We start from the raw sequence: 71,571 nt of genomic DNA, 5'->3' as shown, positions 1-71,571 counted from the left end.
AGCCAGAAATGTGGCTCAATAGCCCAAGCCAAACCACTGGAGTTCCATTACCAGAACCTAGGTTAATAAGGCTGAGCAAGGTAGTAAAAATCTGTAATCCCAGCACTCCTGTGGCAAAATGGGAGGCGGAAACTAGAGAATTGCCAGGAAACTGGCAAGCCTGTCAGCCTGGAATGTGCAGCCCAGCCATAGGAGTAACAAGACACACTGCCTCAGCTAGCTAGAAATGAAGAGCTGAATCCTCAAGGCTGTCTTCCAACTACTTCATGTATCCATGCTCACACAAAATAAATAAATACATTTAAAAAGATATCACAAGGCAGTGGTGGCACACTCAGGAGGCAGAGCCAGGAGGATCTCTGTGAGTTCAATGCTTAGCAAGCTTCAGGACAGTCAGAGCCTTAACAAAGAGACCCTGTCTCAAAAAACAAACCAACCAAACAAGCAAATAAACAAACAAATAAATGGCACCATTCACATGCCAGTTGGGCTCAGTAATGTATGCTTGCAATCTCAGCACTCAAGAGATGGAGGTAGGAGGAGTTCAAAGCCAGGCTCTGCAACATAGCAAGTTGGATGCCAGTCTGAGCTGTATTAGACAGTTCCAAAAAAGAAAAAAAACAGAAAAGAAAGAAAGGCTTGATTCTATCAGTTGTGTCAATATTCATTCAACTTATTTCGTGTTTTATTTTGTAGTGTTGAAGATGAAACCCAGGGCCTTGAACATACTAAGCTAGTGTTCTCTGTTCTTATTCATCAAGTATTGATTATATGTAATGCACTGTATGACATAAATGAAAGAGGCTTAGAGCCAATGTTGGGTTTAATGCAGTGGCGCTGTGTTATTCATTAAGGACACTATTATCGTGCAAGAAAGGCCACGAGGCATGACAAAACCTACTATCAGAGTTTTATTAGGAGAAGGGAGGGACAGAAGAGATGTGAGGAGGAGGAGTCTGTGATCCGCTTCTTTTGGATTCCCCTGCACATGCGCATATGGGCTTAGGGAGCTGTACCACGTATGCGCATAGATTGCATGATCACACTGCTCACAAATTACGTGATCATGCAGTGCATGGACATAAGGCCCCTTGCTTGGCTACTGAATTGTGCATGTGCGGTCATGTAGCAGGGGGAGTGGCCAGGAATTCCAACAGCCAATCCTAGTGGACGTTACAGATGATATTTGTCACACAGCAAGAACGTTAGACTTCAGCTTCTTCGACTGGGAAGATTGCTTGGTGGAGTGCTTGCTTAGCGTGTGAAAGGCTCTGGTTCCATCCCTAGCATGGAGGGTGGGGTGAGCACTGAGCTTCTTCATCTCCATAGATTAACCTGTTATCTTCACCTGAAACACACCAAGACTGAATAGAATTAATCTATCCTATACTGACTTCTTCCAGGATTGAAAATAAGGCTTGCCTTCCTTCCTTCCTTCCTTCCTTTCTTCCTTCCTTCCTTCCTTCCTTCCTTCCTTCCCTCACTCTCTCCCTCCCTCCCTCCCTTATTTTCTTTCTCTCTCTCTCTCTCTCTCTCTCTCTCTCTCTCTCTCTCTCTCTCTAATGAAAAAAAGTTTTGTTTTGTTTTCTGAGACAGGGTTTCTTTGGAGCCTGTCCTGGACTAGCTTTGTAGACCAGGCTGGCCTGGAACTTACAGAGATCCGCCTGGCTCTGCCTCCCGAGTGCTGGGATTACAGGCATGCGCTACCACCGCTGGGTGAAATGATTTTTGTAAGAGTTGATCTCTTGTTTAAGACTTCAGGATGGAACTTATATTATGTATCGGCTTGAGTGCCCAGGGTTTCCCCCATCACCAGTACAGCCCATGTGATTGATGTCTGAAAGTCTGCCCGAAGCCAGCATTCGAGCCAGACCTAAGTGTTGTTGCAGACAATTACAAGGATCCTGTAAAGATGCTAATTTCCTATGTTGTCCTTATATGCAGATTTCTATTTGTTAGATGTAGGTTGAATCTGAGATTCTGCATTTCTAGTGAATTAAAAAACTCCTGATCCTGCTTTATACCAAGTGGCCTGATTGTGTCTTCAGAACTGTGCCTGCTAAAATACAATGCCTTTTGCTGAGAAGGTGTCTAGCCCCTGCTCACCCTCAGGCGTTCTGTGAAGGCTGCATGCATGCCTCATTCCTCATTAGGGATCGGAGTCCCTCACCTCAACAGAACCTTGGTCTTGACAGAGAGAGCTCTACTCCACCCTATCCCAGCTGTCCGGCTAGTTTCTCCCCAACTGAGTGCCCAGTAGCATGCTTCTCTGCACTTAGCTAGCTCTTCTGTTTCCGGGTACTAACTAGACACTCTGTATTTATGGCTCATTAGTAGCCGTTTGTCTATGAGATAAGAAGACTAAGTGCAGCAGCTGGCCTTTGTTCCGCTTGTTTCACTTTGATGTACACCTTAGCTTACTCTGCATTTTCTCCCCATGTTCCATGTTTGTTTTGTAGGTAGGGAAAAGTGGTTAGAGGCCAGGACTTGTTTGATCTTTGTTACAATTTCTTCAACTCTGGGGTAGCTGATAAACATTTCAGAAGCCATTGGCTATGACCCTTTATTTAGGTTCTGCCAAGATTCCCCACAGTTGTAGATTTTTTGACAGTTTTAAGGGGCTTCAAGGAGTTTTAGTTCAACCTCTGTATCTGACAGATAGGAAACAGGTGCAGTGAGTTCCTGGATTTTCTTTTAAATTTTCTTTCTTTATTTTTTTATTGTATGTGTGTTGGTGTTTTGTCTGTGTGAAGGTGTCAGATCCTGTGAGCTGGCATGTGGGTGCTAGGAATTGAACTCAGGACCTCTGGAAGAGCAATCAGTGAGTTTCTGGATCTTACCAAAGTCTACAAGGGACCTGGTCAGTTACCCATGCCCTCTAAACTGTGCTCTAAAAAGAAAAATACTGAAGTCTCACCACATATCCAAGGCTAGCCTCTAACTCTCAATTCTCCTTCTTCACCTGCAAAGTGCTGGGATTCGATATACACTTCCTATCCAGCAGTTAGATGCTAATTCTATGTTTTATTTTTTACTTATTTTTTGAGTCCTTGTCTCCAGCAACTCAGGTTATCCTTGAACTTGTAAACTTGCTATTCCTCACTCTTCTGTCTCCATTTCCTGAGGATTGCAGGTATGTGCCTCTGTACTAGGTTCTCCATGTTTTCCTGACAGAGCCACAGAACTCAGAACCAGAAATGGTACCACTTCACATAGTAGTGGCAGTGTAAATGAGCCCAGATTTGGGGGCCAAAGAGATGGCTTGTTGGGTGTTTTGAAAAAAAAAAAAATGCCCCCAATGGATTCACAGGGAGTAGCACTATTGGGAGGTGTGGTCTTGTTTGAGTAGGTGTGGCTTTGTTGGAGGAAGTATATCACTGTAGGTGGATTTTGAGGTCTCAGATGCTCAAGCCTGGCCAGTGTGTCTCAGTCTCTTCCTGCTGCCTGTGGATCAAGATATAGAACTCTCATTTCTTTCTCCAGCACCATGTCTGCATGTCACCATCCTTCCTGTCATGACAATAATGGACTAAAGCTCTGAACTGTAAGCCAGGCCCCAATTAAATGTTTTCCTTTATAAGAGTTGCTGTGGTCATGGTGTCTCTTCACAGCAAACTCTAACCAAGACAATGGGTAAGGGTGCTTGCCATCAAGCCTGGTAACCTGAGTTTAATCCCTAGGTCCCACATAGTAGAACAGATTCCCACAACACATGCTGTGTGACCCATGATGCGTGGTCACACACACACACACACACACACACACACACACACACACACACACTGAATAAATAAATGTTTTTAAAAGATCTTCAATTTTTTTGACATTCTTGACAAATATCCGGAATATATAAAAATAGCATTATCAGATATTTGCTTTGTATACATTTTTCTCTCATTCTTTGGTTAGTCTTTGTATTTTTCTGTTTGTTTGGGTTTGTTTAGAGTCTTGCTATGTACCCTAGACAGGCCACAAATTTACCAAAATTATCCCACCTCACCTCCCACAAATCCTGGGATTACTGGCATGGTGCACCACCACATTAGGCTGTTTTTATTTATTTTTATTTTTTATTTTATTTTATTTTACTTTTTGCTGGAGCTGAGGACTGAACCCAGGGCCTTGCGCTTGCTAGGCAAGCACTCTACCACTGAGCTAAATCCCCAACCCTATGTTTTAATTTTTTTAAGTCTCATATTATAGTCCTGTCTGCCCCCAAGGTGCTCATACCATACCCCATTTATTCAGTTTTGGGAACCAAACCAAGAGCTTCATGCATCTAGGCAAGCATGGAACTACATCCTCAGTCTTCTCCTCCTCCTCCTCCTCCTCCTCCTCCTCCTCCTCCTCCTCCTCCTCCTCTTCCTCCTCCTTCTTTTAAATAGAGGCTTGCTGTGTATCCCTGGCTAGCCTGGAACTTGCTGTGTTGAACTGGCTAGCCTAGAAACTGTAGCGATCCCCTACCTCTGACTCCTCAATGCTAAGATCACAGGCATTAGCTACCAAAACAAGCCATGACTTTTACCTTTTTTTTTTTTTTTTTTGCCATTTATTATTTTTATTTTTGAGACAGGGTCTTTAATTTGATATGTAACCAAGGATGATCTTGAACTCCTAATCTTCCTGTCTCTACCCCCAAAGTGCTGGGTCACACCACCCCTGGTTTTTGGTGCAGTTGCTTATGATGGAGACACACACCATTCAGAAACTGCTATGGAGTGTTAAGTGTAGGCGTCCTGCATCAACTCTCAAGTTTCTCAGGAACAGGAATTATGTCAAAGTTTCCTCTCTTCTCTAAGTATGTAGTACATGGCAACCACGCAGTGACTTTGGTTGGTGGTAAACAAAGATAAGAATCAAATAGGTTAAATAAGTGTGGTCGCTCAAGCCTGTAATCTCAGCATTTGGGATGCAGAGGCAGGAGTATTACCAAGGATTCAAAGCCATTTGGAGTAACACAGTGAATTCCAGATCAGCCTGAGTCATCGTGTGAGACTGTATCACACGAGAAACAAAAACAAAAGCCCAAACAAACAAACCATAAAGATTAAGTAGGTATCCAGTTGTGCCGGTGAATGCCTGTAGTCCTAGCGACTAGGAGGCTGAAGCTAGAGGACTGCCATGAATTCCAGGCCAGCTTGGACACATATTGAGTCCCAGACCATCCAGGACTACCTAGCAAGACCCTGTGTTGTTTAAAAACCAACCAACCAAAATAAAAACAAGAGAGAAGTGATAAAAACAGGAAAGGGTTCTAAGGAGGAGTAACTTGAATGTAGTCTTAGAGTGTTGAGTAAGAGAGTTGGGTAGGAACATGGAGGAGGACAGGAAGAAAGGAAGTTGTTCTGGGGAGGAAGCATATGGGTGCCATAGTTCCAAGATGTGGACGGTGAAAGGTGAGCTATAACAAATGATGAGGAGAACTGCTGGAGAAAAGTAGATGTCCACACACGGAAGAATGAAACTAGATGCTTAGCTCACCCTGTGGGGACTGGGCATTTAGCTTGTCTAGCGAGCACAAGGCGTGACGTTTGGTCCCCAGAACCGTGTAAAACCAGACCTAGGGGTGCACATCTGTAATTCCAGCCTGAGGAATTCCAGCACTGAGCAGGAGGAGTAGGAGTTCAGTATCACCTTCTGCATATTCAGTTCAAGGCCAATCTGGGCTACACAAGACTGTCCAAACAAATACACACATACAATTTTTAAGAAGAAACTGCATAGTTACTCCTCCTTAGAACCCTTTCCTGTCTCAGGAGTTTTTATCACTTCTCCTTAATAAATCTTCATTCACTCTACCATAAAAGAAAAAAAAAATAATCTAGAGCATAAGATGGGTGTGAATGGGAAAGGAAGACACAGGAAGTGGGAGAAGTCAAGGGACATCAGAACCATGATGTCGGTTTGTTTTGTTTTGTGATGGTTGGGGTTGGACCTCAGACTTTGTACCTACTTGAAAGTGCCTGACCATTCAGCTGCACACAGCCCTTTAATGTGAGGGGATTTTGTTTGTCTTTATTTTTTGAGACAGGATCTCAAGTAACCCAGGCTGGCCGCCAACTCCTGTGACAGAGGGTGACCTGGAAATCCTGATCCTTCTGCCTCTATCGACTCAATGCTGGGGTCACAAGCCAGGGCCACCACTCCTCAGCTTTCATGTCAGTTTGTCACATCACTGCAGTTCAATTCTCTCAGTGAAAAATGTTTCCCCAAGTTGGCATGTATACAGAGAGGTATAAAATCAAACCTGGTGCTCAGGAAGTCAGATCAAGGGAGCCAGAGCCCTCTCCTGAGCTTAAGTGTTATTTGAAACAATAAAACGAGGAAGATTAAAGAGTCATGCTACTTTGATGTCAGATGTAATCATCTCTCTGTTTAATACTTCGGCCAAAGTGCAAGAGCTGGTTATCTTTATGGAAACATGGCTCTCATTTCAAAAGTTTTATCACATTTATTTATTACTCTGTGTGTGTGTGTGTGTGTGTGTGTGTGTGTGTGTGTGTGTGTGTGCATTCCACCTGCTCAACCCTCATATGCCATAGCAAGTGTGGAGGTCTTTGTGTGCCCAGTGCTGGCATTTCCAGTGTGTGCTATCATACCTGCTCTTCAGTTCCACTTTTCATGACTTTCATTTGCTGTTTCTCACCCCCCAAAATGATCTTCTCCCAACACTTACTTCATTTGCTCTCTGACCACAAGGACCCAGAACCATACTTTGTGGTCCCATCAAAATAGAGTAGAAAAAGATAAAACAAAACAAAACCATTTTCTTTTTGTCCTCTTAAGTTCCAGATAGGACCTGAAAAACAGACAAAAGATTAATAAGAGAAAAATAGAATTTATTTACATGTGCAAGTGGCAGTTAAAACTTAAGGTTTGGACAACACCTTCAGGAAGAACACCTCAGTCTCAGGGAAATGACAGGCAGAGGAGGCCACTTCAGACTTTTGGGGAAGCAGATTGTGGGAAAGTAAATATATGGGGAGTGGCCTAATAGGAGATAAGGGTCATTTCTGTAAGGACTGGTTTTTTTGACTTCTCTGTCCAGGCCACATCTGATCTCTGGTTGAATATGCATTTGGACTGGTAAGAATTGCTTAATTAAAGTAATTAAGAATTTCTCTCCTTTTCCAGGATGAGAGAGGGAGACAGTTTTACAAATGGAAACTTTTTTTTTTTTTTTGAGACAGGGTCTCTATTACATAACTTTGGCTGTCCTGAAACTCTATGTAGACCAGGCTGGCCTCGAACTCACAGAGATTGTCTGCCTCTGCCTCCCAAGTACTGGAATAAAAGGCGTGAGTACCACCATGCCCAGCTTATAAATGAAAACTTAAGTCTTGATTTTTGTCAAATACAGACCAAAGCTGTTTCTCAAATAGTTCTGCTCAATACACAAATATTCCAGAGTAGCAAACTTGGAATGGCAAATTCCCATCCCTTATGATGCAACTTATTGGGTCAACAAGCAACTACATCAATGGTAGTATTTGCTCTCAAGTGGTTTTGGCTTTTGTTTGTTTGTTTGTTTGTTTGTTTGTTTGTTTGAGGCATAACATAAGACAGGCTCTCACTTTGTAGCCCTGGTTGCCCTAGAACTAACTCACCATGTAGACCAGGTATTCCATGAAGTCACAAAAATCTACCAGCCTTTCCCTCCAAGAACCAAGATTAAAGGTGTGTACCCAACTTGTTTGACCTTCAAGTGGGTATTAAACTTTCTTGATAGATGGGTTGAAAAATGACATTTTCAAAAAGTCCCCCTCCATGCCTCACACAGTGAACCATTGCAGAGGAATGTGTCTAACTCTAAAGAAATGGTCATGGGGGAAGAACCAGTCTTATGACATGGACTTATGGCCAGAAAATTCTGTAGACACATACTAGCATGTGCCTCCAAAATGATCTCACCTGGTTACGGCTTACAGAGGAAGCCACAGAAAAGCAAAGAGGCAACGTTATGACTGCACAACCTGGAGCAGTTTTCTTATCATATTACTTTTTTAATCTCTTGAGTTGATCTCACTATTTCCTGTACCTCAAAGGGGAATTGCCTGGAATAAATGAGATAATGCAAGTGAAACAGAGAGCTCTGTTTAGGCCAGAGAAGTCATCTGGGAAATACCTGGTAGCTCTAAAAAAATAATGACGCGTTCTGAATTGACTATTAGCTTTCTCTTTTGCTGTTGTTATTTTATTATTATTTTAAGTATATGAGTGTTTTGCCTGCCTGCATGTCAGTGCACCTCATGTAAGGTTAGTGCCCACAGAGGCCAGAAGAGGATGCTGGGTGCCCTAGGCATAGAGTTATAGTGGTTGTAAGCTGTTATGTAGGTGCTGGGACTCAAACCTGGGTCCTCTGGAAGAGCAGCCTGTGCTCTTAACTGCTGAGCCATCTCTATACACTGTTGTGTTCCATGCATGCCCTGCAAACAAGCACTCCACCACAGGGCTATGAGTCACCAGGCACCCTCCAGCCTTTCCTCCCTCCCCTCCCCTCCTCTCCACAAAGCAGCGTTTTACTGAATTAGTCTGGGTTGGAACTCATGATCCTTCTGCCTGAGTTGCTAGGATCATAGACCTCTGACCCAGGTTCAAGTCTCAGTTTGACTACTCTGTGTACTGGGAAGGCTGGAACAAGTCAGTGCAATACCACAGAGCCATAGCGGTCTCCAGAGGAGTGTAGGAGCTGGATGAAGGGAACACCATTCAGGCTAAATATCTGCCCTCTTTTAAGGGAAGCTGCGAAGTCTTATTTTCTTTCCTTTAAAAAGATTTATTCATTTTGCCTGATGGTGCGCATCATTAATTCCAGCACTTGGAAGGCAGAGGCAGGTGGATCTCTCTCTGAGTTTGAGACCACCCTAGTCTACATAGAGAGAGTTCCAGAACAGCCAGGGTTACACAGGGAAATCCTTTCTTAGAAAAAAAAAAAAGATTTATTCACTTATTTAGTATATGTGTACTGGAATGTTTTTGTGCACACTAAATGGGGGCCCGAGGGCATCAAATGCCCTAGAACTGGAATTACAGAAGGTTGAGAGATACCTGATATGGATACTGGGAACCCAACCCAAGTCTTCTGAAAGAGCAGTAAGTGCTCTTAACCACTGAGCCATCTTTCCAGCCCCTGGCTTTCAGGTTCTTGTATTTTTGTTTCCATTATATAGTTCTGCCAAAAAGGGCTGGAGAGATAGCTCAGTGGGTAAGAGCACTCACTGAGCTTCCAGAAGACCCAGGTTAGGTTTGCTGCCCAAGTCAGGTGGCTCACTACCATCTGTAACTGCATTTCCAGAGAATTCAACACCCTCTGGCCTCAGCCAGCATTTGCATAGAGGTGCACATAAACTCACCCAGGCATGCACATGTACACACAAATAACAATAAATAAATCTTTACCAAAAAAAAAAAAAAAAGTTCTGCCAAATAAATAACAAAACTAGTTACCAAAATTATCTCCAAGGCTCTTTCAGTTCAAGATCTTTGCAAAGATCACACTGTCTCTGTTGTTATGGTTTCAAAACAAAGCCAAAGCTTTAAAAGTTTTCTGGATAAAGTCAACTTATGACTGTAGGCAGAGAGCCAGGCCATAACTCTAGGTCTCCCGATACTAAGGAAGAGATAGGATGATCTTTCTGGAAGTGGATCGAATGATTCATATTTGGTAATAGCTGTTGAAATTCCTGTGTTACGCTTGTGGGGAAACACATTCTGAATTTTTGTTGCTTCATTTTTATTTTTTCGGTGTGGGACCAAACCGAACCCAAGACTTCAGGGGAAAGAGACACTGATTTAATCCCCCAGCCTCCTTTTGAGTATGAGTGAATACTCATTTGGCAAGGCGGATGAGTCCTCGGTCTGTGAGTATGATATTTATTACCCAATACTTTCCTGGGAACTGAAGCTTCCTGTTCGCTGAGTGACACCTGATTGATAAAGGGGACATTAAGGAGAGCTCACCATCTCTTCTACTCTGATGGTTTTACCGACTGTTATCATTCATTATTGAATATTTTACTTTTTGTGGTATGCATGTGTATGGATTTGTGTATGTGTACATGTGTGAGTGTGAGGGTGTGTGCACCCATGCCTGAGTGTGTAGACCCTAGATATCAAAGTTGGTATCTTTCTCTATCTCTCACCACCTGAATGTTTGAGACAGGCTCTCTGGCTGAACCCAAAGTTCACTGTTGTGCTAGACTTACAGACCAGCGAGCCCTTGGGCTCTTCTAGACTCTTAATCCCCAGCGAGACGATTATGGGTATGTCCAACCACCAGGACTTTCATGTGGGTTCTGTGGATTCAAACGCAGGTCCTCATGTTTGCTTTTTCTGACTGACCATCTTCCTAGCTCCTTTCTATTTTCTATTATTATTTATTTTATTTCATATGCAGGGACTTTGCCTGCATTTGTGTCTATGGACCACATGCATGCTTGGTGCCCAATATGGCCCGATGGATTCCCTGGAACTGGAGTTACAGATGGCTGTGAGCCACCATGTAGGCACTAGGAATCTAGCCCAGGGTCTCTTCGAAAACAACAAATGCTGTTAAGAACTGGGTTATCAGGGCTGGAGAGATGGCTCAGAGGTTGAGAGCACTGGCTGTTCTTCCAAAGGCCCTGAGTTCAATTCCCAGCACCCACATGGTGGCTCACAACCATCTATAATGAGATCTGGTACCCTCTTCTGGCCTGCAGGCATACATGCAGACAGAACAATGTATACATAATAAATACATAAATCTTTAAAATAAAAAAAAGAACTGAGTTATCTCTTCAGTCTTTATTTTTACTTTTTAAATTAGATTACAAAATACTAGGTTCCCATATAGGATTTTCATACATATTTCATTTTGGTCAAGCCTTCCCCCTTCTCTCCATCATCTCCCTGCCCTGACTCTGTCCGTATTATACTCATAGGCCCCTCCACTCCTCCTTCCATTTGTCCTGTTGTGTTTACCACCCCTTCCCCTTAAAGTCTCTGTTTTCTGGACCCACGGGCCCCTTCAACATTCCTGGTCTTTACCCACATTTACTCCCACCTAGATACACATGTATTTTTTTTTTAAATGTTTCTGAGATTTGCTTTTCTATTTTATTTGTATTGTGGTTCTGCCTGCCTGTGTGTCTGTGTGTGTGCAGTACCTGTGGAGGCCAGGAGAGCATTGGAGTCCCCCGGAACTAGAGTTACCAAGTGTTGTATCACTATGTGGGTGCTAGGAATGGAACCTGGGTCCCCTGCAAGAACAGCCAGTGCTCTCAACCACTGAGCCAACCCTTCAGCCCCCAATACACATATTTTACAGTTACAAGCTAGGATCTGCATATGGGAGAGGATATACAGTATTTGCCTTTCTGAACCTGGGCTGCCTTCCATAGTATAATGCTTTCCAAGTTCCAGCCATTTTTCTGAAGTTTTTTTCTTTATGACTAAATAAAATTCCATTGTGTATATATTCCACACTTTGTTATCCATTCATCTGTTGATGGACATTTAGGTCAATTCTAAATAGAATTGCAGTTGTGAATAAAGTAGCAATGAACATGGATGAGCATGTATCTGTACTATGGCCAGGAGTCCTCTGGGTGTATGTCCAGTAGTGGCAGTTCTGTTTTTAGTTACTCAGTTTGTTTTGATTTCCAAAGTGGCTGTACCGGTTTACATTCTGACCAATGGGTAAGTCTTCCTATTTCCCGACCTCATCGCCAGCATTTGCTATTATTTCTTTTTTGATTGTTTGAGACAGGTGTCCAAGAAAAGACCTGAGATGATACAGCATATTAAAACAACAAAGCGCTCCCTATGTTTGGGTAACATCCTTTCAAATAAATGAATGCATGAAGATTATATATTAGGGGCTGGAGAAATGCTGCAGTGGTTAAGAACACTTGCTGGTCTTGCAGAGGACCTGGATTTGGTTTCCAGCAGCCACATGGTGTCTTACAATTGACTATAACTCCAGTTCCAGAGTATCCAACATCCTCTTCTGATATCCTTGGGCACCAGGCATGCATGTGGTACACATACATACATGTAAGCAAACATTCCATACACAAAGTAAAAACAAATAAAACCTTTTTTATAGAAAATAAAATTATATTTCATTAATTATTTCTATTCATTCAAACTTCTGAATATACTCAGGTGTATGTCAATAAATATTCAACTTTATGTCTACAAAACATTACCCATCCTTAATATAATACCTTAAATAGCAGAATGAAATAAAAAGACTCACTTTGGAAAAAATAAAAGCAAATAATAACAATAAAAATAATAATAATAAATAAAAGAAAGAAAAACTAGCTGGTCGTGGAGGCACAGAGCTGGAATTCCTGTATTTGGGCAGCTGAACAGGAAGACTACCTGGAGTTTGATACCAGCTAGGGCTGCATAGCAAGTACCAAGCCATCCAAGGGCGATAGGAAGACTCAGACAAACAAACAAACAAGCAATCACGTGAACTTCTGTTTCCTGTACATTGTTTCATACGCACCTATGAAGTAGGCTGAAGAGGGACCCACCCCACAGCAGACGTGCAAATAAACCCAGAGTCATTAGTCATTGTTCGTTCACTTTGGTTGGGGACTCGCTAGATTATCACACCAATCAGTGAAGTGATTTTTGTTGCTGGTTTTGCTCTGTAGGATCTTGCTCTGTAGTCCAGCCTGGCCTGGAATTCTCTGTAATTTTCCTGCCTCTGTCTCTTCATGCCCTGACAGTGCTGGCATTCCAGGGGTGAGCCTCCAATACCCTGTCGGTTAAAAATCTTCCTTGAGAACTTCATGCAAACAGGCATTGGCTTCAAAGGTAGAGCCCGAACTGAAGTTCAAATATGTTATATTCCAGCATTATTTTCTCTCAATTGCAATAGGTTTTGAACACCTCAGGTTAAAGTTCTCTAGGTTTTTAGGTTTCAAGAGGCCTGCTTGCAGTTTAAGCCTGTTTAATAGGGAGAGCTTCATTCACAGACGTACCCAGCAACAGTCTCCAACTGCTAAAGAGAAGAAAAAGAAGAAAGAAAGAATGGCTTTTCTAAAATATATTCTAAGTATAGTATTTGCTTACTAAGCAGTCTAGGTTCACATTTGAAAGATTTCTTAGGAAAATGGACATTATAAGGAAGTATTGCTTTTGGTTTAATGTTTTATCCTGTTAGGGCACTCCACCCTTCAATAACGCTGGTGACTAATAGGGCTGGCACTGCCCTCACTTCCCAGTTGAGAATTCACTTACCAGCTTGGTTTTCATGTTTTGTTGTTAATTTGCAGCCATGATCAAAAACAGAGTTAAAAAAAACCTCTCTCTCTCTCTCTCTCTCTCTCTCTCTCTCTCTCTCTCTCTCTCTCTCTCTGTCTCTCTCTCTCTGTCTCTCTCTCTCTCTCTCTCTCTGTCTCTCTCTCTCTCTCCCTCCCTCCCTCCCCCGTCTCTTTCTTTTTCTAGAATGTCTTAAAATGAACGAGAGCCAGCAATGCCGCAGTTAGTTGTTTTTTTCATTTCAAACCAGCCTGGCACAAGGCCTCACCGAAGAGTCAGATGGTGTCAGGCAGCCTGAGGTCTGAGGCTTCTCCCCTCGGCCACAATGACTCAGAAGCCAGCAGCCAGAGCAGGAAGGCCTGAGGCACAGGTGACAGGCACCAACCCTCACCAGAGCAAACAGCAGGCCACACGTTGTCCTCCTCAACCGAGGTGTACTATGCATCTCGGGAATTTTTTTCTCCCTCAGACTGCTCTAGGTTTTCTCTCTGACCTAATTTCATCTCTGTAGAAATGTCCAGAATGGGCCGTCGAGATTCTGCCTGGGCCTGCCTCACTGAAGAAGGCCCACGTTCAGTTTGCACACAAAGAATGGAAAAGAAAAAAAAAAAAAAAAAAAGAGGTTTCCGCGCTTCAGAGATTGCTGGCCATGCTGCAAAATCAATCAACTCCTTCCAACAGGATGGGGGGGGGGTGGAAGGTGGGGGTGGGGTTATTTTCTTAGTGCAAAAAATGCTGTCTAGCTGTTCTCTAAGACTTTAAAGGAGACTACATACAGTCCCAGTTTCTTGTAGACTTTCTTTATCAAATTTAGGTCATTGTTTTCCAAAACATAATGTGAGGGTTACCCACATTTAAAAAAAAAATCTAAGTAGGGTAGCATTGTCTCTAGGGAAAGACCCAGTAAACTGTGAAGGGGTTTTGTTTTATTTCTAGACTTTTTTTTTTTTTTTTAGACAAGAGTCTTTACTCTGTATTCCAGAATGCCCCTAAATTTGTAATCCTCCTGCCTCAACCTCTGGAGTACTTGGATTACAGGTCTGCATCACCATACCGGATATGATTTGTTTTCATTGTTTGTTTGAGATAGGGTCTCTCTATTTAATCCTAACTGTCCTAAAACTTTGCTATGTAGACCAGGCTGACCTCCTACTCACAGAGATCTGATTGCCTGGTTGCCTCTGCCTCCTGAATGCTGGGATAAAAGGCAGGCATCATCATACCTGTCTGCCATCTGTTTTTACCAAGTGCTCAACTCACTTTTATGCAGAAAATAAACTCAGCTAAACCAGTGCCCACAAGCAATCACGAGTAACTAGATCCAGAGGAGTGTCTTAACCCCCCAGGTATCCCTGCATTTGGGAGGCTGAATCAGGGTTGTATTTTGAGGGTAGCCTGGGCTACAGAATGAGACCCTGTCTCAAAACAAAAACAACACATACACAATTAAACGCGCGCGCGCGCGCGCGCGCGCGCGCACACACACACACACGCACGCACGCACGCACGCACGCACAGATGCATGAGCATGCTAAACAACACTCCCAAGCACACAAAAACAACCAACAACACTCCCAAGCACACAAAAACAACCAACCAACCAAAAGAGAGAGTGCTGGATACAGAGGACCGTAGTTTTTATGCCCCCCTTGTCCCCACTGTGGGGCAGCAAGATTCTCTTGGTTGTACTGATTTAAAAACAAAACCAAGGTGGTTTTTTTTTTTGGGGGGGGGGTAATTGCATTTATTTAGTGTGCTTGTATGTATGCACTTTAAAAATATTTTATTTACATTGTGTGTATATGTGTTGGGTATGTACATGTGACTGTGGGTGTGCATGGAGGTCAGACTCAATCCCTCTGCAGCACAGTTACAGGTGGTTGTGAGCTGCCGGATGTGGGGGCTGGGAACCAATATCTGGTCCTCTTCGAGAGCAGTATGTGCTCCTAAGTGCTAAACCATCTCCCAGTCCATATCGTTTTTCTTTTCCTCTGCCTTCCTTCCTTCCTTCCTTCCTTCCTTCCTTCCTTCCTTCCTTCCTTCCTTCCTCCCTCCCTCCCTCCCTTCTTCCCTCCCTCCCTTCTTCCCTCCCTCCCTTCTTCCCTCCCTCCCTCCCTCCTTGCTTCCTTCCTTCCTCTTTCTTCTCTCTCTCTCTCTCTCTCTCTCTCTCTCTCTCTCTCTCTCTTTCCTTTTTTCTGAGATAGGGGGTCTTATATAGCCCTAGTTGGCCTGGAGCTCACTATGTAGGCCAAGCTAATTTCAGACTCACAGAGATTTGCCTACCTCTGACTCTTCAGTGCTAGGATTAGAAGCCTTCCACCATGTGGGTCCTGTGGGGTCAAATGTAAGTGGTCAGGCTTGGCAACAGGCACCTTTACCCACTGAGTCATCTCAGCAGCCCTCAAGGCAATGGAAACTAGATATATAATATAATATGATATGATATGATATAATATAATATAACTCAGTGGGTAAAGTGCTTGCCTCACAAGCATGAAGAATTGAGTTCTTGCCCCCCCAGAACACCTTTGAAAAAGTGTTACTTGCTTAGTGGTACTTGCTTGCTCCCAGCACTGGGGAGGCAGAGACTAAAGAATTTCCAGGGCTTGCTGGCCAGCCAGTCTAGTACATACATGCATGTGAACCTGCACATGCATGCCTTAAAAAAAAGAGCAGTGGAACAGAATGCTTAAGAACCAAAGCCTGTTAAAATAATAAACCCTCCTTCTCCCTGGTCTTATTAAAGTATGGTAAGGGCCTTGGAAATCCCCATTTGTAAAAAGTGGCATGATTCAAATGCAAGTTATCTGGAAGTACACTGTGGTATAACTTGTTACGATGTTACTTAATATGCTGCAGCCTGGGGTTGTAAATCTCAGCCCCCACCTTTGGTGCTGCATAGAGGACCTCCAGCACGTTAAGCACACAGACCACCCTGAGCAACACCCTGGTCTCATCTGCCAGCATTTCTTCAAGTATCGTCACACAAAGAACACATGGTCGGGAGGCTAGAGACATGGCTCAGCAGCTAAGAGCAGTGACTGCTCAGAGGCCCTGGGTTCAGTTCCTGACACCTGCATGGCAGCTCACAAATGCTGGTTTCAGGGGACTCAGTGCCCTCTTCTGGCGTACATAGGAACTGGGCATGCACATCATGTACAGACATATGTGCAGATAAAACATCAGTGCATGTAAAGTAATACTATTTTTGTTCTTTTTGTTTTGTTTTGTTTTTTTGAGCCTTGGCTGTCCTGGAACTCACTCTGTAGACCAGGCTGACCTCGAACTCACAGAGATCCATCTGCATCTGCTGGGATCAGAGGTGTGTACCACAGCCTGGCCCCTAATTATATTTTAATAAGTATAAACTCTTGCATTTTATACTAACAAGTATTGTTAGAAAAGTCATTTGTTTTCCCTGTCCCTGGCACTGCTCCTGCTTACCTTTTGTCTGTCTGTCTGTCTGTCTGTCTCTCTCTCTCTCCTCAAACTTAGAGATCTGCCTGCCTCTACCTCCTGAGTGCCTTTCTTTCCTTTTTTGTCCCCCCCCCCCGTCCCCCATCCCCCCCCTCCCCCGCTCTGTAGACCAGGCTGGCCCCAGGCTGGCCCCGAACTCACAGAGATCTGCCTGGCTCTGCCTCCCGAGTGCTGGGATTAACAGCGTGCGCCACCACCGCCCCCTTTTTTGTTTTTTTCAAGACACAGTTTCTCTGTGTAACCCTGGCTGTCCTGGAATTTGCTCTATAGACCAGGCTGGACTTAGGAGATCCTTCTGCCTCTGAGATTAAAGGCATGTGCCACTGCTGCCTGGCTCTGCTTCCCATTTTTCAATTGCTATTTTAAATGTATTTTGATTTTTTTTTTTTTTACTTGAGAGATGCTAGGGAAACTGAGGCAGGAAAGATGACACACTCAAACAGGCACCAGAAACAGTGGAGGAGCAGAAAAAGTATATTAATGGGCTCAGTGAGGTCGTCACCGTAACAATGAGCAAACAGTGAGAGGTTGCACGGAGGTCTTTTACAGCATTGATAGGCTTTTCAGCATTAGTTTAACTACTACACCATCAGCGAGCTTGCATTTCTATTAGCATTAGAGAGTACAAATGACGAAGATCAGGATGAGAAATGCCTTTCTTGTGGTCAGGCATGCTTACAGAAGCAGATAAGGAGTGCAAGGTACCTGCACTCGTCCCACTTTGAGAGACAGGACAATTGTTGACAGTTGTTTCTCCATTGCTATGGTTTCATTTGATTACAGGCATTTAAAAATTCCTCCTCGATTTCTTCAGTAATTCATCACTCATTCAAAAGTGAGTCATGGGGTTAGGGATCTAGCTCAGTTAGTGTCACATTTGCACACATACCCTGCCCCCCCCCACATACACATCATTAAAAATCTTTTTGTGCCAGGTGATGGTGCACATCTTTAAGCACAGCACTCAGGAGGCAAAGGCAGGTAGATCTCTGTGAGTTCAAGGCCAGCCTGATCTATAGAGTAGTTCAAGGACAGCTAGGGCTACAAGAGAAATCCTATCTCAAAACAAAAACAAAAACAAAAACAACAAACTTTTTTGTTATTGGAAGTTGTTATTCATATTTCTCAGCATGTGTGCAATTCTTCAGTTTTCCTTGCTGTTAATTTCTAACTTTACTATGTTCTGTTCCCAAGATATAGAAATTACTTTGAATCTTTTGTGTTTGTTAAGACTTGCCATAGGACACATAATACGATCAGTTTTAGAGAAGGCCCCGTGGACCACTGAGAAGAATGTATACTTTGCATCTGTTAGGTGGAATGGTCTGTACATGGCTATTAAATCCAACTGATCCATGGTAGCTTGGCTCTGAAGTTTCTCTACTGATTTTTAGTATTTTCAGCATACTGAGAGTAGAATATTGAAGCTTCCTACTATGGTTGCTTTCTGACCAACTGTCTTTTTGTGGCCTTTAGTATTTGTTTCATAGGACTGAGAACTCCAATGTTTGGTGTCTAAATACTTACGACTGCTCTATCTTCTGGATAACTTTCCTCTTTATTAACATAAGGGAGCCTTCTTGTTTGGGGCTCCATTTACTTAATAGGTTCATTTCTGTCCTTTCTCAGTTTTTGGATGTCATGGCTAGTGAGGTGTGTGTCTGGGGGACAACATTTGAATTACTCAATTTTTAAAAACTTGTGTGTATTGTGCATGTGTGTGCCCATTCAGTGTGCACAAAGGACAGAGGCACTGGATCCCCTTAAGTCAGAGTTACAGGAAGTTGTGAGCTGCCCAATGTGGCTGCTCGGAATTGAGCTCGGATCCTCTGCTAGGTCATTACGTGCTCTTAGCCATCTCTCCTGACCTGACACTTGTTTTTTAATCCAGTCAGTTACTCGGTGTCTGTTAGAGGATGTGTCAAAGTCATTTAAGGCTGTTATTAAGATGAGTTTGCCGTTTCCTAATTTTTTTGTTTTCGTTTTCATTTACAGTTTGTTCTTCTTTACCTCTCCTAGTAGTGCTAGGGATTTCCTGATTTCACGTGTTGGACATGGTGGATCCCTTCTTGGCTTTCCTTTGTTCATCTATTCTCTTTATGAAATGTATTCTTGCCTGTGCTCTTGTGAATGTGTATATGTACACATAGTCTCAGTGTGCTTTCTGTCGCTGTGATCAGCACAATGACCAAATGCAACTTGGGGAGGACAGGGTTTATTTCAGCCTACAACTCTCAGGTCACATTCCATCACTGAGAAAACTCCGGGCAGGAACTCAAGGCAGGAGCTTGAAGCAGACATTGACCATAGAGAGATGCTACTTATAACTTGCCTATGTGTAACGAACTATTAGTTGGCAATTTACTTTCTGGGTTTGAAATATATCATTTCATGCTTTCTTGACTTTTAGAGTTAATGATGGTGATGTTTTTGTTTGTTTGTTTGGTTTTGGTTTTTTGAGACAGGGTTTCTCTGTGTTGCCCTGGTGGTCCTGAAACTCTCTCTGTAGACCAAGCTGGCCTAGAACTCTGAGATCCAACTGCTTTTGCCTCCCAGGTACTGGGATTAAAGGCATGTGCCACCACCTCCCAGCATTGATGGTGATCTTATATTATTCTGATATGTTTGATTTTATATACATATAACACACACACACACACACACACACACACACACATATGCATGCATGCATGTGCACGATTGAACTCTGCCTTGATAGTGCTAGGATTAAAGGTGTATGTCACCATGCCTCCCCAGCTTTGATATGTTTGGTTTTGGTTTCTGTGTTGATGCTTCTCCTTCACATCACTCTTACTTGGTATTTTTGGTGTCTTCACTGATGCATTGTGGAGAGGCTCTTCTATAGACATGTGTATTTGGAGTACTAAGTGTCTCCTGTGTTTACAGATCCATTTTCTTCTCTAGGTTTGAGGGAGGTTTTGCTGTAATTTCATTGAATAAATAAGTAAATTATCTGTGCCTTTATTTATCTCAGCTCCTTTCCTACCCTGTGGTTTCTTTGGTTTGGTCTTGTGACTGTATTCTAGAATGGTTCTTGGAAGCTTTGGTCATGTTCTTTGATTTCTTTTATTTTACTGAAATTATTGTTTTGACTTCCTTTTTCATCTCTAGAACTCATTTGTCTGCTTGATCTTGTGTGTTGATACGTGCCACTGTGTTTCTTTTGTTGTTGTTGTTGTTGTTGTTGACTGACGCATTTCCGGTATTTCTGTTTAGTTCTTTTTCAAAGTCTCAGTTTCCTTAGTAAGTTTTTCCCTCCATGTTTTTGAGTTTCTCCTCCAACTTACTGAACATCATGTTCCTTTTGCTACTTCCTTTTCTAAGTCATTACTTAATTTCCTTACTTCAGCTGTTGATTTGCGTTCTCCATGTATCATTAATTCTTCTTAGAGAGTAGGATGCTGTTCTATGCCAATTTCCAACTTCAAGTTGTCTCAAATAGAATCTTAAGAAATGTTCTATTCTTTTTCTTCTTATTATTATTACTACTATTACTATTATTATTTTGATTTTTCAAAACAGAGCTTCTGTGTGTGGCTCTGACTGTCCTGGAACTCACTCTGTGGACCAGGCTGGCCTCAAACTCAGAGATTCACCTGCCTCTGCCTCTCGAGTGCTGGGGTTAAAGCTGCCGCCACCGCCACCACCACCCCCCCCCCCCCCCCCCGGCTTTTTTTTTTTTTTTTTTTGTCGGAGCTGAGGACCAAACCCAGGGCCTTGCACTTGCTGGGCAAGCGCTCTACCACTGAGCTAAATCCCCAGCCCCTTCTATTTTTTAATAATTATTTTACTTTACTTTTTTGGATTTACTTATTTTGTGGATTTCACTTTTTTTTTTTTCTACAAGAATATATGTGTACCACACATCTGTCTGGTGTCTACAGAGGCAAGAAGGGGGCATCAGATTCCCTATAGCTGGAGTTACAGGTGGTTGTGCTCTTAACTACTGAACCATGTCTCCAGCCCTCTCTTGTTCCTCTCCTAATCCCATGCGAGGATCCTCTTCCTTTCTCAACTAATTGTCTTCGTGTTTCTTTGTCTTTTCCATTGTTTTGTTTGCTTCTAGATGACTCAGTGAGAGACACTGGGGTTGCTCACAGAAGTGGAAGTGAGGGGTTATTTACAGGAGCATGTACCTCAGCAGGGACTCTACCCCTGCATACAACCTCTCCCTTTCCCAGAAAACTGCCTAGAGATCCCCAGGCAGAGGGCTTGAGCCCTTGAAGCCCTCCTCCCTAGCAAAGATTATCCTCAGAAAGAGAGGATACCACATGATGGAACACTAACAGCCCTCACCTGGTGAGGTCTGGGCTACTGAGAATTCAAGAGTGTAACAGACACGCCATGCCCAGAGGACAGCATTCCACCACACTCCACGCCTCTCCCCAGCACTTAGATCTTTCCATCTACTCTTGTGCATTGTTAGGAGTCTCTGTAGCAACCATTGCCCACTACGAAATGAAGCTTGTACGACCAAAGCTGACAGCACAAATCCATGGCCACAGACATAAATATTTAGATGGCAACTTGACAGGCGCTTTGTGTTCACAAAGCACAATAACACTAGCTTCCCCTCTAGGCACTGTGACCCATGTCCCCAGCCACAGGCATTTGACCAGGTTTTTCTCTTCTTTCTCTTTCTCCTTCCCCTTCCCCTTTCCCTCCCCCCTCCTCCTCCTCCTCCTCCTCCTTCTTTGAGATAAGGTTTCTCTGTTATAGGCTGTCCTGGAACTTGCTTTGTAAACCAGGCTGGCCTTGAATTTATAGAGGTCTGCCTGCCTCTGCCTCCCGAGTGCTGGGATTAAAGCCATGAGCCACATCACCACCTGGCCATTTGACCAGGGCTTTAGTGTGGGATTTGAATTCCCGCTGGTGGAAATTCAATAAAAGTACAATAACAGTAACGTTAATAACAATAATATAGTTGGCCACTCCCATGACAGTTCTGCCATTATTGTACCAATGGGCAGGTTGGAAGTAAAGCAGGCAAGGTCCCCAGCTGACAATTCTCCCTCAGCAGCCTGCATTGTACCTCTGGCACTAAGAAAACCAATCATGAGCAATAAGTCCCCAGCTCAGTTCCAGACTGACTTCTCTACATCGTGATACCAAAGTGTGTGATGTCTTCAGCAATGGGGTCTTTCCATCTAGTTCTGGGGCCAACAGCAATGGCAACTCTCCCATCTATGATTCCTGAATGCTGGGATTACAGTTATGTACCACCATGACTAAGGAGAATGTTTGATACTGTTTTGAAGACTTTGTTTTTGCAGATTTGTCCACATGAATCTGTACACTCTCACATACAGAGAGATGTACAATGAAGATGTTTAGTTCACTTATATTAAAAAAATGCTAGAAATAATCTGAATGTCCATCATACAGGATAATGGTTCAATTATGGCACATCCTATAGTAACACTGCATCTTATTTAAAAAAAAAAAAAGGAGCTTGATCCCCACGTGCTAAGGGACTTCATTCTTCAAAATTAAGACTTTCCTTTTTTTGGAGCTGAGGACTGAACCCAGGGCCTTGTGCTTGCTAGGCAAGCGCTCTACCACTGAGCTAAACCCCCAACCCCAAGAAGAGATTCTTTTTTTTTTTTTGAGACAGAGTTTCTCTCTGTGTAGTTTTGGTGCCTGTCCTGGATCTCACTCTGTAGACCAGGCTGGTCTCGAACTCAAAAATCTGCCTGGCTCTGCCTCCCAAGTGCTGGGATTAAAGGTGTGAGCCACAACCACCCGGCAAGACTTTCTGTTCCACCAAAAGTATTTCAGGTCCTGGGTTAAAACCACAGCACCATACACACACACACACACACACACACACACACACACACACACACACACACCTCAACTAAACTCAAAGAAAACACATGACAATTTGAAGGAATGTAATTGAGGCCTCTTTAGTGGAACACTTGCCTGGCATGCATGATGCCCTGGGTAGTAGAAGTGTTTGCCTGGCATGCACAAGGCTCAGGTTCAGTCCTCAGCATCATCTCCCACTGAAAGAAGACAGTTACAATGCTGCAACACCTATCTATCTATCTATCTATCTATCTATCTATCTATCTATCCACTTACCTACCTACCTATTCATACAGAGAGGCACACATTTATGCCACATGCATGTGTGGAGATAAGAGACTAACTTGTAGGTCGTAGTTCTCTTCCTCTAATCTGTGGGTCATTGAACTTAGTTCATTGGGCTTGGTGGCAGACACCATGTACCCAAATCTTGCCAGTCCATATATATACATATATATTTTTAAAATGTCATTTTATTTGTGTGTATGTATATATGCATGCATGTGTTGGTGGGTACATGTTATAGTGCACATGTAGAGATCAGAGGACAATTTGTAGGAGTTGGTTCTCTCTTCCTACCATATGGGTTCTGGGTATCAAACTCAAGTCATTAAGCTTGGCAGCAAGCACCTTGCCCTTTTCCTGTTCCAACATTTATACTCAGCCAAAATCGATATTGTATTTTTGATGTTTGGATTTTGATGCTCAGTTTCTGATTTAAATTAAGTGGACTCTGGTGTGTTTACTCAGCTAGACAGCATAGAAAGAACAGCACTTGGGGAGTGGAAGACTCTCATTCTGGATGTGTGAATGTTAAGATGTCTGTGGGGAGGCCTGGAGAGATGTTCAGCAGTGGAGAGCGCTGGCTGCTTTTCCAACGGACCTGGGTTTGATTCCCAGGATCCACAGGGCAGCTCAGAACCCTTCACAACTCCAGTTCCAGAGGATCTGGCTGTCCTCTTGTGGCCTCTGCAGGTACCAGGCACCCACGTGGTGCACAGATACACATGTAGGCAAAACACATTAAAAACTGGCTGGCCTTAAACTCACAGCAATCCTGCTTCATCACTTTTCAGGTACTAGTGAAACACGATCTCACAAAGCAAAACAAAGCTTGCTCTCCAGTTTTCACTTAAGAGAGGAGAATAAAGAACTTTACAGGATTGTGGGGCTTTTTATTTATTCATTGTGTTGAGTATTGAATCTAGGTACTCATGTACAAGCAATATTATCACTGAGGTAGGTAGGCCATCCCCAGCCCTTTTCCTTTTTCCAAAAAAAAAAAAAAAAAAGAATAGGATGCCCTCGACCCAGTCTCTCCCCCCCCCCCCCCCCCAGTTTTCTTTCTACAGTTTTCTGTGTAGCTTTGCTCCTTTCCTGGATCTTGCTCTGTAGCCCGGGTTGGCCTCAAACTCATAGAGCCTCCACCTGGCTCTGCCTCCCGAGTGCTGGGATCAAAGGCATGCACCACCACTGCCTGGCATGAGGTAAGCTCTCTTTTTAAAATGTATATGGAAGGGGGTTGGAGAGAAGACTCAATAGTTAAGGCACTGACTGCTCTCTCAGAGTTTGATTCCCAGCACCTACATAGTGGCTCACTGCGCTCTGTAACTCCAGTTCCAGAAGATCTGACATCCTCTTCTGATCTCCATAGGCCTGAACACACCTGGTACACATATGTAAAGGCAGGCAAAGCACCCATACACAAACAAATAAATCTCAAAAAATTAAAAATAAAAATATTGCCGGGCAGTGGTTGCGCACGCCTTTGATCCCAGCACTCGGGAGGCAGAGGCAGGAGGATTTCTGTGAGTTCGAGGCCAGCCTGGGCTACAGAGCAAGTTCCAGGACAGGCTCCAAAGCTACTCAGAGAAACCCTGTCTCGAAAAACCAAATAAATGAATGAATGAATGAAAAAAATATATAAAACTATTACATGGAGCTGGAGATGTCACTCATAAAAGTATTCACCTACCATGTATGAGGGCCTGGGTTTGATCCCCAGCATGGTCTAAATTGAATGTGATGGTGAATGCCTTTGATCCCAGGACTTGGAAGGAAACAGGAACAGAAATTCAAGACCAAGTCTGATGCCATCCTGCCTATATGAGACTGTGTTTCAGTGAAATAAAACAAATAAAAATTAAATTGTTTATGTAGTCCTCTAAGGGATTTTGTTGTTGTTGTTGATCTTTAATGAAAATCCAGTAGGTGTATTTCTGTATTTGCCCATTAGATGTCACTCAACACCCAGAAAGTGGGAGACAGACCTTGTGTTATAAAGGACTTGCTTGTCCCCCAGAGGGACACTAGGTCCCACTGATGGGGCACTAGGTCCCATTGTCTGAATCTGTCATGTACTTAGAACTGTATGTCAGTTTCTTGCCCAATATACCCCCAAATTCTCTCATCTGTCTAGAAAAAAATGTGTTCTCCATATTTTTTTTTGGCTTGTTTTTTAAGATTTTATTTATGTAGCATAGGCTGGCTCCCAACTTACTGTGTAACTGAGAATGACTTTGAACTCTTTAAAATAATTCTATTTTACATTTATTTATTTCATGAGGGAGCATGCCTTTAATCCCAGCACTTTGGAGGCAGAGGTAGGGGTATCTCTGAGTTTGAGGCCAGCCTGGGTTACAGATTGAATTCCAGGTCAGCCAAGATGACACAGAGAAATCCTGTCTTGAAAAAACAAACTTTCTTATTTATTTCACTTTTCTGTATATGAGGTTTTACTTGTATGTGTGTCTGTGCACTGTGTGCAAGCTTGGTGCCCACAGAGAGAGTGGGAGTTATGGGTGATTGTGTGCCACCATGTGGGTCCTGGGACTTGAGCCAGGATCCTCTGCAAGAACAGCAAATGCTCATGAACACTGAGATACTTCTCTAGCCCCGATTGTAAACTCCTGGTCCTCGGGGTTACAAGCATGCACCTGCACACCTAGCATGAAATGTCTTAACTTTATCACTTAAGCCCGTGTCTAGTTGTGGAGCATTCACTTACTTGTGATGGGATCACTGTACTCTATAGCTGAATTGCCACTCATGTTCCAAGATCAGCTCTTGCCTCCTCTTCTGTGGCACTTTCCTGATGTGTGGGGGACAGCCAAGGATGTAGATCAGTAGAAGGGCACTTGCCTAGAATGTGTAAGATTTCCACATTTTTATTATTTATATTTTTATTTATGTATATGTATCTATGTGTCTGTGTATATGTAAGCACACATATGTATGTATGTGTGTATCTGTGTATATATATATATATATAAGCACATATGTGTGCAGGTGCCCATGAAGACCCAAAGAGGGCATCTGATGGTGCCCTCTTTTTGGCTTCTGAGGGTACACATACTCAACAGCACATGCACACACACACAGTTTTTTTTAGGCAGAGTCTTACTGTGAAACTCTGGCTGGAAAAGGGTTTCCACTCTTCCCATGACACTCCCATCCTCCACCCCCATTTCTCTTCCCCTCTTTGCTACCAGAGATTGAACCTAAGACCTCACGTATCTCATACATGGTAGTCAAGCTTTCTACCATTGGTACCCCAGCTTTTTTTTTTTAAGACAGGGTCTTGCTGTGTAGCCCCACCTTCTCTCAAACTCTTCATCCTCCTGCCTCTATTTCCCAAGTGCTGGAATTAAAGTGAGTGCGACCATGCTCACTCAGTTTATCATTGTCTTCCCTGGCCAGCCTCTGGTGCACAGAGTATGTCAGCTGACGTGAGCCCAGGGCCTCCTGCATGCTAGATTACAACTCTACACAGGACTTCCTCTACAGACTACAGGCTTTTCTGAAAGTACTCCAAGTTGAATTACCAGCAACAGGATCTGAGTTTGGAGCCCAGGTCCTTACTGCTGTCAGGTTCCCAACTGTCTCTGGGTTTTGTTTGCATTCCCCTGATCTCCACCTACAGTTAGCATCTTCTCAAGTGCTACTGGACAGTCACTTGTCTTCTTGGTAAAATGTTCAAATCTTTTTTTTTTTTTTTTTTTTTAAAGGCAGAGTCTCATGTGTTCTTCAAACTTTCTTCTTAGGCAAGGATGACCTTGAACTCTTCAACTTCCTGCCTCTACCTCCCAAGTGCTAGGATTACAGACATGTGAAACCATGCCCAGAAAATCTTTTTTCATTTTTAAAATAGAGTCTCCCTATGTAGCCCTGACTGGTCTGGCACTTGCCATGTAGTTCAGGCTGGCCTCTAGCTCACAGAGATCTGCCGGAGCACTGGAATTAAAGACATGGGCTTGTGTGCCACCATGTCCAGCCTTACATTCTTTTTCTTTTTTTTTTTTTGAGCTGAGGATCGAACCCAGGGCCTTGTGCTTGCTAGGCAAGTGCTCTACCACTGAGCTAAATCCCCAACCCAGCCTTACATTCTTAAAAAAAAAAAAAAAAAAAAAAGGAAGCTATTTTATTGCCATTTGATTGCTATGACTTAATAATAAAAAGTCAGGCTCTTTAGCCAGACATCTTGGTGCATGCCTGTGATCCCAGCCCTTGGGAGGCAGAGACAGAAGGGGCATTGAAAGTTGAAAGGCTAGCCTGGTCTACATAACAAGCTCCAGATCAACAGAAGTTACATAGCGAGACCCTGCTGCATTTTGAATCTTTGTGCCATTGGAGCAAGGGCTATGAAATGTATAAATATAGAAATGGAACTAGCACTTTCACAGTGAAGCCATCATACGCCTAAACATGCTCTGTGGCCTGAGTTCTCATGTTTTAAATGTATAGGGCTTCTTCCCACCAAGTGTGTCTGGGCCTCTAGGAGGTCAGTATGTGTGTGGTTCAGCTGGGGCAGAGGTGAAGGAATAGGAATTGTGATTAGAGGATTAATAGCATAAGACATTTTTGAAAGCTTTTCTTTTCCTTTCTTTTGAAACGATGTCTTACTATGTAGACTAAGCTGGCTTCACACTCAGAGATCCATCTGCCTCTGTCTCCCAAGTGCTAGGATTGTAGACCTGAACCACCACACCTGGTTTTGAAAGGCTTTGAACAGAGGATTACATTGGTGCTGTGTTGAGAAGACGGGTTTGGCAAGTGGGGTGGAGTGGAGGACCTCCTTTAGAGACTAGTTAAGAAACCACTGTGACTGAGCATAAGTCTGTCCTCTTGGCAGGATGAGGCGGGGGAACCTCGAATCAAAGCCTGCCTAGGTTACTGAGTTCAAATAAAAAGAGGGCGAGGATGTGACTCAGCAGCATATTACTAGCTTATCATGTGTGAGGCCTCGTGTTCAACCCAAGCACAGGCAAACTAAACCAAGAACACCAAGCTGCTGTGCACCGGAAATGGGAGTGTACTCCAGATGTGTTCAGGAAGTAGAGAGACAGGAAGAAGCTATGAGTTGAAGACCAGAGTTGTCCCAAAAAGGAAAAAAAAAAAGCCACTTAATTCTACGCTGCATTATTGATTTATTTAAAATACACACTCTCTCCTTTTGAGATAGGGTCTCATGTAGTCCAGGCTGGCCTCCAATCCTCTACGTAGCTGGAATTACAAATGTGTGCCCATCTGGTTGTAATGGGGTTTTGTGTATCTGTTTTGTAGTGCTGGTGATAGACCCCAAAGCCTCATTCATGCTGGATCTTATTAACTCTCCCGCCGACCACATCCCCAGCTTTGGCTGCAGCTGAGTGCTGCAGAACGGATTGCATGCCAGAGTCTTGAGTAACACATCACTCCATTCATCCTGCGTGACACTTCACACAGATCATTTTTGTCTTGCATAACGTTTCATTGTTCGTGGAGCTAACTTTGGTCTAGATTTGAGTCACTTCCTGATAAAATTTTACACCTACCTTGTGATGCTAAAAGGTTTACTGTGTCAAAAGAAAAACAAATAACTCGGCAGTTCAGCCAAGCTCTGAACTTTGCCCTAGTTTTTGGTGTAATGACATGTGCTCCTCTGTGAACTTTCACCTGTAAGTCTGATTCCCTGAAATTATGAACAGTAATGAACATGAGCCTATTAGTCATTTTCAGTCTATCTAAACATAGCTCCTAAACATATTAGCACGTGGATTAAAAAATAAACACATCTTCCCTCCTTTTCTCTTTTTGTTGCTTTTTGAGACAGTCTCGTGTTTTTCAGGCTAACTGAGGACAACTTCTGATCCTCTAGCCAACACCTCTTGAGTGCTCAAATTAAAGGCATATGCCATCACACCCAGATTTATTCTGTGCTAGGGCTCAAACCCAGGGCCTCAGGTATATTAGGTGAGCTACATGCCAACCCCCAAATGGCTTACTTCTATCTTAGCCAGAAAAAGGGGTGCTTCTACTTATTTATTTGTTTATTTATTTATTTAGACAGGGCTTGTCTAGCTCACACTAGCCTGACTCACTGTGGTGTCAACATTCTTGAACTCCGGAGCCTCCTGTCTCTACTGCCCAATTGCTGGGATTCCAGTGTGTGTGAGCCACCAGACCCAGCTCTTTTGGTTTCCCACTTGCTTGCTCTTTTGAAAGAGACTCTCACTAGCTTACAATCCCAGTACTCTAGAGCTGGCAACTTCTAGAGGAGGCAATGCTCGTTTGCAGCCAGAGAGACCCTGTCTAAAAAGCCAACAGCTATAATGTGCTTTGTGCTACCTCCATTCAGTTCGCTATATTTTGGTACCAGAATGATGCCAGCCCTGCCTAAGGAGCAGCTTTTCACTGAGCTGAATGCAGTTTCCCTTCCTTTGCAGACCCTCCCCTTGAGCTGTAGCCCTGTTGCACAACTCCAGACTCCCCAAATCACCTCCTCCAACAATCCTGAGCTTTGTGTGTGAACAGGGACAATGTGTGCAGTCTAAGGCTTACGCTTTGAGAGCAAAGGTTGAGACCAGAGGTCGGAAACCCTTGTCTATAAATGGCTATGTGTTTGATTTTTCAGGCCATGGGCCCTCTATCCCGGTTACTCAACTCTGTCATTATAAACTGAAATCTGACGCCATCAGATGGACACAGCTGTGTTCTAAGAGGCTTTATTTGTAATGACAGGTGGCAGGCAGGAGTTGGTTGTGGGTTACTGATCCCTGCTAATTGCTGATTTTCAAACAAGCCCTTTGACGACCCATAGGGTTGGGAAGGGGGCAAGAGGGGGAAAACTGGGTCATTTTCTCACGCTTACTTCAACCAGAGACATTTAGCTTTAGTAGCCCTTGTTGACATCGCTAACTAATTTCCACAATGGGTTTGGTAGGCAAAAAGTTAGAGAGCCGCTTGTGTAATGTGTTTGTTGAAGTTCATGGTAGATGGAAATCTGTCGCTTTCTTCAGTTCAGCCACTCTGCTTTGATTCACTGTGTCTGCCTAGGAAGTTATCAGATAGCTCGTTTCTTAACTTTTTAAATTAATTAATCAATCAATCAATCAATCAATCAATTATTATATACACAGTATTCTGCCTGCATGTGTCCCTGCAGGCCAGAAGAGGGCACCAGATCTCATTCAGGTGGTTGTGAGCCACCATGTGGTTGCTGGGAATTGAACTCAGGACCTCTGGAAGAGCAGTCGGTTCTCTTAACCACAGAGCCATATCTCCAGCCCTTAACTTCCTTTTTTATCCATTAGTTTGTGTGCACGTGTGTGTGAAGAGTGGATGTATATATATACACCAATGAGTGTAGGAGCCCGAGGAAGCCAGAAGAGGGATTCCCCTGTAGTTGGAATTACAGGGCGTTGTAAGCCACCACGTGGGTGCTGAGAATTAAACTAAGGTCCTCTGTAAGAGCAGTAATAGTTCATAATGGCTGGGCTATCTCTCCAGCCCCTCCAGTAGCCACTTCTGGTCACAGCACTTCTCAAACTACAGTGGTCCCCAGTTTACCCCCTCTAACTCCCTCCTATCTGTCTGTGGAAGTACATATTTTCCATTTTGTGAGCCCTGAGGAAGAGGGCTTGTAGACCCGTCCCTCGTGGCTCTCTGTGTAAAACTCCCTGAAGACACCCTCTTTGTTCTTCTGCGCATCCCACTGCCCAGGATACCATCTTCCACCCCACAGTTCCTGCTGGAGACATCCTCAAATGAAACTCATCCGTTTCACCTTTGCTAAGGCCTGCATTTGATCAGTAGGAAAGTGAACATGGGGCTGCACACCTGTAATCTCAGTACTGGGGAGGTGGAGGCAGGAGGATCAGAAGTTCAAGATCATTCTTGGCTACAGAGCAAATCTGAGCCAGTTTAGGATGCAGAAAACCCTGTCTCGGAACATGGGAACTGGGCATGGTCATGCATGCTTTCAGTCCCAGCACTCAGGAGACAGGGGCAAGAGGGTCCCTGTGAGTTCAAGGTCAGCCTGGTGTACATAGAGTTTCAGAAATACAGAACAGTGAGAGCTATCCCAGTTCAGGAGAGGGTGAAGGGCAAAGGATAAGGGGAACCAGTTCTGAAGAGGCATGGAATTGCCTACCCCCAACTTATAACCAGTAAAAGTTCCTGTTTGTTTGTTTGTTTGTTTTTGAGGCAAGGTTTCACTATGTAGCCTTGGTTGGCGTGGCTCACTAAAGAGACCAGGGTAGCTTCAAACTCACAGACATCAGCTAGCTTCAGCATACCCAGTGCTGGGATTAAAGGCCTGGCTACCATACCCAGTCCCCCTTGGCTTCCTTTTTTTTTTTTTTAGTTCGAGACAGGGTTTCTATGTGTACCTTTGGAGCCTGTCCTGGACTAGCTCTGTAGACGAGGCTGGCCTCGAACTCACAGAGATCCACCTGCCTCTGCCTCCCCAGTGCTGGGATTACAGGTGTGCGCTACCACTGCCCAGCTTGGCTTCCTTTTTAATCCTTGCCGTAGTAAAAGTCCACTAGTTTTTGCCAGGAATGGTGGCACACTACTTTAATCCCAGCTCTTGGGAGGCAGAGGGGGTTGGAGTTGAAACTCCCTGAGTTTGATCTGAGGCTGGCCAGAGCTACATAGTGAAACCTTGTCTTAACAAAACAAAACACTTGGTGTGGCTGGCTTGTAAATAGGAATCATAGGAATTTTGTTAAAATGCAGATTCTCCTTCTCGGAGTGTGGTCTGGAGTTGCTGAAATTGTGTCTTTATGATGTCATGCAGCTGGTCGACACAGTGGCTCAGAAACCACTGAAGGAAGCGCTATGCTGCTGAGATAAAAAGAAATAGACTTGGCGAAGGGTGGGGGCCGAGAGGCAGGGATGGGAGAGATGGCTTAGCAGTTAAGAGTGTTTGCGGCGTCTCTCATCTGTAAAAAGTACTAAGCTCAAGAATGAGGTCCGCTAAGGGAGGGTAAAGTTCATTAGGGAGAGTGACACCAAATGGCACACAGCATCAATGAGAGGGGGTCTCAGTGTTGTAGGATTTTTCTTTGGGCGGCCAGCTCTCAAATAACCACATGGAGACTTCTGTTTTGTTTTTTTTTTTTCCCCAGAGCTGAGGACCGAACCCAGGGCCTTGCATTTGTTAGGCAAGCGCTCTATCACTGAGCTAAATCCTCAACCCCAGAGACTTCTTATTAATTATGAATGTTCAGCCTTGGCTTAGGCTTGTTTCTAACTTGTCCTTTTTTATTTATTTATTTTTTAATTTTTTTGGGTTTTTGAGACAGGGTTTCTCTAAGTCCTGTTTGTCCTGGCTGGCTGGCAACTCTGCCCTTCTTCCCAGAGCTCTCTCTGTCCAGAAGTCCTGCTATAACCTCCTGCCTAGCTATTTATTAAATCAACCACAGTGACACATCTTCACACAGTGTAAAGGAATATTCTATAACACATTGTGAAAAAGAAGTGTTCTCTGGGTCTTCACTGCAAAGCACTGTCAGAACCAAGAAACCACTCTGAAATTCTTGGGGAAGACTTGCCTTTGGGGATGTGGCTTGAAATACTAGACTAGAAAAGGATTAAGAGGCAAGATGGCACTCAGCTTTTGTAAAGGGCTGTTGACATTTGGCAGTTTCAGCAGCAACAATATGGGGATAATCATAATACCTACCAAAGGCATAGATTGTTAGTTATAGAATCTAAGTGTTGGATGTTTGGGTGTTGATCTACAGTGCTCTCTGTTTTAGAAGAGAAATGTGATCCCATGAAATGCCTCAGGAAGGCCTCATAGTCAACTCTGATGATAGGCAGACTGTCTCATGTGTCCTAGGCTGGCCTCAAACTTTCTGTATAGCTAAGAATGACCTTGAACCCCGTTTGCTTCTTCTTGTGTTGGGATTTCAGGCATGAGCCACTACACCTGGCTATAAAATAAAAGGTACATCAACACAGACTTTGAAGTTGTCCTTTGATTAATAATTTGCCTCCTCTCCTTCTGCACCCCCAATTTTCTTCAATTATGAAGGCCCTTGGGCTTCTCATTATGTGGTCAACCTAGGGGGTGGGTAAGCAGGCCAGAACTCTCCTTTGCTCATTACAAAACCATGGAGCAGCAGTCTTAACTGTTGAAATGAGGTCACTAGAAGAATGGGGCCATTGTAAGCTCTGGGAAGAACACCTCAACATAGAGGAGCGAGGAGACAGAGGAACAAGAAGCCTGTTACCTCTGGGCACTTCTTGGAATTGGCAGACAGTACCTGGCTAGGAATGGCTATTGCATGAGTTCCCAGTACTCTGTTGAGTTTGGACTGACCAAACAGAATATTTTGTAAGAATGATTGGGGCTTTCTTCTTAAAATCTTAATGGTTGGCTGGGACAGGAGCAGGAACCCTCTGGGGCCAGTATAACACTAGCTGCAAGTGGTGTACCTGAAGTGGTGCGTGGAGGAAAGGCTGCTGAACAAATGTGGGGAGGGTTTACACCAAGAGACAAACAGTAGGAAAAACAATCCTCATCGTTGTGGGCAGCCTATCAGTGCATGGTGAGGCTTATCTTCTGCTCTTGCCTCACCGGGACAGGAAGGACAGCTGGAGAGGAGGGGCAGGCTGACAGCAGAAGGCCATAGTGGAGGTCGAGAGCTGGGGCAGCAGCGCCTGACCTGGTGGAGAAACAAGGCCTGTCCTTGAGAAGCTTGCAGAAGGCTGGTGACTAGCTGTCGTGTTCAGTGTGTGAGATCTCAGATAATAACTATAATAATTACACATTTTTAGATCTTGATTTTTTGGTTTTGTTGTTGTTCTTTTAAGACAGTTTCTCTGTGTAGCTTTGGAGCCTGTCCTGGATCTCGAACTCACAGAGATCTGCCTGCCTCTGCCTCCTGAGCGCTGGGATTAAAGGTGGGGGCCACCACCACATGACTCTATTTTTGAGACCAGCTCTCACTGTTTAGTCTTGCTGGCCTGAAACATGCTGTGTAGGCCTGCTTACATGGCCCTCACAGCCCTAGCTAGCCCCCTTCTTGCTGGGATTCCAGGCATGTGTCACCACACAGAGAGCAGTCATTATGAACCTGTGCAGTCTTGCTTTCTCAATGGCACCCAGGACAAAATTCTATACTTGGCAGGCCCTCCTCAAATATGACACCTTATACTTTGGGGTAGGATAAAATAGAGGCTTGGTAAGCTGGTAATGTGCACTGTGCTAAATGATTTGTATGTCTAGGAGCATGAAAGCTAACACCTCACCCCCGATACTCTCCCTTACACATTTTAGGGGCTCTGCATAGCAGTCCTCTAGTCTACAGTCCATTCCTGTTTGGTTTTTGGACAAACTTTCAGCTGTGTAGACCTGGAACTTACTATGTAGACCAAGCTGGCCTTGAACTCACAGAGATCCACCTGCCTCTTACTCTGGTGTTTCTGGGATTAGAGGCACGCACCACAGGCCTGGCTCCCTAGTCTACTTTTAAGATATATCTTTGACTAACTGTGAGCTTTGTGTTGCTGGCACTTAAGATTAATAAACCTCTCTGGCCATTACCCACTTGTTGGGAGGCCTGGAGAATCAACCATAAACAAAAGGTGCTAAAGGGCAAAGGGATGGGGTAGGCAAGGTCTTCAGGAGCTACTCATGTGGATAAAGATAGTCCTCACTGTTGTACCCAGAGTCCCCCAAAGACCACAAGAGACCGAATCCAATGCAAAAGCAAAGAGTCTTTTCTACTATCACGAATTAACTTGGGAGTCTCAGTCCATCTGACGCAGCAGCAAAGCAGGAGAGACCCTGAGTAGCAATAAGGCAGGGTTTTTAAAGCATGGGAGGGATGGGGGTGTTTCTTGGGGGGTCTACAGACTACATAGGAACAGACTCAGGATTGGTTTATGCGAGTGTCAATCATGTTAGTAGCTTGTAATTGGCTAGGGTTAGTTGGGAGTTACAGTTATCTATTTTTGGGCAGGCCTGGATAAGTCCCAGGCTTTGTTCTTGAGCTGCCATGGAGTCTGGCTGGGCTAGCACATACTGTGTGGGGGCTGACTCAGTGGCCCAGGCTCTGTCCTTGACTCATGCATATAGCTGTAAGTTGGTGAGGGGTCCCAGACAGTAAACAAATGGCTGACCCCTGAGCTGTCAGGGAGCTACTGCAAAGACTACATGTCTTTTGTTCATGGCCCTCCTAGAAACTGCTTGCTCAAGTCTGAGGAAACTGAAATTGAGGCCTGATCTCTGAGAGAAGACTGAGCAGCATGTTATGGCATCTGTTTGGTCCTTTCACCCATAGGTCCAGGGAAGTTACAGGAAAAGGAAACCCTGAGAGGCTTTTGGCCATATTTATATCTGCATGATTTTCTACTACCCTGTGGGTTGGTAAGGATAATCCTCTGTGGCATGGGAATTGTGGGATTGTGTGCTCCAGGTTCTCACAGGATGCAGGACTATCATGAAGAAGGCAGTGTGAAGCTAGGCAGCTACATGACAAGCTTCTGGTGTGTGTGTATTTGTGTGTGTGTGTTTGTGTGAACACTCCTGTACTTGTTGGTATTTGTGGGTCTGTGTGTGTGTGCTCCTGTGCATGTGAGGGTCTCTGTATATGTGCTCCTGTGCATGAGGGTGTGTTTAGTGTGGAAATCTCAAGTTGGTGCCAGGTATCTTCCTCTATCATTCTCCATGTTAAGTTTTGAAACAGGGTCTCTTCCTGGACCTGGAGCTCACTGGTTGTCTAGATAGGCTGCGTTGAAGTATGATTTGAATAGTCTTATTAATAAAAACCCAGAATCAGATAATAGGGTGAAAGCTGAATGATCAAAGAAGCAGAGCAGCTTCTAGAGACGTCTAGAGACTTCTTACCTCTCGGAATCCTCAGACTGGAAAGGGGGCCAAGATCTTGTCTCTGCTGGAGTCCAGCTCCGACTGTCAAAGGTTTTTTGTTTTTTTTTTTTTTTTTCCTTTACAGAGCTGAGGACCGAACCCAGGGCCTTGCGCTTGCTAGGCAAGTGCTCTACCACTGAGCTAAAGGGTTCTTAAAAGGAGGAGAGAGGAATGCGGAAGTATTAGATAGAAATATAGGCGGAGATGATGAGAAAGACAGAGACACAGGATAGCTTTGAGAGGCCCCGGGGTCAAGACCCAGCTGCCCTGAGATTTATTCTAATGGGCTTTTTATGCCAAGTGGAGAGGCAAAAGACTTCCCCCTTTCAGGATCAAAGCACAGTGTACAGCCAAGTATAGACTCTTCAAAATGCTTGGTAACCATGCCTGTGGCCAGATCATCCCATTATGCAGCCCTGCTAGGTAAAGAAGCAAGCTCAGATTCTCTGACCTTGAGTAAGGCCTTACTAAGGAGCCTCTGTGGACCCCCACAGTCTCCACCTGCCTTATACTCCTGTCTCCACCTCCTGAGTGCTAGGATTAAAAGTGTGAGCCACCACTGCCTGGCCTCTATGGTTAACTAGTGGCTTGTTCCACCCTCTGATCTCCAGACAATATCCTACAACACTGCATAGCAAGTTCCAGGGGTCTTGTCTCCACTTCCCTAGTGCTGGGATAGTAGGCATGTGAAATTAGCCTATTTTTTTTTTTTTTTCTCGAGACAGGGTTTCTCTGTGTAGCTTTGCACCTTTCCTGGAACTCACTCTGTAGTCCAGGCTGGCCTCGAACTCACAGAGATCCTCCTGCCTCTGCCCCCCAAGTGCTAGGATTAAAGGCATGCGCCACCACTGCCCACCTTAGCCTATCTTTTTAATTTTAAAGACATTTACTGTCTTTAATTGTGTTCATGTGTTTATGTGGGATATGTGCATGTGAGTAGTACATATGGAAGCTTCTGGTCCCTCTGGAGCTGGAGTTATGGGCATCTTAAGTCCTCCAAAGACAGTTTAAGTTCTTAACTGCAGAGCTGGCCTCAAACTCAGAGATTTGCCTGGCTTTGCTTGCAGCTGCCTCCCAAGTGCTGGTATTAAAAACATGAGCCGCCATGCCCTGCACATGCCTTGGAATTTTGAACAAAATTGTGTCTTAAACCACACAGAATCTCTGACCAAAAGAAACTGCACTATGCCGGGCGGTGGTGGCACACGCCTGTAATCCCAGCACTCGGGAGGCAGAGGCAGGTGGATCTCTGTGAGTTCAAGGCCAGCCTGGACTACAGAGTGAATTCCAGAAAAGGTGCAAAGCTACACAGAGAAACCCTGTCTCGAACCACCCCCCCCCAAAAAAAGAAAGAAAAAAAAAAAGAAAAAAGAAACTGCACTACAAACTGAGATTCCTTGATGGTTTAAGGTATGTGTTCCAAGGTGTGTGTGTGTGTGTGAGAGAGAGAGAGAGAGAGAGAGAGAGAGAGAGAGAGAGAGAGAGAGAGAGAGAGAGAGAGAGAGAGAGAGAGAGACAGAGAAGGAGGAGGAGGAGAGAAGGCCTGGGGAACATGGGGAGGAGGGGAGGAGAAGGGGAAGTGACCTGTGCTGTGGTTCCCCTTGGGGAGGGCCTGGGCTCAACAGGATTGTCTGCTTAGTGCCCCCAGGTCCTGAGTCTTGTCCCCAGCACTGTCCATTCTGTTTCTGGGAAACACTCTTCCTGTTCTTGATTCTTGCCCTTTCAATGATGTGTATTTCCCAGATGGAAGAGATGCGGTGACAAGCTCCTCTGTTTGTGAGGCCAGGGCCTGGCAGACACCACACAAGGATGGGGGAAGTGGGGAGGGGAGGTATAGGAGACAACTCCCAACGGTGTGTGCACTGGCTCCAGGTTTGTCCCGGCTGGGTCCAGAGAAAGCCTTCTCAGAGATGGTATCACTGAGAGCCAGGGCAGAGGCAGCAGGCCAGCTCAGGGGAAGACACAAACTAGGGTATCAATATTGACAGGCCAAGCAAGAGGTTTCAGGCCGCAGGGACTAGGTAAAATAGTCACTAGCTTTGAACCTCTGAGACTCTGCTCTCTGTGGGAAAGGGCCCCTAGCAGGTCAAGAAGGAGAGGCATAAATACTCCTGTCCCTGGTAGTGGCTGCAGCTGCTGATCTGCCCTGGCCAGGGCCAAGAAGAGGGGTTGACTGAGCGAGGCAGCAGGGAGCAGCCGTAGCTCACTGCAGAGCCTGGGGAAGGGTCATCAGAGGGAATCTGGAGGAATACAGACTTGGGTGGAGGACTGGGGTGGAACCCGTCAGTCCTGCACGGGCAGGCAGAGCTGGCCCAGTGTGAACCTGGAAAGGTCAGTGTGGGAGCTAGGGGGTGGTGTGTGTGTGTGTGTGTGTGTGTGTGTGTGTGTGTGTGTGTGTGTAGGGTGGTGGTGTGTGCTTTGATTTAGGTTGAGGAGAGGGGTGGTTTGGGGCTTGTTGGTCCTTCTGTCTGTCTGTTGCCCTGCCCACCTCCTCCCAGATGAGGCTTTCCCATTCCTTCCACATCCCCACCCTGTTTTAGACAGGGTCTTGCCCTGTACCCAGGCTGGCCTGGAACTTGTGACCCAAGTGCTGAAATTACAGGTGTTGAGTATTCCATTTTGTTTGGTTGGGAGTTTTTAAATTATATATATATATATATATATATATATATATATATATATATATATATATATATTTATTTATTTATTTATTTATATATAAAATTTGATATGTATGGTGTTTTACCTGTCTATGTAGCATGTCTATGCCTGGTGCTTGGATTCTCTGGAACTGGAATTTAAAGTGGTTTTGGATGCTGGGATCTGAACCTCAGTCCCCAGAAAGAACTGCCAATGCTCTTAACTGCTGAGCCATCTCTCCAGTACTGTCCCTTTGCCCCTTTTTAGAAAGAGTCTTACTAAAAACTCTTTTAAAAGTAGCCCAGGCAGGCCTTGAACTGACTGTGTAGCATGCAGTCTGACCTTGAAGTCCTGACCCTCTCTCCCCCAAGCATTGATATTAAGTGATTTGCATCACCATACTTGATCTCTATTACTAGGGCTTGTAGATCCTCACCAAGTTGTCTTTCCAGTGTGTGCTGGATATACTTCATGGAAGGATCTGTCTGTGCTCCTGGAAGGGGATTTTTATCTGGTTCTTCATACCAACCTTAAATATGAACAACTGCTTCTTGAAACCTCAGTATGTTTTCACTGCCCAAGTGTCCCTGATTCTTACAACGAATGAGAGACTTGAGAAAAATCTTTTGTGCATGTCTGTTTGAAAATCTGCAATTTAGACCTGGATCCCATCATGGCAGTGCAACTGTGTGCCTTTAAGGCTGCACCACCAACAGAACAGGTCTAGATGTTGGGGCTAGCATTTGGGATGAATTTTGCTTAGTGTAAAATGTGGGCTACAGGATAATACATATGCTATGAACCCATTTTTATCAAAACATGTGATTTCTTAGAAACACATACACAGAAAAGTGTAGGTAGACTTTTCTGTCCCACCAGCCAATTCCCAAATAACCACACAGTGATTTATTATTAACTATAATTGCTCAGCCGATAGTTTAGGCTTGTTTTTTAGCTAGTTCTTATAACTTAAATTAACCCATATTTCTTATCTATGCTCTCCCACGTGGCGGCACCTTTTTTAGTATGGCACGTTCATCTTGCTTCTCCCTTCTTCTCCTCACCACTCCCAAGACGATTCCTTTCTTTTTCCCAGCATCCTCTTAGGGAAGAGGGAAGAACCAGCATCTGGTTCTCTCACTTAACCTTATCTTGCCTAGCTATATGCCAGTCAGCTTCTTTATTTGATAAATATATTTTTTGAAGATTTATTTATTTACTATGTATGCAGTGTTCTGCCTGCATGTATGCTGCACACCAGAAGAGGGCATCAGATCTCATTACAGATGGCAGTGAGCCACCATGTGGTTGCTGGGAATTGAGCTCAGGGCCTTTGGAAGAGCAGCCAGTGCCCTTAACCACTGAGCCATCTCTCCAGCCCCAGCTTCTTTATAAATCCAATTACAATGACATATATTCACACAGTATAAAGGAATATTCTACAGAAAAGGTTATGTAAATGGCATGACCTAAAACATTAACAGCGATTGGCACATGTGCTAGTTACTTTTTCTCATAGCTGTGACTAAGTAAATGCCAGGCGAGAAGCAATTTTGAGACTGCTGGGACCAGTGACTCATGTTTAATCCCAGCACTCAGGAGGCTGAGGCAGGAAGAGCTACAGAAGGAGATACTGCCTGAGAAAAAACATTAAGCCAGGCAGTGGTTGTGCAAGCCTTTAATACTAGCAGAGACAGAGACAAGCAAATCTCTGACTTCAGGCCAACCTGGTCTACAGAGTGAGTTCCAGGACAGGCAGGGTTATACAGAGAAACCCTGTCTCAAAAACCAAAAGCAAAATTAAAATAAGGGCAGTTTAAGGAGGGAGGGGTTTATTTAGGGGTACAGTCTGACATGGCAGTGAAATCATGCCTACAGGAGAAGGCATAAAACCCTGCTGCAGCTGTAGTTATGAATGGTTGTAAGCCATAGGAATTGAACCCCAGCCTCTGCAATAACAGCGAGTGCTCTTAACCACTGAGTCACCTCGCCAGCCTCATAAGGAAGCTAAGGAAGAGTATGGTGGTTTAAAAGAAAATGGCCCCCAAAGGGAGTGGCACTATTAGGAGGTGTGGCCTTGTTGAAGTAGGTGTGGCCTTGCTGGAGGAAGTGTGTGACTGTGGGGGCGGGCTTTGAGGTCTCTTTTGCTCAAGCTTTGCTCAGTGTAACACTCAGCCCACTTCCTGTTGCCTTCTGATCAAGATGTAGCCAGCACTGAGTCTACCTGCACGCTGCTGTACTCCCTGCTGTGATGATAATAAACTGAACCTCTGAAACTGTAAGCTGCCACCTCAATTAAATGTTTTCCTTATAAGAGTTGTCGTAGTCATGGTGTCTCTTTACAGAAATAGAAACCCTAAGACAAAGAGGAAGAAGAGGAGGTTTGGAAAAGTGGGTTTTTTTTGTTGTTGTTTTTTTTTTGGTGTTTGACATGAGATGTTTATTTTGTGAAACAATGTAATTATAAGTCCCCACATACTATTTTAAGTGCGACAGGGTATAGTCGTGTAATCTCTTTACACTATAGTGACTGATGTTCTCTAGAGTTTTTCTGTCTGTCTGTCTTAGTTAGGGTTTCTATTGCTGTGAAGAGACACCATGACCATGACAACTTTTATAAAAGAAAACATTTAATTGAGGTGGAGGCTTACAGTTTCAAAGGTTCAGTCCATTATTGTCATGGCAGGGAGCATGGTGGTGTACAGGCAGACATGGTGCTGGAGAAGTAGCTGAGAATCCTACATCTTGCAGGCAACAGGAAGGGGTTTGTGATACTGGGCAATACCTTGAGCATAGGAAACCTCAAGCCCACCCCCACAGTGACACATGTCCTTCAACAAGGCCATATCCACTCAAACAAAGCTATCCCTCCTAAAAGTGCCACTCCCTATGAGCTTATGGGGGCCAATTACCTTCAAACTACCACACCGTCTGTCCTCTCCTCTTCCTCCTCCTTTTTCTTCTTCATCTGAGGTGGTATCTCTCTTGGAACTTGCTGTGTAGATCAGACTGGCCTTGAATGTATAGTAATCCTCCTGTCTCTGCCTTCAAGAACTGGGATTATAGGCCTGTACCACTAAACCTGGCTTATCACCCAAATTTCTGACTTACCACATTAAGGAAATATTTAAAATGAAGTGCAAGTCGTTCTGACTGGCATGCTTCAAGACACAGTATACATTAATAAACACCACAGAATCCAGGCATGATGGCCCACTATCTGTATTCCTAGTACTCAGGAGGCTGAGGCAGGAGGATTGACATGAATTTAAAGGTAATGGGGGCTAAATAGTTCCAGTCCAGCCTGGGATACAGAATGGGTCTCTATCTCAAAACAAATAAAACAATAACAAAGAAAAGGGGTTGGAAGGAACAGAGCATTTGCTTAGCATACACAAGATCCTAGGTTCAAGCCTGAGAACTTAGAAAGAAAGAAAGAGGGGAGGGAACGGGAGGGGAGGGAAGGGAAAAAGAGAAGGGGGGAAGAAAATGTTGAGAGACAGCAGAGCCTGGAGTTATGGCACATGCTTGTGTCCCATCACTCAGGATGCTCAAGCAAGAGAATTGTGAGTTTGAGACCAGCCTGACCTACATAGTGAGATCCTACTTATAAAAAAAAAAAAATTAACAAGTCTAGTTATTAAATCATCTTTAAGCTGGGCCTAGTGGCACACACCTGTAATCCTAGCACTTAGGAGGCAGTAACAGGAGAATCACAAATTCAAGACCAGCTTGGGCTTGCGAGATTCTGTTTTAGTGGAGAAAAACCTCTGCTTTTAAGCATTTCGGTAAGACTCTTCAGCTATTTGCCTAAGACTCACAGCTGGCTGCCTGGGGTGCAGGCATACTTTTCCCATAGTGTCTGTGGTGGACACAAAGTACAGCTCAGCAATAAGTCAGCTAATGGAGTCAGTTTCACAAGAAGAATTGCCCTTGATAATGATATGTGTTTACTACATTGCAGCTCAGCCTTACTGCCCCCCCCCCCCCCACCTCCCCCATCCCCCCATCCCCCCACCTCACCCCCACCCCCCTGCAGAGTGAGAGCCAGTTCTCATCCTCAAGACCTAAAGACCACAGGGACATGAACACCCTTGAGAAGCACAGTTTGTTTGGTCTGAGGGGTAGCATTTGTCTCTGATCACCTGAGTAGCCCTCCTTGGAGGCCATTGTGTACATGTGTCACTGGTTATCAAGGCCTAACCACAGGAAAACCAAGGTAGGAAAGCTTTTTTTTTTTTTTTTTTGTTATAAAGTCTCACGTATCCCAGGCTGGCCTCGGACTTACTTCGTAATTACACATGTGAGCCATGACACCCAGCTTTTGCTTTTTGGTTTTTAGAGACAGGGTTTCTCTGTGTAGTCTTGGGTCTTGGTTGTCCTGGAACTCGCTCTGTAGACCAAGCTGTCCTCAAATTCAGAGATTAACTTGCCTCTGCTTCCTAAGTGCTGACATTAAAGGTACTTACCACCACAGCTCAGCACTTTTTTTTTTCTTTAAAGACAGGGTTTCACTGTGTAGCCCTGGCTGGTTTGAGACTCACTTGTAGACCAGGCTAGCCTTGGGTTCACAGATATCTGCCTGACTCTGCCTCCCCAGCGCTGGATTTAAAGGCATGTGCCATTATACCTGGCTCAAACCCAGCTCTTGAGAAAAGGTCTTGCTATGTAGCCCAGGTTGGCCTGAACCCAACTGTGTAATACAAGTTGGCTTTGAATTAAGAACTTACAAGGTTACTGAAGATGATCTTAAATTCAGGATCCTCCTGCCTCCCACATGCAGGGATTGTAGGTGTCGGGCCAGTTTAGGAAAGAGTGAGATACTGCCTCAAAACCAGCCAACCAGCCAACCAGCCCAGCTCGGTGGGCAAATGTGCTTGCTGCCAAGCCTGCCAATAACGCCTGATGACCTGAGTTCGATTCCTGGGACCCACATGGTGGAAGGAGAGAAACAACTATTGGCAGTTGTCCTCTGACCTCCACAGATTCACAGTGTGGTACATACACTTGATCACAGAGTAATAGTACACATGTAACAACATAGAAACACCAGGTGGAAAGTTTAATAAGTGACTCATAGTTTTTATTTAATTTTTTGTGAGACAGAATCTCACTATGTAGAGCAGGCCAGCCAGGAACTCATTGGAAATATGCCTGCCTCTGTCTCCAGAGTGCTGGGATTAAAGGTGCATACCACCATACTCAGTTAGTGTGTGTGTGTGTGTGTGTGTGTGTGTGTGTGTGTGTGTGTGTGTGTGTACATGAGTGCCTTTGCCTACTGAGCCATTTTGCTGGCCCAAAAACTCACAAATTTCAAATTTCCCCTTTGAGTAGGGAGATGAAATTTGAGTCATCTCCCTCATGCTACCCTGGACATGAGTCATCCCTTTGTACTGTGTATGCAACCCATCCTGGGACAGGAGAGAGGGAAAATGTAAGGGGGGTGGAGAGAGGAGAGAAAAAGAGACCACATTCACATAACTTTTATTATATTATTGTATATATTCTCTTATTAGTCATTGTTCATTTCTTATAGTGCCGAATTTATAAATTAAACATTATTACGGACTTGTATATATAAGAAAAAACATAAGGTCTGAGTACTCAGTGGGAGAGCATTTGCCTGTCAAGTACAAGGCCCTAGCATCAGTCCCCTTGACCCCTTTAAATAGTATGTTGCTTTTTAGTCCAGGTCGGCTGGAGCCCACTAGGTAGCTCAGGCTAGTCTTGAACTCCTGGCAGCCTTCTTGTCCCAGCTTCCCTAGTGCTGGGATCACAGGTGTGTGCCATCTCACACAGTTCACTGCCTTTACTTTGTGTGCGTATGTGTGTTGTATGTGCTTATGAATGTGCAGGTGCATGTACCTCTGTGTGCAGAGACCAGAGGATGACACAGGGTGTCCTGTTCTGTCACTCTCCACCTTAGTCTTTTGAGACAGAATCTCTCACTGAACCTAGAGCTAGGCTGGAGCCCAGCAAGCCCCAGTGGTTCTTCTGTCTTACCCTTCTCCCCTCAGCGCTGGGCAGCCATACCTGGCTTTTTATGTAGGTGATGTGATGCCAATGCAGGCCCTCCTGCTGGCACCTCACCAGTCCCTTATCTTTACCTGTTACACCAGAGTTTAGCAGACATGGCCACGTGACTATAATCCTGATCACACACCTCTAATCCCAGCATTCAGGAGTTGGAGTGGAGGATCAGCAGTTGAGGGCCAACCTAAACTATACAAAGAATCTGAGGGTAGCGTAGGCTACACAGTGAGACCCTGTCTTAAAAAAAAAGAAGAAAAGAAAAAAGAGCCCATAGAGAAACTAAAAGACAATAAAAGGAACAGCCAAATAACTTTTATCTAGACCAGGAAGTATTGTTATCTCCATTTTACAGGTGAGGAAACCAAAACAAAAGTCAACTAAGCAACTAGCTCAGGTCATCTGCCTGGGATCTAACCTTGGCCAAGTTGCTGCTGGGTCATTAGACTATGGCAGATCAGGCGACTTTCCTGAGACTGTTGCTTTATTTTAAAAAACGGTGGTGATAATTCCATGCCACCGAGGCTCCCCACTATTGTGAGGTTCTGGCATTCCTCTCAGGCTCTGACTCCATAGATCAGGAGGAGCAGGCAGACAGCCTCTGATGAGGTGACTCAGGGGTCTTCAGACCATGAGAACCAGTTTTGTAAAGATGGTTTTCCTGGGCTTGGCTCATGCCGGTATTCCTAATACTCCAGAAGCTGAAGTGGAGGATTGCTGCAAGTGTGAGGTCAGCCTAGACTCCATGGTGATGAGTTTAAGTAAGTCTAGCCTAGGCTACAGAGTGAGACTTTGTCTCAAAAGAAAAAAAAAGGGAAAAGCAACTCGAAGCACCCCCTATTCTCAGAAGTTCTTTTTCATTTTTTCTTAATGGATTTGTTTGCTCTGCTTCGATGATGATGAAGATGATGAAGATGATGATGCAGAAGATGATGTTGATAATGGAGATGACAAGAACATCTAAGAACCAGGCCTAGCAGTTCACGTCAGTCTTGTCAGTCATCCCAACATTCCTAAAGTTCAGACAGGATTCAAGGTCAAGGTCAACTTGGGCTACACAGTGAGTTAAGACCAGCCAGGGATATATAGGAAGACTGTTTCAAGACAAAACAAAACAAATCACATCTGAGAAACAGTAGAATGATACTTGTAAAAAAAAAAAATACATCTCTCAAACTAAAATTTATTTATTTTTATTATTTCTTTGTTTTATTTTATTTTTCTCTCATCAGCTTGATACAGTACAAATTCTTATCCTAATAGTGAAATGTCAAACTAAAATTTAATCTGATGACTATTTACTAATCCCTCACTTACATGGGCTTTATTATGTGTACAAGACATTATAAAGGAAAGAACTTTTTTTTTTTTGGAGACAGGATGGTTTTGAACTCTTGATGCTCCTGCCTCCACCTCCTGTATGCTGGGATTACAGGACACCTCATCTGGCTAAGAAGAACTTTTAACTTTAAAGATTGTTATTTTTAATTATGTGTATGTCAATGTGTGGGTATGTGCATGTGGGTACAGAGGGCACATGCCTGAAGAGGCCAGAAGAGAACTTTGGATCTCCTAGAGTTGGAGGTACAGGTGGTCTTATTGTAAATCACATCACTTGGGTGCAAGGGACCAAACTCTGGTCCTCTGCAAGAGCAGCAAGTATGCTTAACTGCTGAGCCGGCTCTCCAGCCCTGGAAACAAACTTTTTTTTTTTTGTCAAACAAAAAGGAATATTAAAAAGAGTACTATGTAGCCAGGCATGATAGTTCATGCCTTTAATCCCAGCACTTGGGGGAGGCAGAGATAAGAAGATCTCTGAGTTTGAGTTCAGTCTGGTCTACATAGGGAGTTCCAGACCAGCCAGAGTTATCTCAATAAAACAAAGAAAGTAAATTTTTTTTTTTGAGCTGAGGATCGAACCCAGGGCCTTGAGCTACCACTGAGCTAAATCCCCAACCCAAGAAAGTGAATCTTAAGACACACAAACATCTTTGTATAAAAAAGGCAAACAATAGGCTGGAGAGGTGGCTCAGAGGTTAAGAGCACTGACTATTCCTCCAGAGTTCCTAGTTCAATCCCCAGCAACCACATGGTGGCTCACAACCATCTATAATGAGATCTGGTGCCCTCTTCTGGGATATAGACAGAACACTGTATGTGTAGTAAATAAATAAATAAATCTTTAAAAAAAAAAAAAAGGCAAACAAAGTACAGTCTCAAAGCAAGGCTTCTGAGTTACAGATTCCAAACAGCAGTGAGGAGGTCCTGCTTGGTGTAGGAGGGTGTGCAATGACATCTGTCCAAGGTCTTAGAATTCCCACTGAAAAAGACAGAATGATACAAAGGAATCCTATACTAAGATGTGGTCCAGGGGCAGGGAGGTGGTGGCGAGTTGGATCTCTGAGAGTTCAAGGCCAGCCTGGTCCACAGAGGGAGATCCAGGACAGGCACCAAAAAAAGATGTGGTCCAGGGACCATAAAGGAATGTGCTTGGAGCCTAAGGATTAAGATGGACAGAGATGAGGACTCTCTAGGTCACCATACCCAGGCCAATCAACTCCTGACTAAAGTGTTCCGGGACTCTTTACCTGCCCATCCCCAGGATGCCTCACTCTGCTTTAGTGAGTCCTCCCACTTCTGAATGGTGGAGTGTGCCAGCCTTTGTGGGTTAGGACAGTCTGGTTCCAGATGAGACCCTGGGACCCATCTTTCCCAGGCAAATAAAAACAGAAGGAAAATTGCACAACTTTAAAGAGGGGAAGTGACTCACAGGCTTGAAATGTAAAGAGAGCCTTTTTGTAGGGGAAAGGGCAAAAAAAGAGGTCAGATTAGAAAGAAGTCATGAGGGTAGGGGTGGGATAACAATGGGCAGACCAGATATTTGCTTAGGTAACGCCAAAAAGAAAGGAGTTATTTGATCATTTGTTATTTTTATATTATCATCATAAGAATTCTAGGGGGGTGGGGACAGGGTCTTGCTATGTAGCCTGGCTGGCTTAATACTCATTACGTAGCCCAGCCTGGTCTCAAACTTGTAGCAATCCTTCTGCCTCAGCCTACTTAGTGCTTCAGCTCACAACCAACTGCACCTTCAGTTCCTAGAGGTCCAATGTCTTCTTCTGGCCTTAGAAGGCATCTGCATGAATTTGGCATATACGTGCGCACACAAAACAAAATCTTTAATAAAAAAGCATTCAGAACTTCTTTGGGCTTCTAGACATTTTATGGCCTACTTTTTTGGCTTTGTTTGTTTGTTTTAATTATTCAGTGGTGTCTTTTACAGTGCTGGCGATTGATCCAGGCATACATTTTAATGAGTCAATTTGGACCTTTGAACCTTTGAAAAAACAATAAGCAGCACCCATGTGCATGCAGCATCGGTACGTGGAGGTGAGGGCTGCCCAGAGTTCAAATTCCACAAGCCTGGTCTAGTGGGATCTGGCACAGTTGCTGCTTCTCTTAGTCCATGCCGGGGTGACAGGGGACCTGCATGGCTAGGGCGTGAGAGAGTTTCCTTCTAAACCTGTTCCCTCTAGTTTGCTTTGCAAGGAATCAGAGGGCCTGCACCTCTACCTTTCCCCAGGAAGGATATTCTCTGAACCCTTATGACTCCAGATGGCCACACAACTTTTGAGATCAAATAACCCAGTTCACATTCCTGCATCCTACACATCGGATGTTGACTAAGTTCCCTTTAAAAAAAAATGCATGCCAGGCTGTGGTGACACACACCTTTGATCCCAGCATTCAGGAGGCAGAGGCAGGTGGATCTCCGAGTTCCAGGCCAGCTTGGTCTACAGAGTGAGTTCCAGTACACCCAGAGCTACATAGTGAGACCCTGTCTGGAAGAAAAACAAAACAAAACAAAAAACATTGCATAAATCACAACCAAGTTGGCAGTCTTCCTTAATTGTCGAATGCTATCACTCCAGAGCGATTTGGAATTGTCTTATTGAAGAAAACACAGAAGGCAGTCTCAAGCTTTGTTTTTTGGCAATCCAGATCAACCTTTAATTAGAAGTGTTTGATAAACTGTCTCGGTTTGAGACGTACACTTTGCAACTAACTGCTGCTGCAATTTCTGTGCTGGGTATTACAGACGGGAGCAACCACATTCGGTTCATGAACTGTTTAAATCCAAAAGAGCAGTAAACCAGAAATCTCTACAGGTCATTATTGTGTTGGAAATTCACAGATCTTTGTTATTTTCTGGGCCCAAAGTAAGAGGTTAGAACCACGACTTCATTTTTGAAGCTTTCTTTTCTGAGAGCTCTAGTCAGTTTGTCTGCATTTTCCAAAACCCCAAAGGGGGCTCTGCCTTTGCCATATGACTAGCAGGATCCCTGACCTAAGACAGCCGAAGGCCTCACCCCGAGGGCTCCCGGTCTCCTGGCACTGGGCTGGAGTCCCTTGCCAGGGAGGCTCCTGGTGTCCTGGCATCAGGCTGGGGTCTCTTCGCCCAGGCAGGGCTCCCACCTCTCCACTGGGCGGCTCCAGAGACCCAGCCCCGCCTGGTTTTCGGTGGGGCACCGTTCTGCTGCCCCAGGCGGTTAGGCTGTCACGTGTCGCGGAGGCCTGGGCGGGGCAGCCAGGCGGTATTTAGCGCTCGCCCGGGGCCGCCCTGCTGTACTGCGGGCGGGACCGTGCGGATTGGCTCTTTGTCCTGCTCTCCAGGCCGTTAGGTGGGTGCTACATCAGATCAGGGCCCCCAGGAAGCTGCCAGTCGGCCTGCTCTGGGCTCCGGGCTGCAGCAACGCGGGGTGACCTGGCCGGTGGTGGCAGTCCCGGGCTGGCTGCGAAAGCTCTTGCTTTTGTTCTAGAGGTTTACTTTCTGCTTGCACTTCCGTCTGGGCTGGGGTGGAGCAACTTGCGCTTGTCCTGCGGGGGCTTTACTTAAAGGGAGACACCTTACAGAAGTACTTGTGGGAGCACGTAGTGGGAATTGTCTCGTTTTCCTTTAGTGCCTCACTAGGCACGTCTGCCCTCGGGCTTGCAATAGCTCAAGCTGGCCGTGAACTCCTTTCCTGCCTCAGAGCCCAGGGATTACAGCACCGCCATACCCTTGGAAAACGTCGTAAAGTGGTATTTGATGGGTTGCGTTACGAGATGGATACTGCTCAAAGCTTCCGCCTTCAGGGCAATTATTTCTTGTGAAACTGGGACCTTTGGCAAGAGGCTGAGCTGTGGCTAGACAGGTTCTGCTCTGGGCAGAGGGCAGTTTCGTGTGGGTGTGGGTCACTGGGGATGTTAATTTTTACAGCTAGCGCTGGTCCTGAGAGGTCCCTAAGTTCCCTGGAGCGACTCTTTCTTGAGCTCAGTTGGCATAAGGCATCCATTGCTACTTTCAGTCTTATTCATACAGATGGTAAACACACTAAAGTGTCCCAGCTTGATAGTCCTGAGGCTGTGAGCAGGCTTGGTGGCCTGTGTCTAAGCCCAACACTACGGAGACTGAGTTAGGAGGGTCAGTCTGGCCTTTAGACTGGCCAAGGCTTGAGTAAATCAAGGGCATGCCTTTAATCCTGTCACTTGGGAGGCAGAGACAGGCACATCTCTGAGTTGGAGGCCAGCCTGGCCTACATAATGAGTTCTAGGCTGGCCAGGGTTACAAAGTGAGACCCTGTCTCAAAAATAAAAATAATAATCAAGGGCAGGTCTGTGGGGAAGCGAAGACGTCTTCTGTTTGAGTTGAATTGTATGCCTTTCTGGTTAGCCCTTTTGAAAACAAGCTGCCCTTCAAAGGCACTAAGCAGGTCCTAGTTAAGAGTCAGAACACAAGTCAGTGGCTCCTCTCTCCTGTTGAAAGTGCATAAACTGCTCCAGGCTAACAGCAGGCTGTTGGCCCAGGAGAGGGCTCTGAGTTAGAGGGTGGAAACTGAAACTTGATCCAGCTGGAATTGAGCACCTTCCCTGGGCTGGGGAAGGAAGCCTTTCCCAGAGTTCTGAAATCAGTTTCTTTTCTCTCCAGGTTTCCTTTTATCTCCAGGAGGAAGAAAATGGCGTCTGTTGCAGTTGATCCACAACCGGTATATGATTTTTTAAATAACCCGTTTCTTGGCCCCTTTTTCCCCTTCTGTTCTGAGTCATTAATATCCACTCCTCTCTGGTTGCAGAGCGTGGTGACCAGGGTGGCCAACTTGCCCTTGGTGAGCTCCACCTATGACCTTGTGTCCTCCGCTTATGTCAGTACAAAGGATCAGCATCCGTATTTGAGATCTGTGTGTGAGATGGCAGAGAAGGGTGTGAGGACCGTGACCTCCGTGGCTGTGACAAGTGCAATGCCCATCATCCAGAAGCTGGAGCCACAGAGTGAGTTCAGATTTTTCAGCCAATATCAAGCCCAAGGGACTAGGTAGGGTGAGTTCTAAGTTAACACCAGGAAACCCTCAGGTCGTCCTGCAACACGTATACGTAGACACTGTCTGCTTACCTTCATTATCACAAAGGGACTGCTTTGTAGCCATGACAGAGAGTTAACTCACATTACCCTAATAGGAACTTCCCAGCCAGGCATGCTGGCTCATACCTGTCATCCCAACGCTTTGGAGGGGAGGTGGAGAAGTGTCAGCTGAAGGTCAGCCTTGGCTACATAGTGAACTCCAGGCTGCCTGGGCTGTATGAGACACTGTCTCAAAAAGGAAAATAAAATAGGCTGGACCTGGTGATTTATGCCTTTAGTCCCAAAACTCTGGGGATGGAGGCAGGCAGATCTTTAAGTTCAAGGCCGGCCTGCTCTACCTAGCAAAATCCAGGCTAGCCAGAGCTACATAGTGAGACCTTGTCTCGAGACAAAAAACAAACCAAAAAGAAAGAAAAAATAAATTTCAAAAGTTTTTTTGTAACTGAAATTACAAAGGAATCATCTAGGGAGGTGAACTGAGTTAGCTTTCTCATACACTATGTGCAAATTGAAAAACAACTTTTAGTGTATTTTTAATTTGTTCTGTGTCCGTGTGTGTCTGCATTTGTGTGTAGGTTCGTGCCATGGCCATGGTCATTACAACAGGGATCAGTTCAGGTCATCAGGCTTGGCAGCAAGCACTCTTACTCACTGAACCATCTTGCCTGCCCAAACTTTCTGTTTTGAGACAAGGTTGCACATTGTAGTTCATGCTGGCTAGGAACACACTATGTAACTTTGTCCCCAAACTCAAGGATATCCGCCTGCCTCAGCCTCTCAAGTGGCTGGGATTATAGCCTCTCAAGGCCTAAACCAATGTGCCTGGTTTATGCAGTACGGGGATAGACCCAGGCAAGCACTCAACCCACTGAAGTCTATTCAAAACTTTTTTTTTTTTCCTGAGACAGGTTTCTCCATGTAATAGTCCTAGCTGTCCTAGAACTCGATTTGTAGGCCAGGCTGGCCTTGAACTCACTGAGATCTGCCTGCCTCTGCCTCCCAAGCGCTCGGATTAAAGGCGTGTGCCACCACCCCTCGGCAAAATTTTGTATTTTTAATCCTGACATTATTGAGATAAGAAAAACACTGGACAAGTAATCTACTTAAACTGAAAATGACTGTAGCTCAATGGTGGGTGCTTTCCTGGCATGTCTGAGACCCTGGGTTCCATCCCAAGAAGTGCAGACAAGAGAGGAAGCTAGGTTCCCTTAGCACTCATTCCCGACTTCCTCCCACCCGCCTCAGGTTGCTATTAATCTATTTTCATATAAATTATTTCTGGTCTCTGGTCCAAGAAGAGTCGTAAAACTTACTCTTCTACAACAGGCTTCTTTCACTTAGCGTAGAGGTTTTCAAGACTCCTCTGTGATATAGCATTGCATGTGCCTCTCAGAGCCATGGCGGATGGCCATGCTGTAGCTGTTCTTAATCCCTTTTTTTTATTAAGGAATAATATTACATTGTGTGGGTAGATAATATTTGTCTTCGGGCTCCTGATGCTGTGATGAAACACCATAAATCCCAGAGCAACTAGAGGAGGAAAAGGTTTATTTGGCTTACATAACCTGAGTCACTGTCCACTGAGGGAGGCCAAGGCAGGAACTCAAACTGGGCAGAAGCTGACTCAGAGGCCCTGGAGGGGCACTGATTACTGGCTTGATTCTCATAGCTTGCTCAGCTGGCTGATTGAAGAACCCAGGACCACCAACTCAGGGGTGGTCCCGCCCACAATGAGCTGGGCCCTCCCCCATCAATCACTAATTAAGAAAATGCCCTGCAGGCGTGCAGCTAGCCCTGTCTGATGGAGGCATTTTCTCAATTAGGTTCTCTCTTCTGTGATGACTCTGGCTTGTGTCAGGTTGACATAAAAACTAGCCAGGGAAATACTTCTCCCTTTTTTCCCATGTCACAGTGTGTGTCTCTGTGTGTAGCCATGGAGGTGTGAGACTGATACCAAGAATCACCCTGGATCACTCACTTTGGAGCCAGAGTCTCAATCAAAAAACATAGCTCTGGGTTGGGGATGTAGCTCAGTGGTAGAGCGCTTGACTAGCAAGCACAAGGCCCTGGGTTCGTCCTCAGCTCTGGAAAAAAATAAATAAATAAATAAATAAAAAACATAGTTCACTGATATGGCTATCAGGCTAGCCCATTTGTTTTCAGGGTCTCCCGTTTCTGCAGAGGCTGTAATTACAGATGGCTTGTAATCCACATTATGTGGATTCTGGGCATCTGAACTCTAGTCTTGAAATTTTTCTGATAAATGTTTGACAACCGAGGTATCTCCCCAGCTCTGACATTTTACCTGTTCATCAGCTGATGGACATTAAGGTAGCTTCTGCTTTGGGAAGGTGGTGAATAATGCTTCTGTGAACGTATGTACATACAAGTTTGGGGGTGAATATTTTCAGTTTTGTTAGTATGTATTTAGGAGTAGAATTCCTGGGTCTTTAATAACTTTAAATTTCAGTGAAATCAGGGCTGGAGAGATGATTGAGGGTTAAGAGCATTGGCTTCTTTTCAAGAGAACTTTGGTGGAATTCTCAGCACCCACGTGGTGGCTCACAACTATCTGTAACTCTAGTTCCAGGAGATCCAATGACTTTTTTGGCCTCCCATAGACACCAGGCTTGCACACTTGTGCACAGACACACATGCAAGCAAAACATCCACCCATACACACTGAGTTTGTTTTTTCATTTTTAGAGGGATCACCAGACTGTTTTCCCAAGTGGCTACATTATTTTACACTCCTACCATCAAATCTCTCCAAAAACATGAACTACTTTAAAAAAGATTTGAATCGGTCTCCAAAGGGTAAATTAGGGCCTTGGTGTAGCTAAGCTTTCTCAGCCAGCTCCCAAATCACAACAGGGAGACTTATTAGTTACAAAAGCTCAGCCAATAGCTTAGGCTTGTTTCTAAGTAGCTATTACAACTTACATTAACCCATATCTATTAATTACGACACAGAGACTTTTTAATTACAAAAGCTTGGCCGATAACTTAGGCTAGTTTCTAACTAGCTCTTGTAACTTAAATTAACCTTTTTTTATTCATTTATTTTCTGCCTTGTGACTTTATTACCTTTAATCTGTACTGCCCAGGCTACTTTCCTGCTTCCTCTGTGTCTGGCTGGTGACTCTGCCTTCTTCCCAGCATCCTCTCTGCCCTGAAAATCCTGCCTAGCTATTGGCCATTGAGATTTTTATTAAACCAGTCAGAGTGATATAGCTTCACAGTGTACAAAAAGATGATTCTACAGCACCTTGGATTTTAAGGGTCCTTTGAGACGCTATGCCAACAATGCTAATTCTGAAATGAATTTGGTGTGAATGCTTGGCCTGTTACCTTTAAGGGAGAAGCTTAGACTGAAATCTAGGCCTCGTTAGAGGGATCGGGGTGCTGCTGTTCACTGGTGAGACCCCAGAATGTATGGCTGTGTATTGAGATAAATAGGGACTAACCCCGCCTGGAAATGCTAATTTTGAGAGTTTTCAGTTACTTTATTTCCTGAGTGAAGGAAGGTTCAGTGGAAGCTTGCCTACTCTGTTGCTAACATGGAGGCCTTCTTCCTTAGCTGCTTTTCCTATACCTCTTCCTTTTTTACCTGTCACTGGAGGAAAGTTACCAGCAACCTGCCAAATTTCCTTCTGTCAGACAGAGCTAGAGAAACCAGGAAGCTGATTCGGTGGTTTTAAGAAAGACAAAACTGCATTCTTGCTATTTTTTTTTTTTTTTTTTTTTGTAGTAAAGCCCTAAGATATTGTCGTGTGTATTTGTTCTGTGCTCACAATGACCGTTTTCCCATGTTTCCCGTGTTTCCTGCAGTTGCCGTTGCCAATACCTATGCCTGCAAGGGGCTAGACAGGATCGAGGAAAGACTGCCTATTCTGAATCAGCCGACAGCTGAGGTGAGCTGGGGACATTGTTGAGGCTTGCTGCTTGGCGCGTTTTCATGTTCTCTTTGGCCCAGGCTCTGTGTGCCACAAGCACACAAATAGCTTGCCCTTAAGCTGGATCATAGTTTTGAAGGAGCAATGGCTGCTCCCTGACTTCCTGAATTGCTGTTGGGTTGAGTTCAAGAAGCAGAGAGGAACTAGCCGCTTTTGGTTAGAATGGTTTTTAGGCCAGTCTCTATCGGTTTGTAACTTGGCTCTGGCTGTGAAACTGCCCTTAAATAATTGGTTCCATGCGGTGATGGATGTATGTACAACTAACTGGGAGCTGGGCTGGGCTGGCTTTGTGCAATGCTGGTAGGAACCACATGCATACGGGACAGCTAGCCAGTGTGGGCAAAACGATTGCCTCATCCGTCCTAGGGATCCCGTAGTTCAGATAATGCTCTAAATTTTTCTTTCTGTTTAAGAATACCGCATTGCACAAAATGGTAGTTAGGGCTGTGTCTTTCACCACTTAAATAGAAGAGTTTAGTGTGCAGCCTTTAGAGTACTTTTATGTATTTCTGAAATGTTCACTTATGTTGCTTGAGGCTATTGGAAGGATAGGAATTATTTTCCATTTGGGGTGTTTAAATTTTGAGGAATATTTGGCTAGTATGGTAGCACCTGACTTGAATCCCAGAGCTCTAAGCAGAGGCAGGGTGTTCCTGTGAGTTCAAGGCCAGGCTGGTCTACATAGCAAGTTCTTGGCCAACAGGGCTATACAATAAGAACCTTTCTCCAAAAAAACAAAAACAACAAAAACAAAAACAAAAACAAAAAAGGTGTCTTAATGACTTGTTTATAATGCCCAGCATAACTTATGAGCTGGGGTTATAGCTCAGGGCTTGCCTAGTGTGTACAAGGCCCTGAGTCTGACCTGCAACACCATAACAAAAATAGTCAACTGATTGCATTTCAAACTAAAGAAAAAACTAGGTTGGGATCGTAAACTGAAAGCCTCGTAAGCTGAGATCCTACTAAGAAGTAATTTAGAGGTTGCCGTTGCTGGTGTCCCTTGTGGCTCTGTGCTACCCTCCCCGAATCTCTTGCCGCCCTCTCCCCTCCCTCTCTTTAACCTGGACAGTCCCATGTGCCGGGGCCTAGAGGACCAAGTTCAGCTTGGTCTGCAGTGTCCTTTCTGGGATGATGTGACTTCTGAACCAGCTGTCTAGAGTCATATAATCTCACCGATAGGTAATAAGTTTCCACTTTTGTTTTTTTTTTTGGGGGGGGGTGTATAGGGTCTCTTTGTAGGTAAGGGTGACATCAAGCTGCTGATCTTCCTGCCTCTACCTCCCAAGTGATAAGGTTATAGGCTTGTAGACCACCCCTTTTTATGGTGCCAGGACTCAACCCCAGTGTTTGATGATGTTTAAAGACTCTACTCACTGAGCTACATTCCTAGCCTACCACCCTTCTTCAGTGCCCGCTTTCTCTCCTTTTGCCTATATGCAAATGTAACATTGTAAAGATCTTTTAGATTTTTCTTTTGAGGGGTGGGGCAGGGGCTGCTGAGGGTTGAACTCAGGGATTTTAGGTTTATTTTGGTTTTGAGTCAAAGTTTCCTTGTGTATGGAACTCAGACTCCAGCCTCCGCCTCTTGAGTGCTGAGGTTATAAGCATATCCACTACACTCAGTATAAGATAAAGTTTGAAAAATACTTACGTAAGTTAACTTTCTGTGGAGTAAATGGGGTGTCGGTGCCACAGTGCGTGTGTGGAGGTTCCTTCTACTACAAGAGTCCCCGAGAGAGCTCTGTTCTCGAGGATCGGTTGCACTTCCTTTTGTCTGCTGGGCCATCTGACTAGCTTTACGAGAAATTCTTTTTTGTTATTTTTGGTTTTTGAGACAGTTTCTCCACATAGCCTAGGCTGTAGACCAGGCTGGCCTCCCAAATCAAAGCCGGTCATGGTGATGCCTCTAATCCCAGCATTCAGGAGGCAGAGGCAGTTGAGTCTGGGTTCCAGGCCAGCAAGGGCAGTGTAGTATAAGACCCTGCCTCAAACAAGAACAACAAAACCAAAACAACTCCACTGATTTCATGCTTATTTTATTTGCACATCTAACAAGCCTTAAGTGGCTGGTAGGACAAAGACCTGACAGAGACATGTAGCCTCATTGAATCTTAATGTTATGCCCAAGACCCGGAGTGAAAGGGCATGTTCAGCCCATCTTTAACTCTGGAGCCTTTGTAAAAGCATAAGTGTGTATTTGCCCATTTATCTCACAAGCTGGCTTCTATTTATTTTTTCTTACAGATTGTTGCCAATGCCAAAGGTGCTGTAACTGGGGCAAAAGATGCAGTGACTACTACTGTGGCCGGGGCCAAGGATTCTGTAGCCAGCACTATCACAGGGGTGGTGGATAAGACCAAAGGAGCAGTTACTGGCGGTGTGGAGAGGACCAAGTCTGCGGTCAATGGCAGCATCAACACAGTTTTGGGGAGTCGGATGGTGCAGTTTGTGAGCAGCGGAGTGGAAAATGCACTTGCCAAGTCAGAGCTCCTGGTAGACCAGTACCTCCCTCTCACTCAGGAGGAGCTAGGTAATGGTGCTTTTATGCTGAAGTTCCTTTTGATTCCCTTTTAAAAACTTTGTTCATTTATTTAGAGATAGGTCTCAGTATAGAGCCCTGGCTGGCCTGTAACTCTATGTAGATTATGTTGGCCTTGAACTCACAGAGATCTGACTGTCTACCTCCAATGCAGGGCTAAGCCTCGAGTGCAGGGATAAGTATGTACCACCATGACCAGCCCAAAGCTACCATTAACATTTAATTAATTAATCAAGTTACATTTTATTATTTTATTTATTTTATTTTGGTTTTTCAAGACAGGGTTTCTCTGTGTAGCTTTGTGCCTTTCCTGGAACTCACCCTGTAGACCAGGCTGGCCTCGAACTCACAGAGATCCGCCTGCCTCTGCCTCCCGAGTGCTAGGATTACAGGCGTGCGCCCCCGCTGCCTGACTACATTGTGTTATTTTATGTATGTGTACACGCATGCCATGATGTACATGGAAGACAAAGGACGAGTTGCAGGGGCTGATGCTGCCCTTGCTGCAGGTGCCTCAGTCACTGCTCTACCACTGTGACAACACACCATGACCAAGGCCACTTACTTCAGACAGTTAGAGGCCTTGATGGTAGAGCACCCACGGGGCAGGACAGCTGAGGGCTCACATTTGATAAGCAGGCTGGAGTGGAGAGAGCACACTGGGAATGGCACCAGTCTTTTGAATCCCCAGAGCCTGTGCTGTGACAGACCTGCTCTATCAAGGCGACACCTCTTAATCCTTCCCACACAGTTCCAGCAACCCGGGACCAAGTACTCAACCAAAAGCCTCTGGCCATTCTTGTTCAAACCACCACAATGTGGCTGCTGGGCATCAAACTCAGGGCATCAGGATTAAAGGTGCCTCTGCCCACTGAGCCATATTTCTGGCCTTTTAAAAAAAAAAATGTGGGGGCTGGAGAGATGGCTCAGCGGTTGAGAGCACTGACTGCTCTTCCAAAGGTCCTGAGTTCAATTCCCAGCAACCACATGGTGGCTCACAACCATCTGTAATGAGATCTGGTGCCCTCTTCTGGCCTGCAAGTACACACGCATGGCGGAAAAACTGTATACATAGTGAATAAATCTTAAAAAAATAAATAAATAATTTTAAAAAAATGGTTTTTTTTGGCTGGGCGGTGGTGGTACATGCCTTTAATCCCAGCACTCGGGAGGCAGAGGCAGGTGAATCTCTGAGTTTAAGACCAGCCTGGTCTACAAAATGAGTTCCAGGACAGCCTCCAAAAGCTACACAGAGAAACCCTGTCTTGAAAAAAAAAAAAAAAAAAAAAGATTTACTTGTTTTTAGTCTGCGTGGATGAATGTTCTCCCTGCATGTGCATCTGTGCATCACATGTGTGTGTGATGCTAGATCCCCCGGAGCTGTAGTTACAAACGGTTGTGAGCCCTCATGTGGGTCCTGAAAATTGAACCCGGGTTCTTCCACTGAGCCATTTCTCCAGCCCCTGGCAATAAGTAAATCTTAAAAAAAAAAAAGAATTTACAAAAGTTTCAAGTCATTCTTGGTTATCTAGCAAGTTTGAGACTAGCCTTAGTGGTCCTTAGTTAGCATTACTGCTTGTTCTGTGTGCCGGGTCCATGTTGCTAAGAAGTTCATGCTGGTGGGAGAAGCATATGTAAACAAGCATGTGTGTGTGTGTGTGTGTGTGTGTGTGTGTGTGTGTGTGTGTGTGTAACAGATACAGTAGCACATCAGGGTGCTTGACCCAACAGTGGATATGAACAGTCTCAGGGAATCCAGATGTCTTTGCTGGGATCACAGCTGAAATCCCTTGTTTATTTTCTCATTTTCTGTTTGTCCTTTATTTCCAGAGATAGAAGCAAAAAAGGTGGAAGGCTTTGATGTAGTGCAGAAGCCAAGTTACTATGTACGACTGGGGTCCCTGTCCAGCAAGCTGCGCTCCCGGGCCTACCAGCAGGCTCTCAGCAAGGTTAAAGATGCCAAACAAAAGAGCCAGGAGACCATTGCTCAGCTCCATGCCACCGTTCATCTGGTGAGTACAGTGCCATTTTAGGGATGAGAAGAGATATGTTTAGGACATTTAAGGGTTTCAGTATTGTATGTGAATAGCCTAGTGGGCAAGTGGCATGTGTTCAGATGACTAGAAAAGAGTGAAACCCTGGGGTGTCAGTACAGCCAGTTCCCTGTCCTGTGGCACGTCCAGAAAGTGATGCTGTTGGCAATGATCCAGAGGCGGGGTTGGGAACTTCCACAGAATTCTAACAGCAGCTTCCATGGGGCTGAAGAGATGGTTTAGAAGATAAGAGCACTTGCTGTATGCGCAAGCACACACACACACACACACACACACACACACACACACACACACACACACACGGCAGCTCAGAAGGACCTGTAACTCTAGTTCCAGGGGGTCCAATACCCTCTTCTGGCCTCTGAGGGCACCAGGGCATCAGGCATGCACATCATGCACACACATGCATGCAGACATACATCAAAATAAGCCATGGGGCTGGAGAGATGGCTCAGAGGTTAAGAGCACTGACTGTTCTTCCAGAGGTCCTGAGTTCAATTCCCAGCAACCACATGGTTGCTCACAACCATCTGGCGCCCTCTTCTGTATACTAAATAAATAAATCTTAAAAAAAAAAAAAAAAAAGCCAGGAGGTGGTGGCGCATGCCTTTGATCACAGCACTTGGGAGGCAGAGGCAAGTGGGTCTCAGTGAGCTCAAGGCCAACCTGGTCTACAAATCAAGTTTCAGGATAGCCAGGACTGTTAACAGAGAAACACTGTCTCAAAAAAACCAACAAAACCCCAAAAAAGTAAGTCTAAAAAACAAATAAAACAAAACAACAACAACAAACCCCACTTACTTTAACCCCAGTGCTCAGGGAGGGAGAAGTAGTGAGATATCTGTGAATTTGAGGCCAGCCTGGTCTACATAGCGCATTCTAGGATAGCCAAGACTAAGACTTTGTCTCAAAACAAACAAAACAAAAACACTAAACAAATAAAAACTCAGGCTATTCTAGGAAGTTATAAAGTATATCTTGAGCAGTTTTCCTGTTAGACATTTGCCTTACAGAAACTTCTTTTGCTTTATAGTTGGAAGAGACCATACAGTGCACAGCAGGAGTAGGGGTGAGTTTGTGCAGAACATCACAATAGACTATTGTGCAGCCATTAAAGATTGCCAAGTTAAAGAATGGCATGTACCGTACTGAGCGTCAGTTTCTTCCTGGAAGAACAAGAGGCTGGTAACGGGGAAGAGGAAGGTTCTCTTCCTCAGTTTTTTTGTTTGTTTGTTTTTCTTGAGACAAAGTCTTGCTATGTAGTTCAGGCTGGCCCAGAACTTGATACACAGACCACGCTAGCTTCAGATGTGTAGCAATTCTCTTGCCTCTGCCTCCCGAGTGCTGGGATTACAGGCATGCACCACCGTGCCCGGCCTTCTTCCTCCTTTATTTTTCCTCATGCCTTTTTCTTCTTTTAATTCTCATTGACCCTTCATGCGAATATAAACAACTCTATTACGTTTTACCTGGGCCACACAGGATCGGCAATTTAATGGTTGCACAGAGGCAATGAAGAGCCACTGCCCCCTGGTCGACCGCCAGGTCGACAGGCAAACGCAGCTCTCGTTAACTCTCACAGCAATCTGTGGTCTTGCGTCACCCGTGTGTGTCACCCGTGTGCACCACGAGCTGCAAGCAGATGGGAAATGAAGGGATGACCGGGTTCAACCTGTTTTGTTTCATCCCAGATTGAATTCGCCAGGAAAAACGTGCACAGTGCCAACCAGAAAATTCAGGGTGCCCAGGATAAGCTCTATGTCTCGTGGGTGGAGTGGAAGAGAAACATCGGCTATGACGACACTGACGAGTCCCACTGTGCTGAGGTAAGACGAAAGTCTTTCCTTATCCGTTTCCCTGTGAAGACTCCCGGAGTGTATTTCTATCAGCCCAGCCTGGTGGCGCAGATGTGGCATCCCAGCTATTTGGGGTGTTGAGGCAGGAGGATAACGGGTTCAAGGCCGGCCTGGGCCTATCTGAAAAGAAATAGAGGGGCTGGAGAGATGGGTAAGCAGATAAAGGTGCCTCCGACCCACATGGTAGAAGGAGGTAACCAAGTCCCTCAGGTTCTCCTCTGACCTCTGCATAAGTGCACACAATAAATGTAGTTGAAATACTAGTTTTAGAAGTAAGGAGCGGGTTGGGGCGTAGCTCAGTGGTGCACGCTCCGGCCTTGGGATGGGCAAAGGTGGCTTCTGGAGAAGCTGAGGACACAGCGGAGAGCTGAGGGCAAACTCGTGAAAGGATAGGGGCTCACGCTCCAGAGCTTGCTCGGTGTAATCACACAGAATGGTCCTCCGTGTCCCCAGGGTGCCTCTGAAGTCAGTGTCAATTGTTTGTTCATATTGCATCTTCTTATCTGACAGTTGAATGTCTAAATTCAGCTAACAACAGGGAGTCTACGCTTTGATGTCTGCTCTCCCCTGCTTGCTAGTCTTCATTTTAAGATGATGACCTTTACAGTCACGAGTTCAAATCTCCCACTTAGCTACTTTCCAGCTGTCAATGGAGCAAATTAATTAAACTCTAAGTATATATTCCTAGCTGTGAAATTTGGTTAGTGCTGCTGCATACAGTATTGTTATAAGGGTTATTATATATTATATAATTAAAGATGGTAGCACACACCTTTAATTAATCCCAGCACTCTACAGGCAGAGGCAGGTAGATCTCTGTGAGTTTGAGGCCAGCCTGGTCTACAAAGTGTGTTCCAAGACAGCCGGACCTGTAACACAGAGAAATCCTGTCTTGAAGAAAAGAAAAGAAAAAAAAAATCCAATTGGTTGGGGTCTTAGTTCAGTGACAGGGCATTCCTCCCTGGGGACAAAGAAGCGAACACTCAGGAGTCAGAGAGGCTGCATGTGTGTGGATGTCCGTATGGATACATAGCCCACATACTGTGTTTGGGCTAAGCCATACCTAGCACCGTTAGAGCCACTGCTAATTCCTGAGTTTGTTTTATTTTTAGCACATCGAGTCACGTACTCTAACCGTCGCCCGCAACCTGACTCAGCAGCTTCAGACTACATGCCAGACTCTCCTGTCCAACGTCCAAGGGCTACCACAGAACGTTCAGGATCAGGCCAACCACTTGGGGGTGATGGCAGGCGACCTCTACTCAGTGTTCCGCAATGCTGCCTCCTTTAAGGAAGTGTCTGATGGCTTCCTCACTTCTAGCAAGGGGCAACTGCAGAAAATGAAAGAGTCCTTAGATGATGTGATGGATTACCTTGTTAACAACACGCCTCTCAACTGGCTGGTAGGTCCCTTTTATCCTCAGTCTACTAAGTCTCAGAATGCAGAGGTGGACAAGACCAGCCCGGACGTCCAGCAGTCCGAGCTCAAAACTCTCTGAACCTGTCCTTGTCGCCAGTGCATGATGTAGCCAGGTGGCATCTTTTGCTAGTTTGAAATTAACCCAATAGATGACTTTAGATTGGAAAAGCAGCTAGTTCAAACAAAGGTCCTCATTATGGTCATTAGTGGCTGAATGAAGTGCTGTAAAGGGGTCGGCCTCCGTTGGCACGTGAGTTCTTTTTCCCTGGCTGGTAAGCAGAATGGGTTAGCATGTGAGAGCCTAGCCAGTTTTTGTCTGTGGCCTTTGTGCTGTTGGCTGTAAATGTCTGTCTGTACCGAATAAAGATTCCTTCATGTGGCTTCCGCTCTGAACTGACATCTGCTCCTGCACATCCTGAGCAGCCTTCATCATTGTGGTCTCCAGGCGCACACTTGTGCAACTTGCTTTTCTTTTTTTATTCCCTATGAAGAAATGCCACCTTTGGACTCAATAAAATTCATAGCAGGATGGAGCACTTGTATGCTGTGGTCATGTGGGCTTTGTGTGTCGCTTCCGTTGACCTGCTTGACCTGCATGACCTTGTTAAGCACATATATGAATTCCAGTTGGCCTGTTGGGGAGGTCAGCAGGGTCATAGCATTGGGAGACAAAGGCTGATCCGAAGATTTGAAACAAATCCAAAGCTGATACGAGGCTGGACACGTTGTTACTGCCACTCAGGAGGGTGATGGGGGAGGATCACTTGAACCCAGGAATTAGAGAGCAGCTTGAGCAGCAGGGAAGCCCTCATAGAAGAAGGAATAAAGGGTCAGTAAAAGGGCTCAGCAGGTAAAGGTGCTAGCTGCCAAGCCTAATGACATGGGTTCAAGACCTGCCCCATGATAACAGGAGAGAACTGACTCTGAATGTTGTTCTCTGAGTTCCTTATGCACGAGCATGCACATACACAGTGCACACACACACACACACACACACACACACACACACACACACACACACGTCAGGATGGTGGCACACACCTTTAATCCCACCACTCAGAAGGCAGAGGCATGTGAATCTCTAAGTTTGAGGGTAGCCTGGTCTACATAGCAAGTTCTAGGACAGCCAGGGCTACATAGAAAAACCCATATCCAAAACAAAACAAAAATACAGTGAAAGTGTGGAGTGTCTTTTAATTTTTTTTTTTTAATAAATTGTATAAAGGGGGGTTAAGGGCACTAGTTGCGTTCAATTTCCAGCATGTACATGGCAGCTCGGAACTGAAACTCCAGTCCCAAGGGGATCTAACACTCATGTAGGCAGAACACCCATTTATATAAAACAAATAAAAACATGATACTTTCTTTAAAAGCTAGAAAACAGTCTATACTTCTCTACACTCTTTCGAGCCTGGAAAAATAAAAACTCAACAGAAAACAAAAACAAAAAGCAGAGTTGGGGACTTAGCTCAGTGGTAGAGCGCTGGCCTAGCAAGCGCAAGGCCCTGGGTTCGATCCTCAGCTCTGAAAAAAAACAAAACAAAACAAAACAAAAAGCAAGGCATGGGGCCATGGTGGCACATGCCTCTAACCTTAGTGTGTTGGAGATAAAGACAGGAGAAACAGGAGAATCAAAGTCAAGAATAGTCCCAGTGTGGTGATGACTTTAATCCCGGCACTCCAGAGGCAAAGACGTATAATCTCCAAGTTTGGGGGTCTGGGCTATATAAGACCCTATCTCAGAAAAACACAAAACATAAAGGAAAAAGTTGTGTACATTAGAATTTTATTAGGTGGCAGTTGTTCATTTACCAATTAACCTACCCCTGAGAGGGTTTGAAAATACATTCTTTAGATTTTGTTATGTGTATTTGTTTTGCCTCCATGTATGTATGTGCACTACATGCGTGTCTGATACTTATGAAGGTCAGAAGAGGACATTGGGCCCCCGGAACTGGAGTCACAGTTATGAGCCAACATGTGGGTGCTGGGGAATCAGATCCCTGGTCCTGTGTTAGAGGAGCCAGTGCTATCTACAGCTGGGCCTTCTCTCCATCCACCCCTCCCCCAAGGGATTTTTAAGCCAGTAGAAAGGCCTGGTCACAGCAGACTGCTTTGTTGGACTGGAAGCAATGGGAGGTTTGCATCACTTTCCCCAAAAGACAGCAGACCTTTTTTCCCTCAAGAGCCCAGTTAGAAAATAAGTCACGAGTGAGATTGCTCAGTGTCCACTTGCCTAGATAACTATTTCTGTGTGAGAAAACAATTTCAGTCAATGGTGAGATGCCCATAGGAAGCCACGTGAGAATAATTAGAAGGAAGAAATCTAATCAATCTGTCTATGGTAGCCAGGCTTCTAGTCCCTTTAAGGGTGACCCATCATTTAGGACTGGTCGACAGACTGCTTATCACGAAGCTGCAATCTTATCAAACTTTCAAAACTGCAAATGCAAGCTGGGATGCAGCTCAGCTGGTAGAGTGCTTTCCCAGGCATGGACTAAACCCTGGCTGGGTTCCATCCTGAACACCTCATAAATGAGGTGTGGTCACTCCTGGAACCCTAGCATATTGGAGGTGCTAGCAGCAGGAAGAGCACAAGTCCAAAATCATCCGTGCCTATGGAGTGTGTCCAGCTACAGCCTGTACTATGTGGAACTCTATCTAAAAAACCAGAATTTGCAAGATAGCAAATTCCAGGGGCCAAAGAGATGACTTATTGGTTAAGAACACTGTCTGCTCTTGCAGAGGACCTGGTTTCCATTCCTAATACCCACACACAGGCTCACAACTGCCGGTAGCCTAGTTCCAGGGGATCTGAAGCCCTCCTCTAGTCTCTGGGGATAGCATGCACATGGTACACATACATATCATCAAACAAAATGCTCCTATGTGTAAAGTAATACTTTAGAAATAGAATGTTAAAAAAAAAAAAAAGGAAGCAAATTCTAGAGCCACACACTCTGCTGGCTATGCCAAGAAGTGAGCAGGGCTGCTCTCTGCTAGAACTAAACTCTAAGAAGGCAGTCTCTTCCCTGGCTCATGCCTTCCCATGAAAATGAGTGTGGGACTTCACCAATGTCCTTGTTGGGGGACTTGCTGGCATCCTGGCAGCTGTCTTTGTTTGGCAGTTACAGACCTTCTGGTTTCAGGAAAGGTAGATAGATTATTCATGAGTCTCTGGTCCTTAGTTTCTCTTTTCTGAGTTCAAATTAGCCATTCTGTGGCTTAGCTTTCCATTCTGTGCCTCAGAAGTATATGGGTGGTTTATTTCACTTGAAAATATTTGTATTTGTGGGTATAAAAATGTTTTTTTTTTTTTTAATGCTTATTTGCGTTAGTGTGGGTATATGGGTGCTGTGATGGGTGTAGAGGTCAGAGGTCAATCTGTGGGAGTCTATTTTCTGCTGCCATGTGGGTCCCCATCAAATTCAGCTTATCAGGCTTGGTAGCAAGAGCCTTTATGCTCTGAGTCATCTCACTGGCCCATGCGTTTTGTGTTTGAGATGGTGTCTTAGTGGGCCACGCAAGCTGGCCTAACTCTTAGACTCAAGTAGTCTTCCTGACTCCGCCAGCCGGGTACAGGAACTATAGGTGTGTGACATACACCTGGCTTGGAGAATTCATATGTAATAACTACATGTCTGCTCTTTCTTGTTGAGTTTGATCTTGCTACACAGCTCTGATTGATCTCTTCATTCTCCTGAGGACTGAGATTATAGGCAGGTGTCATAATGCTGGCTACTGAATGTATACTCTTGTGTTTCTTCCTGACAAGAGTTTCAGTGCTAACTACATTGATTAGGGAAAGCAGACAGGTCTGAAGTTCATTCTTCCTGAGCAACAGAATGCAGACTAGAGCTGGCGGTGGTGGCGCACGCCTATAGTCCCAGCACTCGGGAGGCAGAGGCAGGTAGATCTCTGTGAGTTCGAAGCCAGCCTGGTCTACATAAGGAGTTCCAGAACAGCCAGAATGACAAAGAGAGACCTTGTCTCAAACACTAAGCAACAAACACTACAATGCAGATGACTTTTAGCAGACACTCCTGCTGCTTGTCATGACCTGTGAACACTGATTGTGGTTTTGTCTGCCTGTGTCTCTGTATAGAGAATTGATGCAAGCATGCTTTTCATTGGCTTAGCAGTATCTGGTGTCTTCAAATGTTGCAGCTTCGTCATGGCATAAACTGACCGAAAATTTAGTTGTAACTGATTTCCTAACACACCTAACAGCATCTTACCATGTCAGGGTAGAAAATAATGGCTGCATGAGCTCTGGTGGGTTAGCCTGAGAGAAGAACTCTTGTGGTTAGTCCTGTGCAAACAAACACCTCAGGAGAATATGGAGTGCTGTCCATTAGTCTCTTTAGTTTTCTTTTTTTTTTTTCCGAGACAGGGTTTCTCTATGTAGCTTTGCCCCCTTTGTACCTTTCCTGGATCTTGCTCTGTAGACCAGGCTGGCCTCAAACTCACAGAGATCCACCTGCCTCTGCCTCCTGAGTGCTGGGATTAAAGGCACGTGCCACCACACCCAGCCAAAATAAAAGTTTTTTTTCCCCGAGACAGGGTTTCTCTGTAGCTTTGGAGCCTGTCCTGGACTAGCTCTGTAGACCAGGCTGGCCTCGAACTCACAGAGATCCACCTGCCTCTGCCTCCCGAGTGCTGGGATTACAGGCGTGCGCCGCCGCCACCACCACCACCCGGCAAGAGACCCAATCTTAAAAAAGAATTAAATTCTAGAGACAGAGTCTTATTATGTTTCCCAGGCTAGACTCAAACTCTTGGGCTCAAGTGGTCTTTTTGCCTCAAAAGCTCAGATTGTAGTAGACACACACCACTACACCCATCTATCTGCACAGTCCTTACTTGCTTCTCACTAGAGTGTGAGAATACCATCTGTGGGACAATGACATGTATTCTCTCTAACTGGCCAGCTCAGGTAAATATATAATACCAGGACATGATTAGGGAAACCACACCTCCTTTGGTGAGACATTAAAGACACTGAGGAGCTAGTGAAGTAAAAAGAGAAACTAAAATGTGGGTTTTGCTGAATGCCCCTTTTAGAGTATTGCTTAAGAGGGGGCAGGAGAACAGACCTTTAAGAAGCGGTCTAGCTGGTGCCTGGGAAACAGGTGTGGGAGGAGGGAAGCCTCTCTCGGCAGCCGGACCTTTCTTGGCTCCCATGGGACAGAGCCAGTTAGATCTCAGATCTGATCCAGTTCCAGGAGTAACTCGATATCGAGGCCTTTCTCTGTGATGGTTTTGTGACTTACTCTGACCCAGTAAACTTAAGTGGTCCTTACTTTTGTCTCAAGGAAACCTTCAGGCTATCTCTGTCCACTTTCCACGGAGGTTTCCTGTGATGCAGGCTGTTCTGTAACACTTTAGAATGGCTCCGTGGCAAAGACCTTCCTTGCTCCTCTTACTTCTGAGATTCTGATACGATCCTCTCGCCCTGTGTGTGGAACTCATTAACTCAACTCGTTCTGGGATAGGCTCAGGGCATATTTACAGCAGTTTTGGTTCAGGCTAGTCTCAAATTCATGGCAATCCTTCAGCCCTAGTCTACTGAGGGGTACGATTATACAGGCCTTTGCAACCACTTTGGCAAGTTGAAGAAGCCTTTTAATTTAAATTCACTGTCCACCTGGGGCAGAGCTATGAGGGTCCAGGAGGGAAAGGGCAAATTGGAATCACACCCTTAGTTAGTGGTGAGATGTTGAGAGACACGCCGTCTGCCCACTGCTGAATTTGATTGGTAGGAATGATTGGCACAATACATATTCAGACGGTGTCCTCTAGGTGATCGCTTCAAGTGACAGGAAGTAAGGGTGAAGGAGGATGTTTACGTTTCACAGGGAGCAGACAGTTAAGCGGCTTTCTTTCTTTGTTCTTGATAAGGTTTTGCTAAGTAGCCCAGTCTGGCTTTGAACTCAGTTCTCCACCTTCTTCAGCCCTCTAAGTGTCGGGACTATGGGATGTGCCATCATGCCCAGCCAAGATTCCTCTTTCATACTTGTTTACATGGGGCCCTCATGATAGAAAGAAGCGGGGTATAACAAGAAAAAGCTTGAATCTCACACAAGAGCCTCATCTTTGTAGAGAGTGGACCTCCAGACATTTAGCTTGGTAGTCATTTCATGAAAGTTCTATTGGAGTGAGCCAGATACAAGATGTTGGTCCCGTATCATAATTGCCTGCATTTTGGACTCATACTGAAAAAAAAATCTGCTTTGTACACTTACTAGGTAGAAAGAATGTGAATATGAGAGCAGTTACTATATATATATATGGGGTGTGTGTATGTGTGTGTGTGTGTGTGTGTGTGTGTGTGTGTAGCTGTATTAACAAAGTCATTTTTATTTGAGTTCCTCATAGTGTAAGGTATGAACTCTGCCATTGCCTTGCTTGGCAGAGCATCCCACTTAGGGCAATTGAGTGGGAGTAGTTGGGTGTGCACCAGCCCACTCACCTGTTCCTAACTGTCCAGTAAATGTAAAGCAAGTGAGGCAGACTAAGGGCTCCTGCCCCCCTGGGCGGCAAGCACACCCTCAAGCTCATAGACTGCCCGTTAAGGATGAGGAGAGGTTGCCTCAAATATTTGCATGGTCTTTTTCTGTTGTTGTTGTGTTATATATCCAAACTATAGGCCAGCAAGCGGGCTCAGCCGGTAAGGCACTTGCTATCAAACTTGAAGATGCAAGTTCAGTACCAAGGACCCACACTGTGGAAGGGGGGACCTGACTCCTACAACTTGTTCTCTGACCTCCACCCACACGCTGTGCTGTGCCTTTACACATACAAGCACAAAGTAAAAGCAAAAAAAAAATTCTAAACTACTTTTATGTAACAAACTCTAATTTTATGGGTTTTTTTTTCTTCTTCATTATTTAAAATCTGTTCCCAAAACAATTCCTGAACCCATGTCATAACTTTTAGCACTGTGCACACACATTTACCAGCAGGTTAAACCCTTACAGATAGTATTTCCATTCCTGTAGTGGCCTCTTACAGCCAGGAAAAGGCATCATGTCCTCAATGTGTTTAGTGCCATCTTCTGGAGATGTGTGGTAACAAGTACGTGCATCTGTACTGTGTAGTGTCTGAATGGTGCCCCCCTAGGGGTTGCATGGTGAACAGCTTGCAAAAAATATTCGCATCTCTGTCTATCCCCGTTAATGTCACAGTGTGCATTTCATGCGGACTCCACCTTCCATCACTGATAGGCATTTTCAGCAAAATACTTCTTGCAGTCCTGCTTTGACAGTACATAACTGTTTGTCCATGGCAATGAAACAGGTATTTTTAAAAAAAATTTCTTTTTATTTCATGTGCATTGGTGTTTTTATCTGCATGTAATGTCTGTATGAAGGTGTCAGATCCGCTAGAACTGGAGTAACAGACAGTTGTGAGCTGCCATGTGGGTGCTGGGAATTGAACCCAGGTCCTCTGGAAGGGCAGCCAGTGCTCTTCACCACTGAGCCATCTCCCAGCACCAGGTATTTATTTTCTTATTCTGGGAAATGATTTGTGAAGCATTTCCCAAAGTCCCGCCACGGTGGTAGGCAAGATCACTAACTTAGAACTTGAACTCACCATACATGATAGACAGTGGCTGCTCTTAGCTGCCCCTTCCCTGCCTATGGATTGTTCAAATGGCACTCTTAAACCATCCTAAGGCCTTAAGTGTGTGTGGGGGCTGGGGGCAGTAGAGGCACAAAAGCTGCTTTGGACCTGAAAGTTCACTTCTCTTCTTTACCGCTTGTTCTACCTTCGACCTTAGTCTACACAGGGAAGCTAGTGTTTGTTTCACATCTGCGGTGGTTTGAGAGAAAATGGCCCCCAAAGAGAGAGGCACTATTAGGAGGTGTGGTCTTGTTGGAGGAAGTATGTCACTGTGGGGACTGGCTTTGAAGTCTCTTTTGCTCAAGAATTCCTCAGTGACTTTCTGTTGCCAGCAAGATGTAGGACTCTCAGCTATTTCTGGAGCACCATGTCTGCCTGCACGCTGCCCTGCCATCATGATAATGGTCTGAACCTCTGAAATTGTAAGGGAGCCACCCCACCCATTAACTGTTTCCTTTATAAGAGTCGCCGCCATAAGGTGGTGGCACATGCCTTTAATCCCAGCACTTGGAGGCAGAGGCAGGTGGATCTCTGTGAGTTCCAGGCCAGCCTGGGCTACAGAGTGAGTTCCAGGACAGGCTATACAGAGAAACCCTGTCTCGAAAAACAAAAAACAAACAAACAAAAAAACCCAACAACAACAACAAACCAACAAAGAGTCGCCGTGGTCATGGTGTCTATTCACAGCAAATAGAAACCCTAACTAAGACAACATCTAAGGTTCTTCTTTTACAGATGTTTGATTTCACTGTCCTTGACTTGACCTCTGAGACGGATGAAGTTCCTGACATTATACCTTTGGAAGAAGAGGATTGAGGATGAATGATCATGCACTCACAGCCTTGTCCTCTTAGGGTAAAATGCTACCCCACTAACTCTCCTCTGTTGAGAATGTATTATCTATCAGGTTTTTATATTTGCACATGTGTTTGTTCCTGTGTCTTTGGGAAATGTTAATCTACTTTTTCCTGGATGTTTGATGTTAATTGCAAATGACATGAACTTTGTAAGAGATCTTGTTCAGTATCATCTATCATTTTATATAATTCTTCAATGTTTAATTACTGAAATGACTATAATAAAATTGTGCTGTAGGCCAGTGAGATGGCTTGGGTAAATGTGCTTGCTGCCAACCTGATGATCCGAGTTTGACCCTTTAGGACCCATATGTAGATGTAATTCTGAACGGTTTTATTAAATAAGAAACACAGAGCCAAATGCAGAGCTAAAGCCCCCCCCCCCAGAGGTAAGAGAGCAGTAGCTAAGAGCTGAGACCAAGACCACCTTCTTATCACTCGCTGCCGTCCTTCCCCTGAGAAAGAGACCTATTTCCTGTG

The 71,571-nt window shown here is 44.8% G+C and overlaps 1 protein-coding gene across 2 annotated transcripts; it reads left to right on the top strand.

Moving 5' to 3' along the window:
* Window positions 1-48,947: 48,947 nt before the first annotated feature.
* On the top strand, window positions 48,948-71,337 carry Plin2 (perilipin 2). Of its 2 annotated transcripts, XM_036179610.1 has the most exons (9): window positions 48,948-49,062; window positions 50,349-50,406; window positions 50,494-50,689; window positions 54,612-54,694; window positions 56,984-57,269; window positions 59,109-59,290; window positions 61,024-61,158; window positions 62,301-62,591; window positions 70,970-71,337. In XM_036179610.1, the coding sequence occupies exons 2-9, from the start codon at window positions 50,377-50,379 to the stop codon at window positions 71,048-71,050; spliced, it is 1,284 nt and encodes a 427-aa protein (XP_036035503.1). In that variant the 5' UTR covers window positions 48,948-49,062; window positions 50,349-50,376; the 3' UTR covers window positions 71,051-71,337. The 2 variants fall into 2 exon arrangements, with proteins under 2 accessions (XP_036035503.1, XP_036035502.1); XM_036179609.1 differs by lacking the exon at window positions 70,970-71,337 and having other exon boundaries at window positions 62,301-63,150.
* The last annotated feature ends 234 nt before the right edge of the window (window positions 71,338-71,571 follow it).

Source organism: Onychomys torridus, chromosome 2, assembly GCF_903995425.1.
Source record: "Onychomys torridus chromosome 2, mOncTor1.1, whole genome shotgun sequence".
Taxonomy (NCBI): domain Eukaryota; kingdom Metazoa; phylum Chordata; class Mammalia; order Rodentia; family Cricetidae; genus Onychomys; species Onychomys torridus.
This window is presented reverse-complemented; position numbering and strand designations above follow the sequence as displayed.

Excerpts from the sequence above, each read along its gene's own strand:
- Plin2 (XM_036179609.1), top strand. The coding sequence starts at position 50,377 with ATGGCGTCTGTTGCAGTTGATCCACAACCG. Across the intron at positions 50,690-54,611 it reads CCAGAAGCTGGAGCCACAGA|TTGCCGTTGCCAATACCTAT; the intron begins GTGAGTTCAGAT and ends TGTTTCCTGCAG. Across the intron at positions 57,270-59,108 it reads TCTCACTCAGGAGGAGCTAG|AGATAGAAGCAAAAAAGGTG; the intron begins GTAATGGTGCTT and ends CTTTATTTCCAG.